The sequence below is a fragment of the Phascolarctos cinereus genome, unplaced genomic scaffold (genome assembly GCF_003287225.1).
Source record: "Phascolarctos cinereus isolate Bilbo 61053 unplaced genomic scaffold, phaCin_HiC Scaffold_9;HRSCAF=440, whole genome shotgun sequence".
In the NCBI taxonomy this organism is placed as follows: Eukaryota; Metazoa; Chordata; class Mammalia; order Diprotodontia; family Phascolarctidae; genus Phascolarctos; species Phascolarctos cinereus.
In genome coordinates this window covers 259,556,924-259,629,012 of record NW_027556402.1, presented here as the reverse complement: position 1 = coordinate 259,629,012, position 72,089 = coordinate 259,556,924, and positions in this window count along the sequence as shown.

Genomic DNA, 72,089 nt, shown 5'->3' with positions numbered 1-72,089 from the left:
TCTTAACATGGGATTTGTGAAATCATATATTTATATCTATGTCTACGTCTATATTTATATCTGCATGTGTACCTAGATGTCCATATCTAGATGTAGATATAGACACAGACATAGACATAGACAGGCATAGGCATAGACATAAATATAGAAAGACATATCACTATTTCAATTTAATTAATTTCTTTGATAACCCTATAAATTTTATGTTATACATTTAATAGTTTACTCTGGAGAGGGGTCTGTGTGTTTCACCAGATAGCCAAAGGGGGCCATGACACAGACAAAGGGCAGAACCCTTGGGTTTAGAGAGAAAGGAGGTGGTATCCTTGCTTCCATGTAAGCTGAAACATTGGATGTCCCACAAGCAAGAGAGTCACACCAATACCCTACCCCTAGGTAAGCACACATTTTCTATCTATAAGAAAGCCTATAAGAAGAGAATTATAAATTATATACACCTAGTCCCAAAACAGATGAGACTTTGAGGCAAATGTGAACCTGGCAGAACCAGCTTCCCATCAAGTGCTCCTCCATTACACAGTGGAGCTGCTGTCCATCCACATTTCATCCAAGAGGAGTGGAAGGCAGAGATTCCATTACGTGTAGAGACTGGAACACGCCTGCTGTTCTGCCCCAACACACACACACATGCACACACATGCACACACACAAACACACACATGCACAATCTCATACAAGGAGAATAATCCCTGCCCACGTCACTTCCTAGGGAGTCTGTGAGGATTGGGTAGGATCATGGCCATACATTCAATCCATCCAATCTGATCCAATAAGTATGAATGTATTGGGCTCTATGTCCAGCACTGGGATTACAAAGGCAGAAACAACAGCCCACAACCACCACGTCCTCAAGGAGCTTCCATTCCATATCCACGAGAGTGCCTTTCAGCCATTCAGAAGTACATACATATTGTAATTGATGATGATGATGATGCCATTCTCTTCCAACATGCTCAATCGCCTTAATTTGGTGGACTCTAGAGGGGGGAGAGGAGGGGACCACAAATGAATATTGAAAGCTCTCTGTAACTTGGTAGAATACCTGCAAGAGCTGCTGGGGCTGACGTACTCGTGACACCATGGCCAAGCTGGGGATGCTCACGGAGCATCTCATCAGAGCTGTCCTCTGGTGCAGGGTAGAGTAGTCCTGGAACAACAAATATGCCGTCTGTTACTGAGCTTGTATGCCAGCCTGTTTGGGCTTTGTAGCCCCTGCCAGAGGCTGGACTTTACTTCCCAAAGTGGCCTTCAAACCCGGGGTCACCTCCAGGACACCCATGAAATCAACATTCACAGAGGTTTAATTTCCCCCATATGAGAAGCAGTTTCTAACATATTCCCTATATTTTACAAGGATAAAAACAAAAACGAGCAGAGCTCTCACTGTCATCTCCTATGTGGTTTTCCAAACAAGCTGACAGCAGTGAAGCCCAGGTGGTACCTGGTGCTGTCCCACCCATGATGCTTCCGAGGTTCCTGTTTCCCTTCAGGTTAAAACACAAGCATTTCTGTTTGGCTTTTAAATCCCTTCAAAAAATGGCTCCAAACTAATTTCCCCCCCCAAGATACTTAACTCATTACTTACCACTCATTTTCATTCTTTCTTTCTTTCCTTGAAATCACTCGGTAGACACATATTGACTCATCAGTTTTGCTTTGGCCCAGCAGAGTGTACATTCTTCGAGGGCAGAGACCATTTCATGTTCATCTTTGTAGCCCCAACCTAAGAGAATGTCTGACACATAGTAGGTGCTTCACGGAAGCTTGTTGGAGCAAATTGAATTGACTTCCCCTTCAATGATCCTGCCCATTGACAAAGAATAATTAAATTCCAATAATGCATTTTAGTCAGTCAGTAAACAAGCATTTATTAAGTGCCTACTGTGTACTGCGCACTATGATAGGTACTGAGGTTTCAAAGCAAGGCAAAAGATGCCCTCAAGGTGCTCACAACCTAGTGATTAAGTACCCCCCGTGCCTGATCTCTGTAAATAATACCATTTTCAGGGCAGCTAGGTAGCACACTGGATGCAGCACCAGCCCTGGATTCAGGAGGACCTGAGTTCAAATCCAACCTCAGACACTTATTAGCTGCGTGACTCTGAGCAAGTCACTTAACCCTGATTAACTTTAAAAAAATAACAATGCCATTTTCTAAAATACACATACCTTCAGAAAGCATTTCATAGCATCCAAACCCTTTTTAATCTTATTATTTCAGTCTATTCCACAATAGCCCTTTTAGGTAGGACAAAGCCAGTAGGCTGAAAAGAAGGAGCCCAGAGAGGGGATGGTGACACCTACATTGATCCTTGTTCTCCTTTGACCTCATCTGAAGCTGCATTTGCCACAATTTAAGAAAGATGTTAATTGGCTGAAGAGTATCTATGGAGAGAAGTGATCAAGACACAGAAGGGACTCAAGTCCATGTGAACAAGGGAATATTTCTTCAGGCTAAATTGGAGGTGGGATATAGTAGCTATCTTCAAGTTCCTAAGGAGTTATCACAATTGGACTTGTCCTGCTTGGCTTTGGAGGGCAAGATTAGCACCGACAATTGGGCGGAAATTATGAAGAAGCAAATAACGGAGAAGAAACTTTTTAACAATGAGAGCTCTCCCAAAGTGGAATGGAATATCATAGGATGTGGTGACTATCCCCTCCCTCGAGTTCCTTAGGGAACTAACCAGAGATGTCCAGGATATAAAAAAGGGAGAATCCTTTCTCAGTGTAGCACTGTCTCTGGGCTCATTGTACTAGAAGGTTAGGTCAATGACTAAGTTAGGTAATGAGGCGTTTAACACCGTTCATCATGAGCCCCCATCCATTGTGTCCGCAATATCGATCGACAAGTTGACGTCAATAGCTTTACCGAAAAGATATTTACTGAGAAAGTATAACCACACTAGAAGTTACAAATTATCCCCCCAAACCCGGGTGCACACTCCCCTCCTTGTGCACATCGATCTTTGAGGAGAGAGCACTCAAAGTACAGTTAGAAGGAGTCACATGTATGTGTGGCCAAGGAGTGCCTTGCCATTCTGGCACTGGGAGTAATTTTCTCCCTTTGTACAGTACCTACCCAGGATGCTTCAGTGAGAAATTATTGAGTCAGTAAGAAAGGAGTCATTAGGCCTCAGTTACATGCCAGGTGCTGGGCTGAACACTGAGGACACAAAGAAACATTGAAATACTCCCTCCCTTCAAGAAGCCCCCAATCAAGTTCATCAATATCTAAGGTGTCAGTGACAGACAAGTCTCTCCCTTTACTCCGCTGGGCTGGCCTCTGAGGGACATTTCATCTTGGCTGGCAGATCTAGGCTGGGTCAAGCAGGGACTCAGTTGCTGCATTTGCTCTTCCCTGAAGTCAGTCGCTGCTGCTGTGAGCTCCAGTTGCTGGCTTTGACAGATCTCTCAGAATAACCATTAAAGAAACAGAGGTGCCACGTGTTCATAGACACATGGCAGCTGGGTGGGTAGAGGGGAGAGCGGCCAGCTTCTCCCTTTCTCCCGGCAGCCCATAGAAATCTTCCTCGCTTGAAGACTGTCAGGGGAGAAGCAGAAAGATCATCCACTTGGAGCTTTGGTAGGCACTCCAAGATTCAGGTCAGGAACTCGTTAGTCTTTATGGTTTCTTGGCCAATAAAAAGGATTGTTTTTGTTGTCACATAAGGAATCCCCAAGCCATTGTAACATCCTTACGTTATAGAGATAAGGCCTAGATGACCACTGAAGTTCTGCTATTCGGATTCTGTGGATGGATTGGCCCCAGGCCACATCACTCTGAAGGGCAAAGCTGGAATTAGAACCTGGTTCCTTCATCTCCAAAGCCAGTGCTCTATCTATGACGTAGCAATTGAATCCCACCCCACCCCCATATTTTAGCACAGCATGTGTGTGCGCTGTGCCCGTTTTATGGCTAGCCTAAGGTGAAGTACAATGTTGGGAACTAAACCACAAAAATTCTTTTATCACTTTGTGCCTTTTTAATGGCATCTCCCCAAGGAAAGAATGCACGTGGAAGGGCTTGGCAAAGCACAGACCACCGTAGTGCAGTGTTTCTAACCAAGAGTTTAGATGGACCCTGTGGTATAATAGAAGCTATGCTGCACTTGGTGTTCAGAAAGACCTGGGTTCAAATCTTTCCCAAGACACCAGTGGTGTGATCATGGGCAAGTCATTTTAATCTTTCTGAGTCTCAGTTTCCTCATCTGTAAAATAGGAATCACAATGCCTACAGCACCTATCTCATGGAGTTATTGTTCAAAAAAAAATTGATGCACATAAAGTGCTTTGTTTTAAACTTTGAAGGGCTATAAAATCATCAATTACTTCTAGTATTGCTATTTATGCTTACGCCCACAGACTCCTAGGTCTTATAGGGGCCTTAGAGATCACCCCCTCTCTCTATAGAGGAGGAAATTGAAGCCTGGAGAGGGGAAAGGATTTGCCAAAGCTTGCCCAACCAGGAAGTGATTGATCCAGAAGTGATCCCCACCCCAGATCCTCTGACTCCTACCATGATGTCACTTAGGTCTTTTAATAGGCTCTAAGCTCTCCACTAGCTAATAAGAGCTAACATTTATATAAAGTACCTGCTGTGTGCTAGGCACTGTGCTAAGCACTTTACAATCATCATCTCATTTAACCCTCACAAGAACCCTGGGAAGTAACTGCATTATTTTTCCTCATTTTACAGATGGGAAACTGAGGCAATTAGGTTTTTGGGGGAATGTATGTGTGTGATTTGCCCAGAGTCACACAGCTAATAAGTGACCGAGGTCACACTTGACCTGGTCTTCCTGACTCCAGGTTCAACACTCTTATCTACTTTGCCATCTAGTTATCCCAGAGGGAATGAACCATAGTCTTCATCTTGGGAGCCCCACCCAGAACCTAACTCAAGTCCTGGAACTCAGCAGGTGCTCAGGGAACCAGTGTCGGCTGAGTGAATAGTAGCTCCACCATGAAGAAACAGGTCTTAAGTCCTTAGGGAAAGACCTCCCTGAAGAGCTGCTCCTCCCAGGGACAGATCCAGGTGAGGTCCTAACCGCCTTCAGGGTGGATGACTAAGATTCGGTTCTAACATGTAGCGCCAACCCTGAAGGTACGATTGATGAATTCCTGTGTGAAAAATTCCCATCTGCCACAGCCAAGACCATGGAGACAGAGCCATGTTTAGCCAAACAGAATGGAGCTGTCCTGTAGTGTGGGCACCCCACATGTAACCCAATCAGGCTACCCCACCTAACTTTTTTTTTTCTGATAAAGTTTGTGAGAATTTCAAAGACCCATGACCTAATTTCCTAAGATGTTTATTCACTAGTTAAAATCCTTCTCTAGCATTGCCATACTAGCCCAAGGATATTGAACTATTTTTAACCTATCCATTTTAAGAATCCCAGCTAGGTGGTACAGTGGATAGAGTGTCAGGCCTGGAGTCAAAAAGACCTGAGTTCAAATCCAACCTCAGACACTCACTAGCTATGTGACCCAGGGAAAGTCACTTAACCCTGTTGGTCTCAATTTCCTCACCTGTAACCTGAGTTGGAGAAGAAAATGAGAAACCACTCCAGTATCTTTGCTAAGAGAACCCCAAATGGGGTCACAAAGAGTCAGATGTGACTGAAAAATGGCTGAGAAGAAAAAAAAGAAAAACAAAAACAAAAGTTTTGGAAGCCAAAAGTGTTTCAAATCTCTGGAAGCTGCAGGAATGAATAAGGGCCTGGGTTGGGGATCAGAGGAGGGGCCACTGATGGCCTCTTTCTGCCAGTGAGCTCTTTCTGGTGTGGTGGCATTTGTAGAGAGGGACAGCATGGTGGTGTACTGGACAGTGGGCTGCATCTAGTGTCAGAAGGCTTAGACTTGAACTCCACTGTACACACTTGCTAGCTTGGTCATCACGTATAAGTCTCTCCCCTTCTTGGAGCCTCAGTTTCCCCAAACACCTTTGGCCTCTTGGTTGGGGACCATCTGCTCCCAAAGGCCCAAATCAGCTGTACTTCCATCTCCCCATCAAAGGGGAGCTGTCCTCCAGCACCTCTTACAGTCGGACTCCAAGGGACCGCCAGTCACCTGATGTCCCATAGGGCTCCATCTGTGCAGCAAGCCCTGTGCTAGACTTGGGTGGGCAGGTGGGGCCACAAAGGAAGCAATCCCTGCCCTCGAAGTGCTTACATTCTCAGGGGAGACAAAGCATATGCACAAAGGAAGACCATGCAAGGGAAAATTGAGGAGGACAGAGCAGGAACAGTTGGGAGGAACACGGTAGGCTTCCTACAGAATGGAAGCACTTTGAGGACAGGGGTCTTTTTCATTTTTGTTTTTGCATGCCCAGAACTCAGCTCAGCATAAAATACGTAGTCAGTGCTGAGTAAATGCTCATCGAATTGGTCTGAATGAATGACTTAAGGCTTGATAGAAGACAAGAACTGCAAGAGGTAAAAAATGAGAAAAAAGCATCCTCCACGTAGGAGAAATAAGCCAAGGAACGAAGTGATGGTTTGGGGAAGTCATGAGTAGCCAAGTATGGCTTGAGTATCAAGTGACCAGAAGGGAGTGAGATGGAATAAAGTCCAGAAAGGCAGCTGACCCTTTCCCTCAAAAATACCCATTTTACAGAAGAGGAGATTGAAACTCAAGAGAAATAAAATGATTTTCCCTTCATCGTATGGCTAGTAAGTGTATGATCCTCTTGACTCCAAGTGCCATGATGCTTTTCAAGGGTCTTACATTCCCCCGGCAGTGTGTGTGTTATAGAGAAAAGAGTTCTCAACTTCAAGTAAGAACTGGGCTTTTTTAACTAGCTTGAACAGGCACCCTACCTACTCTGTGCCTCAGTTTCCCCATGTGCAAAATAAGAATCATTACACCCACCCATCCTCTTGCCTGCCTTTGTGGTGAGGAAGGTGCTTCGTGAAAGTGTGGGCATTTCGGGAACGTGCAAAAATTTGTTTTTGTGTTTGTTTTTATTTTTGTTGTTGCTATTTTGACCCTGGTCTTGGATTTCGTCAATCTGGGGAACTCCTAGTAGGGCAGCTCCTTTTTACTGCTGCAGATCGGCAGCTTGCCTGTAGTGCGCTGCCTGGGTCACTGTGATTATTGTTGGGGAAATGGACTGACAGGAAGCAAGAAATCACGCGTGCCATTGCGGGTCCGTGGCTCTGCTCACTTGAATGGCCACTTCCGTCCCCTAAGGGCTAATGGAGAGCAGCGGCTGGAGGAGGACATTCTCTGAGGCCTGCCTGGGGCCCTTTTCCCACAGAGGCAGTGGCTGCCTGAGCTACTCTACCTGGTTTCTATGTCCTGCCCTTTATCTCTTACTCAACCAATTGGCAGGTAAGGAATCACACCCTGTGGCCATCCCCTCAGGGACCTTCACACACTTAGAAAGTCCCTAGCTCTAAGAACCCTCTGATGCATTAATTCTAAACCATTTGTTTCTTGAAGCAGAGAGCATTGAGGGCACCTGCTGCAGCACCCTTGTCAGCCTACTCCGAGTCACTCTACGCCCCTGCAGGTGATAAACCGACACAGGTATTCATGCATCAGGTGGCCGGATTTTAAGCTGGAAGGGCTACAGAGATCATCTTATCTAAATCCACTTTAACAGACTTGGGAACTGAGGCTGGGGGTGGGGGGAGGACTCCCTAGGGTCACAGAGGACAGCGGTAGCAGAGCTGGGGGTGCCATCCTTTAACTGGAAATCTCTGACTCTGATCTTTGGCCACCTGCCATTCTTGTTTGCGTCGGGAAGCACAATCGTGCCTCCATCCCAGGGGTCGGGCTATCACCCCAACAATAACTGGTGGAATGGTAGGGCCGCAGAATGGTCTGGCCACCTCTGCCCTGGTAAGAGTCCAGATCAGGATGCAGGTAGGACTCCACCTGGGAAGGCAGAAGGCCCAGCTCCTGCTTTGACTGTTTCTCTTCTTTCTCCTTCTTCTGTCCCAGGAGCCAGGCCATCACAACTACCTTCAAGGAAGCCCAGTCACCCAAGTGGCTGCCGGTTAGTTCAGAACAATGACGCCATTGAGGGAGACAAAAGGCCTCTCTTCTCTCCTTCTACCTCCACGAAACCAGGCCAACGAGCTATTGTGGGAAGAAGAATGAGCCAACTTGCCCGTGTCAGATGTGGGGGTGCGAGGCCGAGCGTTATCATGGCAGTGCCAGTCTGGTCTGGGGCCCAGGCACAATTTCCCACGCGACCCTGGAAGGATTTGAATAGCCACCTGGAGCTGGGGGAGGGGGCCAAGGCCCCATGCTGGTGGACGGCTGTTTCAAGTCCCACTGTTGGAATAACTCTGGCGATGGTCTGCTCCCATGTCCCCACAGCTGGCCATGGGCAGCCTGGGGACAAATGGGTATGAATCTATCCTGTGATGCTCTCTGTAGACATCAAGCAGCTTGGCTAGGTGGCTAGCCACCAACCCGTTACTAAGTGGTTACTGAGCAAAATTGGGCTAGGCATTCCATTCTCCTAGCCCCCAGGTCAGGGATACTTTGGGGGGGCCCGCCTTCCACCCAAGGCTCAACATCTAACTCCAGTGGTAGAATGTCATGGTGCAAGACCCTTCCTGGGCTTCCTGAAGACCTGCCAGGTTGGCCACCATTGTCGTCTGGCCCTGCTATATTGATGGAGGCAACAAGGAAGGCAGCCTGTGGTCAACTGGTCAACATTTATGAGCTCCTGACATGTGTCAGGCACTGGACGGCTTTTGATTGGCTGTTCAATTCTGGCAATCTTCCCATAGGAGACGTTTTAGCTAATGTCAAAATCCCTGAGTTTACAGGAAATGAAGGAAAAAGAAATCTCTTGGTCCATCTTCTGAGAGTTTACCTTCCCCATTTTGGAGAAGCTTAAATCAGGAGTAGGTGAGATAAAGGAGATGGAAGACCCCCGTGAGTCAGCCATCAAACAGTGCTCATGGGTGTTCCCTCCATTCAGGGCACAGGGGCAGACAGCTGGCCTCCATCCCAACCACTCTGGAAGATGGAAGGCTGATGGCTGAGCAGGAGAAGAGATACCTTGGGAGCCATGACTTTCTCAAAGCAGTGAAGCCATGATATCCCAGGGAGAGCCGGCAAAAGCAGGGAGTAATGTGAATTAACACTCAGGGCTAATGACCATCAGCTCTTCCAAGACTGTAGGGGTGGCTTCCTGGAGGGGCAAGACTTCCAGGGCTGTCCAAAAGCTCCAGGTGATCTCTTGAGGCACCTCCCACCTTCCCAATTCTGTGGCCCTGAGAAGCCGCTGTACTCCGCTGAGGGGCTAGGGGAGCAGAGAATCACAGCCACTGACAGATTTTTAAATTTTCATTAAAACCCATGAGATCTCAGGCTTCTCCTTCTGAATACTGCTGGTCTTGATGCATCGATACTTTGGGTAAACACCTCCCAAAGTGTGTGTTTTGAAGCAGCACACCTCCACACCTTTTGGGGGTGCCAGCAGGTGCCGAGGCTCTTCCAATACAACTTTGAGCACCTGCTGTTTGCAGTGGGCTGCCTGGCCCTCACCAATTTGGACAAATTGACTTCACTGATAACCTCTCTCCTCCAGTCCTCAGTTCTGAGGACATCTCCCTCCCACCTGCTGCCTCTGAAATCCTTCAGTGGCCCTCTGCAGAATCTCGGGCTGTTCTCAGACCTGGCACTGAGTAGGAACCCCAACCCAGATGCTCCATTCAATACCCTGCTGCCTCGTCATAAATGCCAAGATGCAAATGAAATGATATAATCCACTTTTTTCAGGGAGAAAAAACAAGTTTCTTAATAAACTCTGATTCTGTAACCTGTTGGATGGGAGATGTTTCAACTTGCACCCAAAGGTGCTTGTAAGGCAGCCAAAGTCAAATGACAGGTTTTCCAGGCCAAAACTCGGCCCTGCTTCCCCCCCTCCATGGAGGTTGATGCGGCTCCCGCGGGTGTGAACACACACTGTTTTGGGAGTTGGGTTTCCTTGAAAACCTTAACCTCTGCTGCCAAGGTCCCTGGGCTGGGGGCCCGGCCCAGCCTGCAAGCCCAGGACTGAGCAAGTGAGAGAGTCAGGCAAGACCCCAGAGCTTTCCCCAGTGGGCCCCTACACTCAGCCTGAAGAATGCATTGCTGTGGGTGGCCCGAAAAGCAGTCTAGAGATGGATTTCAAAAGCAGTCGGGTAATTTTTATGGGCAGGAACAACATTGATATTGTTAAGCCAGTTCTAATTAGAGCAAACCCATCGCAGGCTCAGGACAGGGAATTCGCGCCCTGGAGTCTGAAAGGAGCTGTTTTCCAGCCCGCCAACTCCCCCTGCTGCTTCCCCCCCACCCCATCCATCTTTAGTCTCCCACATCACTCAGAATGCCCCTGGCTTCCTCTCAGTTCCCAAAGCCTCAGAAGATGATGGGGACACAGGCGGGTGGACCAGCAAGCCGGTTGGGCCCTACACTTCACATATGATTTGACTCACCTGTAGGCTCATCATCCCATGACCCTCCATTCTCCTACATGCTCCAAACCGTGACAATGGCAATGGGAAATTCTCCCCGGCGTCCACCAATCTGGTCTCCATGGTGCCAAACCTCCAGGTGAGTCCTCGGGCTGACATGCCATTTTCATCCCGAGGCTTTGGCATTGGAGAGGCTGCACCATCATCTGGGGAGCAGCAGAAGCTTGCTGGGCCGGCCACTGGTTTGGGGACCTTGAGTCCCAAAGGAACAGAATCAAAGAAGCACAGAGCCCCGGAGCAGAGGAATAGAGCCCAGTTATCAGCAAGTCCAATGCCCTCATCCTACAAATGAGGAAGGGGGAGTTTAGAGAGGGAGACTGACTTGCTTAAGGTCACGTGGCCAAATAGTGGCTCATGTCAGATGCAAACCCAGGTCCTTCCAATGTATCCGGTTCACATATGATTTGACCCACCTGTAAGCTCGTCATCCCTGTGACCCTCCATTCTCCTACATGCTCCAAACCATGACATCCAATGTATCCGGTTCAGCACAACTCAACTTGTCCACACCTGTTCTTGTTTTTTTTGTTGTTGTTGTTCTTTTTTTTTGTTGGGCCATGGAGGTTAAGTGACTTGCCCAGGGTCACACAGCTGGTAAGTGTTATGTGACTGAGGCCAGATTTGAACTCAGGTCCTCCTGAATCCAGGGCCGGTGCTCTGTCCACTGCACCACCTAGCTGCCCCTACACCTGTTCTTAGAGATAGGATCTTCTGCCATGACCAGTTCCCGACTGGGTCTGAGTCTCTTTGCTATGACAGTGATGGACACCCTGATTGCTGGCAGGGAGTTCAGTGGCATTTAGAAAGCTAAGGCAGCCTTCCCCATTAAGGGAAGTCTGGTGTCTGGAAGTCCACCGAGCAGAAGGGGAGTGGCAGTCCCATAGAGCTCTGGGATGGTCAGATCTCTGGCTTAAGACAAGCTGGGGACATGTCCAGAAGATGGGGGGCAGAATGCAAGTGGGGTGTGGGAATCAATTCACAAAATGGTGGCACAGAAGACCTTGGATAAAAGCACAGAAGGCATGCTAGACCAGAATCCCATATGACTCCAAGTTTGGCGAGATAGCTAAATACATTGTGTGACAGAGTCAGAATCCCCACCCCCCAAAAAAAAAGTACCTAGGGGAACAAGAGGCAGGAAGATTGAAAACAAATCTATTAAGGTGAGATGTCATAAGGACAAATGTGGAGTCTTATTTTGGGATTCAAAAGTCATCTTCCCAAGGACACAATGGAGGAAACATGGGCAGAGAGCATTTTATCTGAAAAAGATCTAGTGATATTAGTGGACTGCATGCAAGCTCGATCTGATTGAGCAGTATGATACGATGGCTAAGGAAACAAGCTTGGTTTTGGATTGCATCACCTAAGAGAGGCGTTGTGTTAGGAACAAGGAAGTGAGGGTCCTGCTCAGATTATATGAAGAGTGCTGAGGTCCCTTTTAAGTGTCTGGTTTTGTAGAAATGGACTTCAAACTGAGTGTCGTCTAGACATAGCCAGTCTAATTAGGGAAGAGGCACTAGCCTTTTCTGCTTGACAGCTAGGAGTGTGGAAAGGGGACCTGCAGAGAGAGGTTTTATCTAAATAGAAGAAAGACCTTTTCTGATAAGCAGACCTGCTTAGCCACAGATGGGAAGCCTTGTCGGGGCTTCTGCTTGCCACCGCTCCCCTACCAGGGTTTGAGTCCGGGCTAGAAGACCACCCCTTGGGGATGGGGCTGAGGCTGCTTCTGCCTGGGAGGATGTGGGACCAGAACTCTGGGAATGTCTGTATTTCTAGGCTTCAAAAAGGAGGAAAATGAAGTCCAGAATAGGGAGGTACTTGTCCAAGGACCACAGGTAAGTTAGCGGTGGGGTTCAGACTAGAACTTAGGTCCCTCACCTTCTACCAGAGAGCTCTCTTTGCTACTCTTGCTGCCTCTCGCCAATCACTGCCGAAGGAGCCCTCCATTAAAAGCAGCAGAAATGGCGGGGAGTGCCGGGCGTCCATCCTGGGATACTCTGGACCTGCCCAGATGCAAAGAACCAGGAGCGAAGAAAAGCCAAGAGTCTCTCTGTGTGCAAAGACTATAATAATCAGACTGCTCATTTCTCATGCTCGAGGCTGCCTCCTCTGGGCTTGGAAGGGCTTAGCGAGCCTAATGCTCATTTGGAAACATTGGTATAAAAGGCAGCCAGCAAGTCTCTACTTACCCTGTTGGGAGCAACCTGGAAAGGCCACTGGTGTAGCAGAGAGCAAACTCTTGGCTGTGAGCCGGGGCAGGGGCCCGGGGCCAGTCCAGGCCCTCCTCAGAGGCCTCCTAGTGGCAACCTTTCCCTGGGATTTACAGTGTCCTCTTTTCAAACTGCATAAAAGCCCAGTCAGGTCAGTGGTGCATTTCTCATGTGTGGTCTCAATGGACAGCAGAGACACACGCTAGCCTGCAGTCCTATCTGCAGCCAAAGGTTTTCCTGAGGATTCTTTGGGGTCTGGAGCAGAGAGACAGCCAGATGGCCAGACAGCCAGAGAGACACAGAGAGAGACAGAAACAGAGACAGAGACACAGAGACAGGGCGGGGGAGAAGATACAGATATAGGGAGAGATGGATCAATAGATAAGTAAGCTGTTAGGTACATTGGTAGGTAGGTAGAGGAGAGAGAGAAAGAGATAATTAGATAATGAGGAGGAGAGACAGAGACAGAGAGGGACAAAGAGACAGAGACAGAGAAAAAGAGAGAGAGAGACAGAGACAGACAGATTGACAGAGAGAGGGAGAGAGAGAGAGACAGAGACACAGAGAGAGCAGAGACAGACAGAGAGAGAGGAGGGAGAGGGAGAGAGAGAGAAAGAGAGAGACAGGGAGAGAGAGAGAGAGACAGAGAGACAGAGACAGAGAGACAGAGACAGGGAGAGAGAGATACACAGAGAGAGCAGAGCAGACAGAGAGAGAGGAGGGAGAGGGAGAGAGAGAAAGAGAGAGAGAGAGAGAGAGAGAGAGAGAGAGAGAGAGAGAGAGACAGAGACAGAGACAGAGACAGAGACATTAAATGTTTGCTATTTGCCAGGTAATATACAAGTAAAAGCTGGGAGAATACAAGTCAAAGCATTTGACACAGTCTCTGTCCTCAAGAAGCTTATATTCTAAAGGAAAAACAACTCACAGAGGGTGGGGGAGCCCACACCCACATACCTCTGGAGCTAGCTGGGGAGGCCTCCGGAGGCCTGACGCATAGCAAGAAAAGACCAAAGCTACACTAACAAAATCCAGGGAGATTCTAGGGACTGAATCCAATTTTCTTGTGGCGAGGGAGTGGAGGTAAAGGCACAAGTGGAGATGGCATCTGGAGTGAAAAAGCTGAGTATGGAACGTTGGAGAGAATGCTGTATTTTGAATCAGAAGAGCTGTATTCAAATCCTACCTTTGTCCCATATTAGCTGTGTGACACTGGGCAAGTTACTTCACCTCTCTGGGCCTCCATTTTCCAATCTGAAAGGCGATGGGTTTGGACTAGAACGACGGCTAAGGACCCTGCCAGGTCTGGAACTCTCAGCCTGTGTTTCTCTGACCCCGCCTGCTGCCTTTCCTGCGGCCTGCCAGGGCTGCATTCATCCGCTCTGGGTGGTTCTCCAGGTTTGGAGGATGAGGATCCAAGGTGAGTGGATGGCTCGGACAATGCCCCAGGGCCGGTTGTCTGTGCAAAGCATCCAGCTGCCCTGGAGGGCTGGCGGAGGCTCGGGAGGCACTGGCTGGTGCTCACCCCAGCCCAGCAGCGCTGGGCCACCAGCGGCCACCAGCTCAAGTGTCTGGAAAGTTAAACACACAGAGCCCACATGCTCTGGGACTAACGGCGTCCCATAAAGTCCTGGCTCTGTAAGACAGAACCCCACACGAACGAGGGAAAGCTGACTCTGGGCAAATAAACGTCAGCCTTGGTGAAAGCCGGCAGCGCCCGGCCCCAGCAGAAACTCAGACAAAGACGGACACAGTCTGAGCCAAACGAAGCAGATCAGAGGGGCACTGTTGCTGTGGGGTCCCTGCCTCTCCGAGCAGACCCCGGCTGCCTCCCTGGATGGGCCTCAGCACAAGCCGAGAGGGAGACGTCGGATGTCTCCTCTGTTCCTCCTGACTGCTGGGGAGAGACCCCAGCTTCTCAGACAGAAGGAGACTCAGTGGGCACGGCGCCCAACCCAGGCCTCACTGAAAACCCCTTTTCCAACATGTCTGACAAGTGGGTGCGTTCAGCGTAGGTGGAACAGGGTCTCACGAGCTCCCCAAATACCCCATTCCTCACGGATAGAGATTCCTCTCATCACCGGGAAGTTTGGAAGATGCAAGAGCTTCACTGGCTTCACCAATAAGTGCTTTGAAATCTTTGTGGCCCCAGTGAGTTGTGAGCCCTCCAACGATGACTTTTAGGTCACCAAGAATGAGCGTATTTCAGAAAAGGCACATTAGCCTTTACGTAAATTAGGACTCAAGGTAACTCACTCCCATCAACAGCAGAAAGATAAATTAGTCAATTTGTGTGATGGGGTTCTGCCTAGACTCTGCCCCAGTCTACCCCAGCATCCTTCTCTGACGCTGACAAACTTGCTGAGATCTTCCTATCCTTAAAAAAATTGTCTATCCAGCCCTAACCACTCTGCTGACCTTCAGTCACCCGTGGCCCTTTGCACTCTTGAAGCATCTCATCCTTATATCCACCATAGAACTCTTTATCTTCTCCTTACCCCCAACCCCCTTCTCTCTTTCTGTTGAGGGCCCCACCATCCCATCAGTCGGCAAGGTTCACAAGCACACATTATCCCTTACTTCTAACTCTTACTCGCTTGACATTTCCAAGCAGTTGCCTTTTTTTTTTTTTTTCATTTTGACCTCTTACATAAGCCCCTTCTCTTCAGTCACATAGCCTCCCCAGGCTCTCATTACTCCTCCCTAGGCTGGGGCAATAGCCCCCTGATTGGGCTTCCCACTCACCACTTCAAGTCTCCCCCCACTAATCCAGCCTCCACATGGAAACCAAAGGGATTTCCTGATATATAGGTGTGACCACGTTACCCCCTTACTCGATAAACTCTAGTTTCTCCTTATTCCAGTAAGAATCAAATATCAAGTCACTTGTTTGGAATTTTAAAAACCTTCACACCCTTCTGACCCCTTCTGACCTTTTCAACTTTATTACCCAGGGCTCTCCTCCACTCTAAAGAGCTGCCAGACTAGCCTTGGTTTCCTTACGTGGCTGGCCCATCTCACTGCCATGCCTTTGCCCTGGCTGTGTCCCCTGCCTGGAATGCACTCCCTCCTCACTCCTGCTCTTAGATTTCACTGCAGAAGTCCACTCAAGTGCCCCCTTTTAGCAGGAGGAGCTTCCTCACTCCCACTCCCCAAGCCCTCCTTCCTGAGACCACCTTGTCTGTGTCTCATCGTTTAAAAAACTCCTTGATGATGGGACTACTTTTCTTTGTTATCAAATCACCAGTAACAAAAGCCAGGGATTGATTGTCTAATTGATCATGCCACCTGCTTCCTAAGGCAGTTTTGAGAAGCTGCTTTGTCAATGGAAGTGCTCTGAGGCCGCCTGAGAGTTGTTTATCATTATGATTTTTAATTATTGTGCGGGTTAGAACCCAGCTCTGCTGCCTGCCAGCCCCAAGCTCTTTCCTCTCAGCCTAGCCCTAAGAAAGAAGCTGAGTGTCCTGTGGGATCATGCCTCAGCCCACATCTCAGTGCTCCAGACCTTAAGGCACTTAGAAGAAATGTTCTTTAATCAGTCGCTATAAGAGTGAGGCTTGACTTGGAGTCATGAAGCCCTGGGTTCGAATCTCATGTATGATCCTAGGTAAATCATTTCCCCTTCTAAGCCTCGGTTTCTTTCTCTGCAGAAGGAGGATAAAAACTCCCACAGTATGTCCCTCCCAGGGCTTTTGTCTGGTCCAAAGGTGGGGATGCGTGCCAAGTGGGGAGGATGATGGTTACTAGGAGCCAAAGCCCTTCTCCCAGATCGTGTGTCCACAGAAAGTCGGTTTCTGTTCCCTTCATGCCGAGGTGCCCTCCCCCCTCTTCCTCTGTCGTCCCCTCCATTCCACTGTCTACCTGCCCCCTCTTGTAAGCACAGTCTGGGAATGCCCTTCCAGGGGTGTGCCTGCTGGCTGGGCTACATTGTTGCCATTTAGGAAACTCACATCTGGTGCCAATAAAAATACCCACTTTTTTTTCCCAAGGAACTCAGTAGATAGCTTTGGGGAGGACATTCTTAGGGAGGGTCACATGTTCCTCAAGTGGGGTGGGGTGGGGCCCCAAGGCATCCTGTGCTCTCCCCTTCCCTCTACAGGTGAAATGGCACTCTGGGACCGCCAAGGCAGGGCCCCAGCAAGCCAATGTTCACTAACTAAAGTTTGGGTTTTTAATACTGAAAGGCACTTGCTAACAAACCACTATTTTTCATGAGGGATTTAGATCTCTCTGTGTCTCTGTGTCTCTGTCTCTGTCTCTGTCTCTCTCACTCTCTCTCTGTCTCTCTCTCTCTCTCTCTCTCTCTCTCTCTCTCTCTCACACACACACACACACACACACACACACACACACACACACAGATGGTGTGACCATGTCTAGTCCAGTGATGTCTACACGCTCCCAGGCTGCCCCCAGGTGTGGGGGTCATTTGTTGTGGGATGGCCATCAGTACTACCTGGAGAGGCTCAGAGTGAGACTGGGAGCTCTCTGAGGGCAAGGACTGTGTTTTTGCATTTCTTTGCATTCCTCGTGCTTAGCACAGTGCCTGGCACACAGTGGGAGCTTCATAAGTGCTGTGGACTGAGTCATCAGCAAGGGTGTGAAGGGCTGGAGGGTGGAGGACAGGCTGAAAGAAAGTCCAGATGTTGAGGGGAAGAAGAGGACACTTAAGGGGGGGATGGCTTCCAGAGGAGCAGTGGAGGGCAAGTTGGCAGAGACTGATTTATGCTCATCATGAGGAAAAACCGACTAGTGATGAGGGCTGTCCCCAAGTGAAACCGGCTGGCTCAGGATGCGGGCCGGGGCCGTCCCTGCCGGACTTCAAGCAGAGGATGGGAGGCCACGAGCCCCTTACTCAGCTTCGCACAGCCCTGGTCATAGTCGTCCCTTCCTCACCTCCATCTGCTCCAGACCCAGAGAAGCTCTCGGCACCATCCGAAGGGCCTGGAGAGCTCGCAAGCACTTCAGGAGCACCTTCAGGTGCAAGTGCCTGACCTCTATCGTTTCTTTTGGTCTCATGCAGGGCACATTACTGTTATTCCCACTTAAAGGATGTGGAAACTGAGGCCTGGCGAAACTAAAGGATCTACTCAGGGTCATACCCCTAGTAAGTGTCAGAAGCTGGATCTGAATCCAGGTCTTTCTGACTCCAGGGCTAGCACACGTCCCATTATATGGTACATTGTGCCTTGTGACGTGACAAGTATACTGACCTGGGCCATATAAGACTGGCTTCTGTGACATGGGCGATTCTCAGCTATTGAATCTGAATCTCACACTCAGGTTCTTAGGTTCTAGATGCAGACTCAGATGGTTCTATGCCCACAGAGACATTCCCATCCAGAAACACCCTCGGGGGGGGGCATGAAAGGAAGGACCAACAGGCCCTGGCATGTGCATCTCACAATTTGGACATGTGGATAGATATTCACAGCCAGTTCAGCAAACCTTCACTATGTGCTTTATGTTGGAGGCTGGGGAGCCAGAGAGGAAAACCCTGCAGCCCCTCCTCTGCCTCTCCAATACATACCACAGACACTGAATGCTCCCCAGTAGACTCAGAAAGCACCAGAGAGGGAGGTCTTCCCTCAGCCAGGAAGAGAACCTCTGCCCGGGAACAGCAAAGCTAGGGTGGGCTTGGTGCAAAGCTGCCGCTTTGGCCAAACCTGGGCTTCGGTGTCTCCTTGCTTCCCCTTTCTTTCTGTCCGATGCCACCCCTTCCAGCCAAAGATCATTCTTTCCTCACCTCTGCTTGCTAGCATCCCTCTCTTCCTTGGAGACTTTGCACGAAGGCCACCTTCTTCCAGAGGGTGCCTCCAGCCTTCGCTACCCTCTATCTACTTTGTATGTTTTAGGGCACATACCTATATATGCTCATTGGTTTCCCAGAAGAATATAAGCTCTTTGAGAGCAGGGACTGCTTTTGCCTTCTTTTTTGTATCTCCAGAAATGCCTAGCATGATAATCTCTTAATAAATACTTGGTGATTGATTGATTGATAGATGAATTCTTACTCAGATGTGAATAACTGATTAACATACTAGATTAGTGTCTATTTGCATTTTTAAAATAATGGAAGGTTAACCCAAAGAGTTGTCTCTCTGCCAGAAGAATCTTTGTTAAGTTGGGTTCATGGTTAGGAGATTTTTTTTTTGTCAGGGAACTTTCCCAGGAAGCTTCTATTAGCCCCAAATTCAGACTAACTGTTTAGTCTCCACATTATAGACATAGTCATAGAGACAGAGATAAAGATGTATCACTGAAGAAGCCTTTGACAATTACATGGATATTTATATCAGAATGGACATAGATGCAGACATAGACGTCTATGTAGTCATCAACAAAGATATAGATATTGACATTGGCTTTGGCATAGATGTAGACATAAAATTTGGCATAGACATAGAGATAGGCATAGACATAGACGTAGACATTGACATAGATGTAGACATAGATGTAGATGCAGATGTAGATGTAGGTGTAGACACGGGCATAGATTTAGATGTAGACTTAGATGTAGACATAGACACAAGCATAGACATTGACATAGGCATAGACATAGACAGACATAGATATGAACCTAGAAATTGGCATAGGTGTAGACATAGATGTAGACATGGGTATAAGCATATATGTAGATGTAGACATAGACATAGATGTAGAAGAAGACATAGTCGTAGATATAGGCATAACCATAGAAATAGGCATAGACATTGACATAGGTACAGACATAGACAGACATATATATAGGCATAAAAATTGGCACAGGCATAGAAATAGACATAGGCATAGACATAGAAATAGGCGTAGGCATAGACATAGACATAGACATAGGCATAGATGTAGAAGAAGACATAGTCGTAGATATAGGCATAACCATAGAAATAGACATAGGCATAGACATAGAAATAGGCGTAGGCATAGACATAGACGTAGACATAGGCATAGATGTAGAAGAAGACATAGTCGTAGATATAGGCATAACCATAGAAATAGACATAGGCATAGACATAGAAATAGGCGTAGGCATAGACATAGACGTAGATGTAGACATAGACATAGACATAGAAATAGAAATAGACATAGGCACAGACATAGAAATAGGCATAGGCATAGATGTAGAAGAAGACATAGTCGTAGATATAGGCATAACCATAGAAATAGGCATAGACATTGACATAGATGCAGACATAGACATATATATATAGACATAGAAATTGGCACAGGCATAGAAATAGACATAGGCATAGACATAGAAATAGGCATAGGCACAGACATAACCATGGCATCATCAAGAGGAAAAGAGCTGATTTGAACTGATTGGAATAGCCCAGCTATTCCTGGTCTCTGTTTCACTATCAAGTTGCTATCCTCTTTCAATTTCTTTTACCTCAGGCATTCTAAACATTGGTCATCCTCCCATATCTAAAAACTTCAAAGAATCCAGGAATCAAGAGGATGAAAAGGGTGAGAATGGTAGTATAAGGATTATATGCCATCCAAATTATTTTGCATGTGTTACATTGTATTGCATGTCTATATAATATCTACAAATTCTATATATTGTATTTGTATATAATTTATATTTATATTTGTATGTATGTTGTTCCCTCTACCCCCGGTAAACTGTAAGCACCTTGAAGGCAGGGATTACTTCATCCTTAAATTGTGCTAGGCCATGCCTGGCACATAGCAGGTGCTTTGCTTGGTGGTTTGATTAATTGATCTAGGATTGGAAGGAAATTTAAAGGTAATCTTTTTCATCCGACCCTCTTCCCACAACCTCCTTCTTCATTTTACAGATGTAGGAAAATGGAGGCCAAGAAGAAGAAAGTCACTGAGATGGGAGAGTCAGGCCTGGAAGCCCTTCCTGCTAATTGGCCTCAGCAGTACCCAGCTTCAGCGGTGTTCTTTACAGCTCACACAGTGTGAAAATATGATTTGCAGTCAAATAAATAGTCTTTAAATGAGGACCTTTTAAGTCAGTGTTGTGTGAATGAAGCAGGAATATGTTAGCGCATGGGCTTTGTGACAGGGCTTGAGGTCTTTTGCTTTTTTCCCCGAGCTCTGCGAAGGTGACCCACCAAAGTAAAGCCTCATCCCCACTGTATGTGAACTCACTCCACCACCATTTCAGGGAGTTCTTTACAAAGGGGCTTGACGTGTCAAAGCTAAAAGCCGCTGAACTTTGCCCGGCCTTCAGGCATGCCCATTGTTCTGTCCAAGTCGCCAGCAGCTCTCCCGTCTTCTTTTAAGAAAAACCCAGAAAGCGGCAGCTGAGCCAAGTCCCCACCTCGCTCCCCCCCCCCCCACTCCCTGCCTCCTCTCCTTGGCTTCTTATGCCTGTGAAATGTTGAGTTAACCTTTCAATGCCTCTGTTTCAGAGCGGCCACCTGTTTTTAGGTCCCTGCCTCTGTGGTTTTGTGGTTTGGTGAATTTACACGTGGTGATTTATACATGTGTAAGAAGGTAGCCTGCCAGCCAGTGCAGGGAGCTGTAGCCTGACGGTGCAGAAGAGGCATTTGTGGAATGTCCTGCCGCCAAGCCAGCCACCCTGGCTGGGGAGGAGGGAGCGAGGCCAGAGACCAGGGCATTGCCGAGCAGCCCCAGTGTAGGTCACACGGAATTCTCAGACCCAAACCTGAAAGTTGTGCAGGAGTGGGATGGAACGGTTCAGGAGGCGGAGGGCTCTCCTTTGGGGAGGTCTGAGCTGAACGCCCACTACTGCGGGGGCAGAAATGTTGGTAGGACGCTTCCACTTTAAAAATTCTGACTCTTCTAAAGAAACACCTGAATCTCAGAGAGGAGATGTCCATGTGGCCAAAAAGGAGGAGTCCTGCAGAGCCGGAACTAGGGGTGGGCAAGACGGAAAACTTCCCAGGGCCCAACTCGAGTGAGGTGTAATGAGGGATACCTTTCATGTGACTTTTTATAAAATATTCCTTTTTTTAAAAAATTAATTTTTAATCTTTTTTTTTTTTCAGTTCTTAATACCCAAAGGTCTTGCTCTCCATTGACACAGGAGGAATTCTTTTCTGATAGGTGAAGTTGCATTTGTTACCACAGAAGGTCAGAGCTCGGATGAACAGTCACAAGGGGGTGAAATGCTTACCCCTTGGACTAGGCCTTACAACTGCTCTGTCCCTGGCTGGGCCACATTTACAGCCTTGTGTTTTCCCATTGCCTGGTGGGTGGGGTCATCATTTTAGCTCTCCTGAACGCAGGTGGGATGCCGCAGAGAATGCTGTATGTCCTTGAACTAGGGGATCTCTGGGGTCTGGTCTTTCAGAGCTATGACATGAGACGCCCCCCTTGCCAGGGAGCCATTTGGAGGAGAAGTGCTCTGGGGGCAGGCAGCTTGGGCAGATGTCCTCGGTTATTATTGACAATCCAGTCGTGGCGAGTAGTGCTCTGGTGTTAGACGTGATTTAGGACGACACCTCTCATACAAACACTAAAAGCTCCTCCCTTAATGATGGTGTCCAATGCAGGATTCACCAGATGCAGAAGTGCAGGAAAGCGTCTCACCGTTTGACGTGTACAAACTTTCAGAGCAAGGCCAATGGTTTGTGCTGATTCCACTTGACTTAAAGGACTCCATTTTTCCTTTCCCTGCTTAATGTCATAATAGATTATTTGATGAGGGATGACTGCTTTTAAGGAGCTAGCTTTGCTTAGCTAGAATGGTTTGGTTGAGGGCATAATTATAGAGTAGACAGACCTGAAGGGCGCCATGTGTCCAGGGCTCTGCAGAGGAATTCTGGGGACTTACATAGAGACGAGGTGGGCAGAATTGGGAAAAGGGGCTTTCTCTAGCCGGCAGAAACAATGTCTCAACTACTGCTCAGTGCCATTTACACAGTTAGGATCCTCAGCTCAGGGCATGTCATCTCTCTCTGCGTGTCCTACGTTCCGCTCTAGCGTGTTGCAGACAGTGCTCAGGTGACAGACACGTGCACACCACTAATAGGTCATGTCTGAAAGTTCCCAGGGAAACGTCTTTTGGGCAGACCAACATTGTGGCATGGCAGCAAATGCCCATTTTGGGGAGGAGCAGCAAATCAGCAAGAGACCCTGGAAGCTTTTTCTTGGGTCAAAAGGGGTGACAGGTGGGGAAGGGAGTTAGAAATGACCTTTACTTCCAGTGACGGCTCTGAAGTAGCGCCATTCAGTACCGAGAGTTTTTTTTCTTCAACACAAATCTGGTTAAAGGTAGAGAAGAGAATTTTTTAAGTGAGGAGAAGTTCAAATTATGTTGTTGTTTTTTCTTTTCACGCACTGATTTAGAAATAGAGCATCTTTAATTGGTAGTCTGGGGACGTATCACCTTCTGTTTCTGCTTCTCAGTTTAAGATGGTGATGCGGGGCTCAACCTTAGGGCATGCCTTTTTTCCTAGTAAGCTATTTCATAATGTTTTTTGGAAGTTGTGGATAAGTTCAGGAAAACATTCTGCATCTTCTATCTAGTCCAGTGCACTTATCCCTTTCTTTCTTTTTCTTTTTCTTTTTTCTTTTTTTTGCTTTTTGGCGAGGCAATGGGGGTTAAGTGACTTGCCCAGGGTCACACGGCTATTTAATGTCAAGTGTCTGAGGCCAGATCTGAACTCAGGTCCTCCTGACTCCAAAGCCGGAGCTCTATCTACTGCACCACCTATCTGCCCCCATTTCTTTATTTTTCTTTCCTTTTTTGAAAAGCTGTATTCTGTGGCTCGATAATCCTCGAATACAGAAGGAATTTTTTTCCTCTCCCAACTCTGACATTGTCGTTGTAAAGGTTGAATTTTTATGTTACAAATCCTTTGGGTCTAATTCTGTGAGCCCATCTATAGTACTGGATTCAAAAGCCTGCACCAGTTCTTGAGTTATCCAGTTAACTTACAACTGTTGTCAAAGTGGAAACCAGCCCACGACAGTTTTTTGTACTTGTTAAAGGACTTTTATTCCATTTTCATGATTATTGTCTGAGGAAGACTGATGGAGATATTCTGGGCTGGGTTGGCCCACGTGATTTACACCGTGGATGTCTTCTGGTTCTACCGCACAATGGTTCACCCAATGCCCCTGTCCCCTGGACGCACATGTCCCTGCGACCCCTTCCACGGGCATTGATTGCTCTGACAACTGTACTTAGAATCAGATCTGAAAGAGGGCCAGAATATAATATATTTCGATACCAAAAAAGAACTAGGAATGGTTAACCTGGAGAAGACTTAAGGGGAAATCCCAAATCCCAGAATCTGAGAGCCAGTACATATCTCATTGGCCATATAAGTCAAAATCCCCTATAATGCGCTAAACAAATGGCTGCCCAGTCCCTGCCTGAAGACCTCCTAGAAGACTGAGCCCCTTTGTGATAGCTTTCATCGTTAGAAAAATGTTCCCCAAGATTTCATCTCTACGAATTCCTCCCTTTGCTCGTAGTTCTTCCCTTTGGGGTCAAGGGGGTAGAGGAAGGGAATGAGCATTTATAAAGTACCTACTATGTGCCAGGCACTGTGGGAGGTGCTTTTTACAAATATTATCTCTTTGGATCCTCACAACAACCCTACTATGATCCCCATTTTACATTTGAGAGAACTGAGGCAAACAAAGGTTAAGTGACTTGCCCAGGGCCACAGAGCCAGTAAGAGTCTGAGGCTGAATTTGAACTCAGGGCTTCCTGACTTCTGGCCCAGTGCTCTATCCACTGGGCCACCAGTTGCCTTGGAAATAGGGCTCTTTTTTTTTTTAAGGCCATGGGGTTAAGTGACTTGCCCAGAGTCACACTGCTAGTAAACGTCTGAGGCCAGATTTGAACGCAGGTCTTCCTGACTCCAGCCGCCACATCACCTAGCCGCCCCTTTCTGCTGTCTAAGTCTCCCCATCCCCTTCGACTGATGTGTCTGTGACAAGGACTCCAGACCCTTCACTAACCTGGCTGCCATCCTCCAGACACCCCCCCCACCACCACCACCACATCAATGTTCTTGCCAAACTGTAGCACCTAGAACCGGCCACTCTAGATGCAGCCTGACCTGGACAGACAGCAGAGCAACTGTCCTCTCACTAGACTTGTGAGTCATGCCTTTCTTTTGAAAACCAGTTTTAAGTTTTGGGTTTTATTGATATTTTCTGCTTTCATGTCACCTAAATAAATCCTGCCACCTTCCCCACTCAGTGAGCTCGCCCTTCTAATAAAGACTAAACGGAGAGAGGGGAAAATACTGTTTGGCAAAATGAACCAACACCAGGACCATGTTTGACATTATATGCTTATTTACACCCCTGTAACCTCCCCTCCTCCACCCCACTGAAAGGAGGGAGGTAGACGCTCATCTCTTAAACTGCAGCTAGGTGGCGCCATAGTGCACAGAGCGTGAGGCCTGGGGTCAGCAAGACCTGTTTTCGAATCTAGTCTCATTAGCTGTGTGACTCCGGGCAAGTCAGTTAACCCCTGTTTGCTTCAGTTTCCTCATCTGTAAAATGGGAATGACAATAGCGCCTGTCTCCCAAGGTTGTTGTGAGGATCAAATGAGATAATATAATTGTAAAGTGCTTGCAGCAGTGCCTGACACAAAGTTACTGCTTATCATATAATTATTCATTGTTTGGGTGACCAGATACCACTGCACGTTCATCTCGAGCTTCCAATCCACTAAGAGCCCCAGCCCCATTTCAGATACTAACTGCACCTCCGCCATCTGGAACTTGCGAGGTTAAATTTTTGGACCCCAGCTTCAGACTTTACATTTGTCCCTTTTGAGTTTTGTCTTCCTAGATTCAGCCCCATTCCCAAGCCTGGCAAGGTATTTTTGGGTTGCTTTAGGATGTGACGATTGTCTTGAAGTATGTCAAAGACTGTCCTGCAGAAGAGAGATTTGGTTTGTTCTTCCTGGCCCCATGGAGCAGAACCAGGAGCCTGGAGTTAGAAGGAAAACATCAGCTTACGATCAGGAAAGAATATTCTAACAATTGATGCTGCCCAAATGTGGAAGGGCCTTTCTGGGACGTTGGTGGTTTCCCTGTGCTTGGAGTTCCTCAAGCAGAGATTGGTACTGGACCACTTCCTAACAGCTTACAAATTGGGGGACACCTCAAGCTCCTGCAGCTGCTGGGGCTGAGGTCAGAGCACGGGCCCAAACACAGACAGGCATTCCTGAAAGCAGTTCTCAATGTGGGCCTTCTAGTGGCCTTGGAGCCTCGCCCTGCGGCTGAGGGAGCAGTGTCTTGGTTCCAACAAGAGAAGAGAGCGTGGTTAGCCTTTCTAATGTACGGCGCTCAAAGACTTGGCCGCTGGCTGCCTCTGGAGGCCATCAGCTCAAGCTGCAGCTGGCCACCCGTCACCTATCCACGTCCGACTCCACTAACATTCCTGCTGACTCATTGACCGCCAGCAACTACTTCAGGAAAAGCTGAAATAGTGAAAAGTTGGACATGTTGATTTTATTTTTCATTTTTTTAGAAATCCTGTTTGTGGTTGGGATCTTCAATAACACCAAATGGTTTGCCTGTGTCTCTTATGTGGAGAAAATAAAGATTCCCATCTGCTGGGGGATGCTCCAGCTGGTTCCCCAGGACTCCCCTCTTTGGGCCCTCATCTGGGACTCATTCTTCATCTCCACTATTTGCCTCTGTTTCCAAGGCAACATACCCGTAAACAGACCACCAGGGTTAGGGGAGGAAGCCCTGGAGAAAGTAGAAAGTGCAATTTGGATGCAAGGCCTTGTGGTGACTTTTGTCATCATTATTATTATTATTCTGAGAAGGGATGAGCTCACTGCTTCCATGTTAGGAGACAAGTCTGGAGGATACTTGCACATTTTCTGTGCCCTGAGAAAACACAGCCCTCCCACCTTTGTTTTTCATTACCCCCTGCCCCAAGAACAAGGCTTAGCTACCCTATTGCTGCAGAACCTTGCAACTAGACATCATTGGGCAGCTATGGTCTAGGCTGATAATTGTTGTTGCCTGAGGACTCAGGAGCCCACCAGGGATGGGATTCAGTATCAACAGTTGAAATGCAGAGAACCTCACCTACGATCTGCCAGTCTTCCAACCTACAAGGCAAAGACCAGAAACATGTAAATCTGTGAATTGCAATCTCAGAAACAGGAGAAAAAGGGAGTCATTAATGGTCGTATGCCAAGGCAGAAAGGGGTCTCCAGTGGAGTACCCCAGGGATCAATCTTTCTGGCACTGTACTGTTTAACATTTTTACAGGTGACTGGGATCAAGGCATAGACAGCATGCCTACCAGATCCAAAGATGACTCAAAGCTGGGAAGCATTGGCCAACACTCTGTATGGCGCAGTCAAGGTTAGTAAAGGTCTTGATGGGCGAAGGTATTGAACTGAATTAAATAACAAGAAATTTAATAGGGCTAAATGAAAAATTTTGTTCTTGGGTTCAAGAAATCAGTTGCCCAGAACAAGATTGGGGTGGCATGGCCACATAGCAGGTGATTTGAGAAAGGTCTTGGAGTTCTGGTGAACTCCATGCATCCTTGGTGCCTTATGGCAGCCAAGAGGGTAATGGCGGTAGGAAGAGAGAACCCATTTACTCATACTTACCACCTTCCTAACTTCCCTGTTTGTATAACCAGGTGCCACCATTCTTCTAGCCACCCAGATTTACACCCTGAGGTCTTCCTTGAGCAACTCATCTCATGAACCCCAAATATCCACTTAGTTGCCAATTTTTGCTATTTCTACCTCCACAGCTACTCTTTTCTCTCCTCTGACAAGACTGCCACCCTCATCATCTCCCACCTGGACTGTGACAATAGCTGCTGGGTGGTCACCCCGCCTCAAGTCTCTCTCCACTCCAGCAGCTGTCAATGATCTGCCTGACCATGTCACCTTCTGCTTAGGAAGCCCTGCTGCTTATCTCTCAGAGGGACAAATAGAAATTCTTCTTGGCATTTAAAGCCCTTCACACCCTGGCAATTCCATTCTCTCCAGCCTTGTGGCACATTATTCCGCCTTAATCAAGCAACTGACATTTATTAAGTGCCTCCTGTATTCCAGGCATTGTGCTAAGTGCTGGGCATACGAGAAGAGCCATTCCATCTATACATGAGCTATCATCTAACCAAACCATCTTACGTTCCTTAAGTGTTATATAGAAATGCTTGCTATTGTACACAACCATCTCTCCTCTCCAGACCTTTGCCCTGTCTCCTATGGCTGAATGTGCTAGGATTCCACCTCTTAGAAGCCTTAGAGCCCTTAAAACTCGGTCAATCTAGAGAATGCTATGGACCTGGAGACAAGAAGACCCACCTGAGATCTTTCCTAGCTGTGTGACCTCATGCAATCATGTCACCTTTCTCAGCCTCAGTTTCCTCATTTGTAAAATAGGGGTAATCATAGCACTGACCTCATAAGGGTCAAGGGAGATAAAACATGCAAAATGCTGTAATTTAATGCAAATATTAAATTGCTATATATTACTTCTTGTTATATGGGTTGGAACAGATGCCCTTGAGGTACCTGCCTACTCTTAAAGTCTGGGATTCTTGGATTCTACCCTTCCGCAGCCTTACTATTTGGCAGGTTAGCCACAATTATAATAAGACAAAGCATTTCCATAGTGCCTTCAATTTTTCAAAGTGCCTCATTATCTCATGTGATTCTCACAAAACCCCAGGGAAGTGGGTGCTATCATTACGCTCATTTTAATGATGAGGAGTCATGGACTCCTCTTAGGTGTGACTCCAAGGACCTTCCCCATCCTGGAAACTCTCTTTCTCAGGTCTGGGTTAGCCCAGAAGACTCTTGGGCACCTTCCACCCCTCTAGTCTGAGATTCTAGACCCGCCCCCCACACACATACACACACACACACACACTCACACACACACACACACCCCTTATCAATGTCCTTGCTTCCTAAGCTGTAGGGGCCACCCAGCAAGGACTATCCGTTCTCTAGTGCATTTAGAAGGGAGCTTTCTTTTCTGGGCCAACAGCAGGCTGGGGTAGCAGAAGGGCTCTGGATTTGGGTGTCCAAAGACCTGCGTTCAAATGTCAGCTTTGATTCTCCCTAGATCTGTGACCCTGAGCAAGCTCACTTTGCTGAATGTGCTGTGTCAATGTGAGTTAGCTGAATGTCATAATAGCTGACATTTCTATAGTTCTCTGAGCTCCTCCTTACAGCTCTGGGAAGTAGATGTATGTGTGTGTGTGTGTGTGTGTGTGTGTGTGTGTGTGTGTTTCGGGGGTGTGTGCATGTGTGTGTCTGGGGGTGTGTGCATGTCGTGTGTGTACACATGTATGTATGCGAGTACATACATGTTGATTTCAATCAAGCAATTATTTGAACCTGGGATTTCATTGGTAAAGAGAACTCCCAGTGAAAAGAGGATAAAGTTCTCTCTACCAGTTAAGATCCAATGCTTGTCCTGCTACTTATAGTCTTTGAAAGTGGCCTGGGCATCGATAGGGTAAGCTATCTGGCCCCGGCCACACAAGTGGGAGGTGTCAGACCAGGATTTGAACCCAGGTCTTCCTGGATCATCCTCAATAAAATATGAATAACTGAGTCAGAGGGACCCAGCGAATGAGGCACAAACCAGTAAATGTCAGGGTGGGATGGCAGCCCTGCTCCCTCCTGATTCCAAGGACACAGCTCTTGCATCGCTGCATCCTGCCTCTCCAAACTCCTTAGAGCTTTTTGGGGGGTAAATGGCAAAACCCATTTGATTCAAATATACCATAGACTGAAATCTAACCTGCATGGCCAGGTGACTCCCAAGGCTAAGGGCCCTCTGGAGATCCCATTCCCAACATCTGGGTTGGCAGGGCTAAGAGAACCCTTCTCTGGAGCAGGAGGTTTGAGGGGCCTGAGGGAGGGAAGAAGGGGGGACAGAAGCAGGAGCAATGAGCAGGTGCTACAGAGAGGCAGATGTATAGAGCTGCCCCAAAGTGGAATGGACTGCCTCAGAGGTGGTGAGCTCCCCATCCCTGGTGGGCTCCAAGCAGAGCCTGGACAGCCACTCTTCGGTGATATTTAAAAAGGGAGGCTTGATCAGATGACGTAGATTCTGAGGTCCCTTCTGGCCTGGACATTCTGGGAGTTTGTGGCTCTTCTTTCCGGAGATCCCATCAGGCTAGCATGGCGTTGCAGCTGCTTCCAAGGTGCACGTCCCTCCAGCCCCCTGCCCACCCTGGACCAGTCGGGTCTCTTAAGCCCATCACTCCCTCTTTCTTTCTTGTGACGCTCAGGTGACTTGGGCTCCCTGACAGCCTTTGTTGGATGCCCCACCGACAGCCCCGAGCCCCAACATCCTCCGGGGGGGCTGATGACGGAGTCCCTCACAGCCCTGCCACTGCCCCCCCCTTCTCTGCCCTGCCCCTCGAGCCTCTCCCCTCCAACGAGGCGGCCAGCCAGCCGCCCTCCATCCTTTCTGGGCCCTGTTCTTCTCCGTTCCTGTATGTCCATCCCCGCGGCCCCCAGGGCCCCCGGAAAGCAGCAGAGTGCCGTCCCAGCCTCCTCCAGGCCTAATCCTCGAACACTGGGACTTCATTGTACAGCCGCCTCCAATACAAGGACAAATTCTGGAATGTGGACCCTGGGGAGCGGCTTAGAGGATGCCAAAGAAAGAAAAAGGGAAGAGGAAAAAGGAATTGAGAAGAGAAAGAAGTCAAAACCACACATGGGACAGAAGGGGGAAAAGGGGGGATTAGGTGACAATATCCGACCGCACTGAAGGGTCAAGAGAATTGAGCTTTGCGGCCGCCGGGATAAAGAGAGCCGGCGCTGAATGGCGGGGGTTCAAGTGCGAGCCCATTGTGGGCTGCAGGAGGCATCTGCGAGGGGACAGGCAAGTGAGGGCTGGCCCGCTTTCATGTGGCCAAGAATGTCCATTGTGGGCCGGGCCGAGCCGCCTACATCTGAGCCGCCCTGTCACTTTTACAAACTTGTTGTGGAGAGACTTAGAGCGAGCCTGTGAAAGGACATTGTGGGACCAGGAATTATTAATAACCATCATAACAGGCGGAGGGGCGCTCCCCCGCCCCCAGCCCCAGGGCCATTGAAATGCCCAAAGTGGTAACACACAACCCAGCCCCTCCGACTCTGGGAAAGGAGAGCCGGCTCTGGCCGCGACCTGGGAAATGGCAGGCAGGCTGCCGGGGGTGGCTGCTGGGGGGTGGGTGCCGGGGGAGGGGCGTGGACGCCAGGGGGTGGGTGCCGGGGAGTGGCAGCAAAGGAGGGGCGTGGAGTGAGGCCCGTGTTCCCAGGATGTCTACTCCCGCAGCAGGGTGGAGGGAGCCCAGAACGGGGGACAGAAAGGAGAGGGAGTGGGGAGCCCCGCATAGACCTGACCACTGAGCTGCCCAGGGCACATCGGGCCAGGTCTGCCAACCAGCCCTCAGTCAGGCCACCTGGTACTTATTAAGCTCCTACTATGTACCAGGCCCTGAATGGCCTGGGGAAGTTGACAAAGGCATCTTCGTTTTCCCAACACCTCGGTTTTCCCTGGTAGCCCTCCTCCTCTCTTCCCTTCTTGGAGAGTGGGGGCTTCCATTCTAATGCCAAGTGGCAGTCACCCCCTTGGACCTGTCCTGGCATTTGAAATGCCTATCAGTAGAGCAGAAATTACAGGAGTTGGAAGGGACCCGAGAGGTCACTAAGTCCAACACTCTCCTTTCACACAGGAAGAAACACAAACCCAGAGAGGGCCGATGGCTTGCCCAGGGTCACACAACTAGTATGTATCTGAGGCAGGATTTGAATCCAGGGTTTCCTGACTCCAAGTCTAGCACTGTGCTTTGCCATGTTGCCTTTCAAACTGGTTCCATTCAACAAAATCCAACAAGCATTTATTAAGCACCTGCTGTGCACAGGATACTACGCTAGTTGCTGGGCATGCGAAGACATAAATGAGGTGCGCCATTGCCTGCGGACAATGCAAGTTGTGGGCCACCCAAAGGCCACTGGAGAACAGACATACGGAGGGCACGAATGAGCAAGCATTATCAGATCGCCAACAAAGAGAGCTGTCCAGGGCACGTGCTGGGAAGGACGTCAGCAGAGAACTGTCTGATGGGAAATGTAGTTGGGCTGCTCATGTCGCAGGAGACAAAAGCTTCCCAGGCTCATGTGCTCCATTGGTCCCCACAAAATGGCAGGAGAGTCACAGGAAGTATGGATGGAGCTCCAGAGGAGAGTGGGGAGGACACTGGATGGAAAGGTCTGGGTGGGCTTTGATCTCCACCGTCTGAGGGAGCCCCCTTCCCACTGGTAAGCTCTCAGGCTAACCAGATCTCTAGAAGGCACCTACTAAAGAACAGTCCCCTTCTCCTTGACCCCGGAGGCAACAGGAAGTCACTTGGGCTTCCTGAGCAGGGCAGTGCCACAGCTTGATGTCCCAGCAGAGAAGAGAGAGACAGGAATCGGTGAGGAGGAGAGGAGATGACAGCTAAGGTCTGAGAGGAGAGGACGAGGGTTTGGAGCACTGGGTGGCTGTGTTGCGATCAGGGAGACCCTGCTGGCTGGGGGAGGGATGGAGGCTGAGCCCCGGGCATTAGCATCCTGTGGGGAATGTAGGAAAAGCCTCCAAAGAGACCTGGGCTTGGCGCCAGGGGGCCACAGTGTAAGCCCAGGGCCCACAGTGGCCACTCAAGCGACCTTAGGCACATCACTTATCTTTCCCAAGCCTCAGTCACCCTACCTGTTGAACAAGGCCTCTGAGGTCCTGGAGCTTCAGCTCTGGTGTCCCGTGGGGAACGTTGGTCCTGTGGAGAGGGGCGTGGGCAGGACAGAATTGGAAGGGCTGCTGGAGCCCCCTCATTCCCAACTTTGCTGACCTCCCCAGCCCACAATTAGGTAACAAGAGACTCCTTAAGAGAATCCTGGTTCTTACCCCTGGCTCTGGAGACGCTGTGACTTCCTGGGTGCCTCGGGAAGAGTCGCCCATCCGCCCTGTTCTAATTGTCTAAAAGTAAACACTGAAACGTGAGAAAAACAAGGATGTGAGTCAACAGCAGAAAGAATAATAATGTTTAAAAACCCCCAAATTCTTGACTGTGTAAACAGATCCAGTCTCAAGTGGAGGCCCTGGGCTGGAGGGGAGATGTGGAGGCCTAAGCTGTCTCAGGCCCTTCTCTGGGTCTCTGTTCCCTCACCTACAAAATGCCTGGGCAACATCAGAGGGTCTCCAGGGCCCTTCCAGGCTCCAGACTGTGGCACTTAGCTCCCATCCCCGAGCAGAGGCATGGGGAGATGAAAGGGACTGGAGGGGAGGGCTGGAGGGCAAAAAAGAAGGGAGTAAGACCCCAGCTGTTTTTCCAAGGGGTCAGTAGCCCTCCCCACCCTGGCCTAGGATTGGAAAAGAAAGAAGGAACCTGTTTCCTCCCAGATCAGGGACAGTGTTTGTCCTGAGTTCTGTACAGGATGTAGGAGCTATGGCATCCTTGCCTGGAATACTGTCTGCCCATGCTGCCCTGGCCCTACCTGGGCAGAATCACCAGGCTTCATATGAAGCCTCTGTCCACCATTTCCACATCCTCTTGGAGAAACAAAGAGTCACAGTTAGGGAAGGAGCAGAAAGACACTCATGCAGAAACAGAGAGATCCCAAGAATGCCCCTTTTGGAAGTCTGCTTCCATCCTCTGGTCTAATTGTTTTAAAAATGCATTTGTACTTCTCTCTCATAGACTTTCCCAAATAATCCCGGAGTCCTGAAGAGGCACCCCACCCCTCTCTCCCCTCCCCATCCTTGCCCTCTACAGCGCCTCCAGTAGAACTAAGACACTGGGGGACAAGGGGGGTGATCCCCTTTTCCTGGGAATTCCTCCAGGGACAGTTTTGCCAAGGACCTCTCCAAGACTGCCAGACTGCTGGGCTGTCTGCAGAAACAAGAAAGCTCCCATCTGGCTGCCTGCAGGGAAGGAGTCCCAGCTCGGATCCGGGGGCATCACTGGTGAGCCTCCATGAAACATCCCAGCCTAACCCGGCCTCCATACTGGAGACAGTGCGTGCTGCCTCGTGACCCTCAGCTGCCTCCCCCAGCCAAGTTGGGTCCCCCAACATCACAGAATGTGTATGTGTATACATGTATATGCCCATATTGGTGTGTATGTACATCTAAGTGGGTATATGTATGTGTAACTGTATGTATTTGTGTGCATGTGTGTTGTGTAGTATGTATATGTATTGTGTGTACATACTATGTATGCATGTGTGTTTGTGTGTGTGCAGGTGTGTCTGGTTTACAAGCCCCCTGCAGGAATTGATACAGCCCGGGCTGGCAGTGAATCTCGGGAACAGTGGCAAGCCTGCCTTGCAAGTACCCAGTGACCAGATTAATCTTCTTCCCTTTCCTTTTTCTTCTTTGAATGTTCTGCACATGATCTGATGTGATGAGCTTGAGGAGGGGTCAATGGGAAATCTGACAAGTGGGTTCAAGAAACCAAGAGCTTTATGGAGAGGGAAAGTCCCTTTTCCTCTCTGGGCCTCAGTTTCCCCTTCTGTAAAATGAGGCAGTTGGAGGTGACAGCCCCGGAGGCCCCTTCCAGCTCCAGCCATGGTCCTACAAATCTAAATGAGGGCTGTGTGGCTAAAGCAGGGATTCTTAACCTGGAGGCTTTGAACTTTGAAAAAATATTTGTTGTTGAATCATGTCCGACTCTTCATGACCCCATACCGTCCATGGGGTTTGCTTGGCAAAGATCCCGGAGTGGTTTGCCATTTCCTTCTCCAGTGGATTAAGGTAGGCAGAAGTTAAGTGACTTGCCCAAGGTCTGGCAGCCAAAAAGAGCCAGATCAACCTTAGACTGCATTAAGGGAAGCGTGGCTCCCAAGAGCAAGGGGGTGACAGTCTCACTGTCCCACTGTCTCACTGTCCCCTGCCCTCATCACACTGCAGCTAGAAGATTGCATTCAATTCTGGGAGACACTGATAGGGTGGAAAACACCCCTTGGAGGACACCCAGGATGGTGAGAAGCCTGGTGATCACCCCTCTGGCGAAGGAAACAGGGATGTTTAGAAGATTCTGAGAGGCTGTGACAGGTGTCTAGGCATTGAAGGGAGGTCCTAAGGGGACAAGATCAGTCTGCTTGGTCCCGGGGCGGGGGGGGCTGGGTGAAGAAGGTCAGATTTGGGTGGGAGGTCACAAGGAACATTCTACAACTAGACCGATCCCATAGAGGAAGGGATGGTCACCTTGGGAGGTGGGGGGCTCTCCTTGGCTTCCGGCTTGTCAGGGATGGTGTCCAAGGGTGCCCTTCTTCAGAGGCAAATGGCAGCCTTCGAGAGCTCTGACGTTCGGTGATTCTGTGGCCATCGTGGATATAGGGCTGGCCAGCGACTGACCCAGGCAAGCCTGTCGGCCTCACTAAGAGGACCACCGACTCCGTCCGGGCACTGACAAGTGCTCTTTCCAGCCTGGTGCTGAAGGACGATCTTGGGAAAGACCCTGCAGATTGTCACTTCCCAAAGGACCCCTTTGGAAACTCCGACCTGAGCCTGGGCGCCTGCCATGGTCTTCTTGCATTACCTTAGTCCCCTGACACACATCATCTGACCCCCAACACCATTTGTTCTGAGGGGCACCTTGTTATAGTGGCTAGAGGTCTGACTTCAACATCAGGAGCCCTGAGGTCAAGTCCTGACACCAACTGGCTGTGAACCTGTCTGTAGCCCCCAGGGCCTTTTGTGAAGACTTTAAAATCCGGGATTAATACGTCAGTAGATGGAGGTCCTTACCAGGAGCCTGCCATGCCGATGAAATCACAGGCCCAATTTAAACAAAACCAAGCAAACAAAAGCCTTCTTCCTAGCAGGCCGCGTCTGTCTCCAGAGGAGCAGCTCCCCAAGTCCAGAGAAGCCCAGTCCCCACGGAAGCATGGTCCGTTCTGTCTTGGCAAATCCTCGCCTCCATCCGCTGACTTTGTCTGAGACCAGACTGTCTGGTCATTTGCTACTGCGGATCCTCTCCCCCCAACAATAACAACAACTACAAATACTTACCAGCTTTTTGTCAAGATGAAAGGATTCTCTCTCACAGCTCCGCCACCCACCCTCCCCACAGTGAAATTCCCAGGGAAAGTGATGTCCATGAAGGACCCTGGAGGCCCGCTGAGTTGGGGACAGCGAAGCCAAGGGAGGGGCTGATTCTTGCCCGGTTAGGAGGGAAGGCTGGCCACTTTGGAAGGCAGCCCGGGTGACAGCTGAGGCTCAGACCAAGGTGGGAAGCAGCACTCGTTGGAGCAGGGGCTGGCAGGGGAAGTCTGAGGAGGCTGGACCCGGGACATGGCAGGGTCTCGACATAAGAAGGGGAGCGCCTTTGTTCTGTGACGTGCCCGCACCTGTCATAGACACGGTGCTGCCAGAGGTCCTGGGGGATGACTCGGTTGATTGACAAGCTAACTAGGGGGTTGCTTCTGCTGAGAGATTTCCTTTCCAGAGATAAAGATCTCTTCCTGGTGACAACCTTTCCCCAGGGCTGGTGGGCAGAGCTCAGTGAGCAGCCCAGCCTCCCCAGCTGACAGATCCAGTCAGCTGCGGCATTTCCCAGGGGGAGATGTGGTCACTCAGGAGACATTCCTGCAGGCCCAGGCAAGGCTTGGAGAACGCCGCGTGTCAGCCTCTGCCAGAGACGGAATGAGAAACGGGTTGGGAGGAGAGAGGGGGAAAGTGGGGGAGAACCAGAGAGCCAGAGCAGGAAGGGAGTGAGGGGCGCTGGAAACAATGGGGCATTGGGAGTCAGAGGACCAGGGCTGCCATCAGCTGCAGTTTCCTTCTTTGATCCTTCCAGCTGTAAATCCCCACTACAGAGCCCCCAGCTGAAAAAAGACCCTTTGCATGAAATGTCTCCGGGATTCCTCCCTTTCTCTCCATTAGTCCAAGGTCCAGAATACATTAATCAGGACTCAAACTAGGGTCTCCCTGGGGCTCTGAGGACAAGGTTCTACACTGAATTGTCTCTCAAATGAGGACCGTAAGTTTAGAGCCTCTCAGGCCCGGCAGGGTGTGGCAGCCCCGTGGCTGGCCTCCCTCACTCCATTTAGTCCTGAATCTCTGTTGGCACCTTAATTAGCCAGGCAGAACCCCTTTCTGACCATGGTCTACTCACGCCCAGGAAGGAGCATAGGAACAGGGGTCCTTGTGGTAGGCAACCTTGTGGCTACAGAGCCAACCTTCTCAGACCACTGAGGTGACCAGCCAGGCTCTTGGTGAATTTTTGATCTCCTGGATTCTGGGCTCTGGACCGTGCCTGTCTGCCTGGCAGGGTTTCTTCTATTTACTCATTCTCCTACTCCAGACCTCATCTGGCTAGCCCTGTCCTTGTGCTGCATCAGAGAGAATGGGACCAGGATGGGTCATATCATTTGGTAATCTCCTGAACAGAACAAGTGAACTTAGACTTCTTACTGAGAAGCTTCAATGGCAAACTCTCTAAGGGGCGAGAACGGAGAACCACAGGGACCCAAAGAAAAGTACTTTGGAAGCTTGCCCCTTCCAAGCACTAAATTAAAAGCATCATGGTATAGTGTATCTAATGGTGGAATTACAGATCCCACACTTACAGGAACAGCCGTAGCCTGGGAGTCAGGAAACCTAAACTAATTATAACAAATGTGTGTAGACCATACATACATGCCTACCTACCTACGTACATACATACATACAGATGTATGCAGATGCATAGACAGGTATATAGATGATAGATAGCTGGACAGATGGATAATTAGATAATAGATGGAGAGATGATAGGTAATATGATAGACAGATGTATCTGTCGCTATTTGTAGCTGTCTATATCTATCTACATACCTATCTATCTCTATAGCACCTTAGATACCTATATTATCTCATTGGACCCTCCTAGCCGCCCTGAAAGCTAAGTACCATTATTAACCCCATTTTGCAGATGAGGTAACTGAGGTCAAAGAAATGAGGTGACTTGCCCAGGTAGAGGCTCCTTTGAGTCTCAATAACCCTGAGGAGGTAACTTCTGTGGGTATTAATATCTACATTTTCCAGATTAGGAAACTGAGGCCCAGAGAACGGTAATAACTCGCCCAGAGTCATACATGCCTAGTAAGTGCCAGAGACAGGATTTGAGCTTCGAGGCTCTGGGTACAAGGGTCATTCTGGGACATCATGCTCTCTCTTTCTTAGCAGCCTGAGGAGACACTTTCATGGAGATTCTAGAGTCCAGCGAGCCCAGTGGGAAGGGAATAAGCAAGGACATCTTCTTTGGGAAATTCTTTGAACAGATGGCAATCCCGAGCCTTCCTTTGTCCACAGGACCTTGGGGGATGCATTGCCCACAGCTGCTGCTCTCACCTTCAGAGATGCTGAGGGTCCCCAGCAGTCCCACTCAGACTGGGAGTCCAGGGTCTGCTTCAAGTCAGCACCCCAAGCTAGGTCAAGAGCCACCCCTGACACAAATGACTGAGCAGAGGCAGCAGCAGCAGGACCACTTTCCTTCAGGTCACCAGGAGAAGGTAAGCCTTCCCGGGGGAAGGGTCTTTTCTCAGATCTCCAGACATTGGGCCTCATGGGGCTTTGCAGGCAGGATGAAGGACAAGTCATGCTTTATCTGTGTCTGGTTGCTTCTCAGGTCCTCCAAGGGGATTCCAATCAAAAGAGAAGAGCTTGTTTGTGGCTGTGCAGAACCTGTTTATGGACAGAAACCTTAAAAGAGGATATCCTCTCTCCTGTGTCTCTATCAGAGCTGAGCCCCCTTCATCAGGTGCTGAGGGTGGTCTAGGCTAATGACATCATCAGGGCAGAGAATTCCCTGCATGGAAAGAAAGAGAGGGAGAGAGGGAGAGAGAGAGAGAGAGAGAGAGAGAGAGAGAGAGAGAGAGAGAGAGAGAGAGAGAGAGAGAGGGAGAGAGAGAGAGAGAGAGAGAGAGAGAGAGAGAGAGAGAGAGAGAGAGAGAGAGAGAGAGAGAGAGAGAGAGAGAGAGAAGAAGAAGAAGAAGAAGAAGAAGAAGAAGAAGAAGAAGAAGAAGAAGAAGAAAAAGAAGAAGAAGAAGAAGAAGAAGAAGAAGAAAGAAGAAGAAAAAGGAGGAGGAGGAAGAAGAGGAGGAAGAAGAGGAGGAGGAGGAGAAAAAGAAGAAGAGGGAGGAGAGGAGAAGAGAAGAAAGGAGGGGAAGGGTAAGGAGGGAGGGAAGGGGAGAGAGAGAGAGAGCGAGGAGAGGTGTGCATATCTATCTATACAGTGTTAGATGGAAGGCTCCAGAATCCAATTTAAACCAATCCATTCCATTCATTCCCATTCAACATCAACCAGTTCCTGATCTGCATGTAGAGAGGACAGCATGTTTGTGCTGGCCAGAATCATAAACAGCAATATCCTGGGTGGGCCCCTCACATGTAGCAACTCCCCCACCCCCACATACACATACACATGTTCTTCAAAAACATATCCCTTTACATATTCACTTACCCAAGCATCACGGGCTGGAGCCTGACTCGAGGTCTAAAAGTGGAACAAAATGAGACACTTCCAAATGAACAAAACCAGACTTACTCCTCCGTGGCATGGAGAAGGCATTGCGAACAGGAATGGGACTGCACTGAGGATGAAGCGTGGCTTCAGGTGAGCACAGCTTCCTGCAGGGTTTGCCCCACTGATCTGTGGCCATGCACTGCAGGGAGCTGTTTTATTCTTTCAGCAGAACAGCTGCTTTGTACTCCTTTGTGCCCAGGCAACCTGGAAGCTAAATCAGTAGCCTGAGGCTTCATCCCCTGAGCCAACTGGATCTCCAGGAGAGTTGTAATACATTTTAACAAAACAAAATAATAGCCTTACTTTCGGGGGAGGAAGAAGGGGTTAGGTTTAGGGTATTGCCCTGCTGTTACACCAAGTGCATTCACTCTATTGATGTTACGGTAGCCTGTGGAAAAGTGTATTCTGCCTTAATTTTCCTTTAAAGTAATATATCTCTTCTGGTTGGCTAGGGAAAAGAAACACACCGGTGGGGGCTTAGGAGCTGTGCTTTTGAGTTGATGCTAATCCACAGCCTTTATAGAGATGGACACTGTGGGCATCCTTGAACTCCAGGGTGGTAACCTCCTCTTGCCATATAACCTGCCATATTTCAGTCAGCTTTTGCATAAGCAGTGGACTCTTTGCCTTGTAGATCTCAGCTGGAATAGAATCAGCACTAGGTGCTTTGCCACACGAATGGAACCTAATGGCATTCAAAACCTCTTCTCTAGCTGGAAGTTCAGCTAGAGAAGAATGGACTTCAAGCTGAGGTGTATAGTCAATGGCTTCAGCATTGGCTGATGATGGCTGTTGAGAACAGTATGGAAGTGTTCAGCCCATTTCTACAAGATCATGTCCTTATCACTAATCAATGTGGCTCCATCAGCACCAAGTAGCTGAGATGCACCATAGGTCTTTGGCCCATAAATAGTCTTCAGGGCATCGTAAAAGCCCTTTAGATTGTTACTATCAGCATAGAACTGAATTCCGTCTGCCTTCTTACTGAGCCAAGAATCCTGCGTCTCTCTAAGCTTTGCTTTCATTTTATTTTTGGAGTTAAATGCTGCCTTCTTAGAAATGGATGAACTATCCTGTTGATAAACCCTGTGGAGTTCTCATTTTTCATTTAGCAGCGTCTGAATTTCCCCATCATTTTTATCAAACCAATCTTGACATTTGTGAGTATTCTGACCCAGGTGGCTCAGTGTTTGGGAGGCTCTGAAGAAAAGTGTGGGAGGGAAGAGGTATGAGGCTGCCTACCAAAGTGAAAGTCTACAGAGCCATTGTGCCGACTTCATTATCATATGCCTGTGAAACCTGGACACTCTACCAGCGCCATGCTAGGAAACTGAATCGCTTCCATTTTAGTTGTCCTAGGAAGATTCTGAAGATCACCTGGTAAAGCACCAGACACGGAGGTCTTTTCTCAAACCAAACTGCCAAGCACTCAAACTCTACTGCAGAGAGCCCAACTCCAATGGGCTGGCCATGCTGTTTGAATGCCAAATATATGTTTGTCTAAAAGACTACTTTACGGAGAACTCACATAGGGCAGGTGCTCACATGGAGGTCAGAAGAAGTGATTCAAGGATGCTGTAAGGTCTCTCTGAAGGACTTTGGAATCACTTGTGTGACATGGGAGACACTGGCACAGAACCACTGTGCCGTGCCTGCATCAGAGAAGGCACTGTACTCTGAGTGAGGCAGAATTGCAGTGGCTCAAAAGACAAGGCGAGATGAACATATTTAGAGACATCCCCACTCCAAAAGTTCACGTGGATTATTTGTGCCTCACCTGGGGTGGAGCTCTCCAGCTCATACTGGTGTGCTCAGCCACAGTTTAACATACCGTACAATGACTCCACCACAGTGATATCATTTTGGTCCTCTTTGAGAATGAAAAGCAGCAAACAACCAATCTATAGCCACAATGGGCTTTCACACACACACACACACACACACACACACACACACACACACACGATTTCTTTAAGTATTTCCCAATTACATGTAAACTTTTTAACATTCATTTAAAAAAATTTTGTGTTCCAAATTCTCTCCCTCTATCCCACCCCTCCCCTGGTCCTTAAGAAGGCAAGCAATATGACATCAATTATACATGCGAAGTCATGCAAAACATAGAGGCATACCTCAGAGATATTTTGGCTTTGGTTCCAGACCACCGCAATAAAGCAACTATCGCAGTAAAGGAGTCACACAAATTTTTTGGTTTCCCAGTGCATGTTAAGTTATGTTTATACTATACTGAAGTCTATTAAGTGTGCAATAGTACTATGTCTAAACAACCCCAACATAGAGACCTTATTTAAAAAAATGCTTTATTGCTAAAAATTGCCAACTATCATCTGTGCCTTCAGCGAGTTGCAATCTTTTTGCTGGTGGAGGGTCTTGTCTCGATGTCAATGGCTGCTGACTGAGCAGGGGGATGGTTGTTGAAGGCTGGGGTGGCCGTAGCAATTTCTTAAGATAAAGCGACAATCAAGTTAGCTGCATTGATTGACTCTTCCTTTCATGAAAGATTCCTTTCTAGCATGCAATGCTCTTTGATAGCATTTTACCCAAAGCAGAACTTTCAAAATTGGAGTCAGTCCTCTCAACCCCTGCCACTGCCTCATCAACTGAGTTTCTGTAATATTCTTCAATACTGCTGTGTCTTAGGGAGGCCCGAGGAGAGGGAGACAGACGGGGTCAGAGGAGCAGTAAGAACACATACACCATTTATTCTTTAAGTTCGTGGGCACAATCTGTGGGGCCCCTAAACAATTATAATAGTAACACCAAAGATCACTGGTCACAGGTCACCATAATATATTAATAATAATGAAAAGGTTTGAACTATTGTAAGAATGACCAAAATGTGGTGCAGAGGCACGACGGGAGTCCATGCTTCTGGAGAAATGGCACCAATACACTTGCTTGATGCAGCGTTGCCACAAACCTTCAATTTGTTAAAACAAAAACAAACAAAAAACCCACAATTATTTGTGAAGCTCAATAAAAGGAGGTATGCTTGTATTTCCATATTAGCCATGTTACAAAAGAAAACACGCACCAAAAATCCCAAGAGAAATACAGTGAAAAGTCTGCTTCGTTCTGCACGCAGAGCTCATCAGTTCTGTCTCTGCAGATGGAGGGCATTTTTCACGATGAATCCTTTGGAATTGTCTCGAATCGTTGTCTTGACCAGAGTAGCTAAATCATTCACAGTTACTCATTGTACAATAGTAATATTACTGCAGACAGCATTCTCCTGGTTCTACGTTGAATTAGTTCATGTAAATCTTCTCAGGTTTTTGAAACCACCCTGCTTATCATTTCTTATAGCATAATAGTATTCCATCACAATCATATTCTATGGTTTGTTCAGCCATTCCCCAACTGATGAATATCCCTTCAATTTCTTTACTACCACAAAAAGAGCTGCTATAAACATTTTTGCACATATAGGTCCCTTTCCCTTTTCTTTGATCTCTTTTGGGATACAGACATAGTAGTGGTATTTCTGGCCCAGAGGGTATGCACAGTTTTATAGACCTTTGGGTGTAGCTCCAAACTGTTCTCCAGAGTGCGTCAGCAATGCAGTGGTGTCCCAATTTTTCCCCATCTCCTCTAGCATTTGCTGTTTTCCTTTTTTGTCACATTAGCCAATCTGATATGTGTGAGGTGGTATCTCAGAGTTGTTTTAATTTGCGTTTCTTTAATCAATAATTATTTGTGTGTGACTTTTTTCATGTGATAATTGACAGTTTTGATTTCTTCTTTTGAAGATTACCCGTTCGTATCCCTTGACCATTTTCCACTCAAAGAATGGCTTGTATTTTTATAAATTTGGCTCAGTTCCCTATATATTTGAGAAGTGAGGCCTTTATCAGAGTAACTTGCTATAAATCCCCCCCCCAGTTTCTTGTTTTCCTCCTAATTCTGGCTACACTAGTTTTATTTGTGCAAAATCTTTTAAATTTCATGTAATCAAAATTATCCATTTTTCTTCCCATGATCCTCTCTGTTTTTTGTTTGGTCATAAATTCTCCCTTATTCATAGATCTGACGGGGACATTTTCCCATGCTCCTGTAATGCATTTATGATAGTACCCTTTGTGTTTAAGTCATGTACCCATTTTGACCTTAACTTGGTATACAGTGTGAGATGGTGGTCTATACCTAGTTTCTGCCAAACTGCTTTCCAGTTTCCCCAGGAATTTTTGTCAAGTGGTGAGTTCTTACCCCCACAGCTTGGATCTTTGGGTTTGTCAAACACTAGATTAGTATGGTCATTTGCTCCTGTGTAAATACTATGGTATTTGCTATTCCACTGATCCAACCCTCTATTTCTTAGCCAGTACCAGATTGTTTTCATGATTACTGCTTTGTAATACAGTTTAAGGTCTGGTATGGCAAAGCTGCCTTCACATTTTTTTTTATTGATTATATTTATATTCTCGGCCTTCTGTTCTTCTAAATGCAGTTTGTACAATGTTCTTTCAATATAGGTCAACAGTCACAGTGTACCCCAAAAATTTCCTAGGTGCTCCGTGTATAAGATATTGGGTGCCAGATGCTAGGAATGGTATGAGCATGTGATTTCACCAGTGAAGGAAATTCCTTCCACTAATGCAAAGCGACAATTCCTCTGTAACTAATAGTCTTAGAGAATTGAGTAGGAGGCACTGAGATATTACGTGACTTGCCCAGCCATTAGGATGTCAGAAGCAGGATTTGAACCTACGTTTTCCTGACTTGAACACCAGCTCTATTGATTCTCTCAAGTGTTAGAAGTTGCCTCAAGAATAAAAGTCTCTGTCTTCAAGGAGTTTACCTCACAGACTCTCCTGTGGGGTGGGGGTGGGGGAATGAAACATGTACACAGATGTAAAGACCTGAGGTTTGAGGAGAGAGAGGGAAATAACGACTGCTCCCACATAACACTGAGGGATTGAGGTTTGTAGTATGGTTGCTCATGAGCCTCCATTAGTGTGCTACCCAGTATCATTCAACTAGTCACACTCCATTACTCAGAGGTGTCCGGTGCTCTTGGACATACGGGGCCGAGGTGAGGGACGTCGGACATTAGCCCTTCCCTGCCTGGCAGCTCAAAAGAACCTCCCTGGTTGAAAACTTCCCAGGCGAGAGCCTAAGAGATGGGGGGGTTGCACCTTTGGTATGCACCCTCAATTCGAACTCCTGAGTCATCAGTCCTTTGTGCATTCATCCAATTGGAAGCTTTTTCATCCACCCAGACCATGAACCTCTTAGTCATTGTATCTGGAAACGACCTCCTTCGAGTAGGTAAAGAATGTCTGTGTATCTTCCGAGGAATGAAATGAGGCGTCAGGGAGAGTCTGCCCTCATTAGGACCATGAAAGAGGAGGTGGAGAAGGGAGCACATTCTAGGCACTGGGGGAGGCTTAAAGGTATTGGGAAGAGTCCCTGCTAAGGACCCTGGAGAGTCACTGGGAACCGGGCCTCAGGCGCCTGGCTCAAGGCAAGCACACAGCACAGACCCTGCCTCTGACCTCCTCAGCCTCCTTCCCAGCAGCAAGGACAGCAAACAGGCCCCAAGGACGGAAGCCAGGGGTCATCTTTGACTCTTCACCCTCCCCTCCCCCCCAATCTGCTGCCAAGTCTCCTCCACTCTATCTCTGCTCACCCCCAACACCCTTGTGCAGGCTCTCATCACCTGCTGCCAGGGCTGGCAAGAGCCTCCTGCTGGGGCTTCCTACCCAAGACGCTCAGCTCCAAGCAGGTGCTGAAGCGGGCTTCTTAGCTTCTTAGCGGGCCTCCTTCTTCCCCTACTCAAAAAGGTTCTGGGGTTCCCGATTGCCCCTCGAATAACATACAAATGAATCTGTTCCCCATTTAAAGTTCTGTACAGTCTTGGATGTAATCTACTTTTCCAGATGGGTCGCACCTTGACCCTCCCATCCCCACTTATACACACAAATATATACATGTACATATATGTGTATGCATGTGTGTTTATGTAAATGTGCCTATATATGTATGAATGTGTGTATGTATACTATGTGTATATGTGTATGAAAATATCAGTATGCATGTGTGTATCTGTGTGTGTGTGTGTGTGTGTGTGTGTGTGTGTGTGTGTGTGTAATATTTTCTCCGATCCAGGCAGAATGGCCTCATGCTTTTAATACCCTCCCTTTCCCGCCTCTGGGCCGTCCCCTAGGTCTGCAGCCATCTCCCTCTTCCCCTCTGACTCTTTCACCCCCTCACAGCTCAGGTGCCATCTCCTACATGAGACCTTTTCTGATTTCCCTCCCACCCAGCTATGAGCACCCTACGCTCCCACGCCCAGCCCCTCACCCCCAAGTGACTTTTTGTTGACTCTGGTAATGTTTTACACAAAGGTGTTAGGTGGCACAGTGAATAGAGCACTGGGCCTGGGGTCAAGAAGACCTGGATTCAAATCTGACCTCAGACACATCCTAGCTGTGTGACCCTGAGAAAGTCACTTCACCCTGTTTGCCTCTGTTTCCTTATCTGTAAATGAGCTGGGGAAGGAAATGGCAAACCACTCCAGTATCTCTGCCAAGAAAACCCCAAGAGAATCACATGCAACTGAAGGACAACAAAAAAAATATGTTTTGTGTGGATTGTTCTGTGGACTAGTTTTCCCCAAAATAAACTCATTGAAGGCAGGCATCATATACATACATACATACATACATACATACATACATACATACATATACATGTAGATAAATAGATACATAGATGGATAGATAGATACACACACACACACATTTGTCTTTGTATCTGTAGCATTTAATGCACAAAAGGAGCTCAATGAGAGCTTATGAAGTGGGATAGAATCGAATTGAAGTGCCCCCTGCCTTCTGCTCTCTTCTTTGGTTTGAGGCTCTAATAAATCAGTCCCAGATCTGACCTGGGCTCCTACACAAATCGGCCCATTTCCTTCCATGGGCCTGGGCCTGGGAGGGATTTTGGCTGAAACCAAGGCAGTAGCCTGTTGCATCGAAACACAGATGAGGAAGAGGGCATTCTGGAGTGGTCCAGCATGTTCTCCTTGGGTTCTAGACCAAGGGACTGCCAGCCCCCCGGGAGCAGAGGCTGTGTGGATTTTCTGTGAATGGGAGCCTCCCCCTCTTTCCCCACTGCAGTGCCCCCCACACCCAGCCTCACCAAAGTCGTTTTGAAATCTGAAGAAACAGAGCAGTTCAGGGTCAAATGTTTCAGGCTGCCCTCAATAACAGGGGCCCCTCTGCAAGCCTTTTCCTTCTGTTCTGGGCTGAGGATAAAGAGGAGGAAATGCCCATTATGGTGTGACCTTGTGTCACTGAGGCTGACAGGCCTCATATTTAAGGCTCAACGAGGTGTTTATTTTTAGCCTGAGTCGGGTGCAGAATTCGGGGGGGCAGCAGGAGGGGTCAGGCTGCTGGGAAGCCCCCGTCTCCTGTGTACAGCTCATCCTGGCCTGTTTACATTTCTGCTCTCTAGGTTGGATAACTTCCTTCTGGTTTGATGTAGCCCCACCAGCCCGATTCCATTATCCTGTGTGGTCACCCTCTTGGGGTGCACATGGGGGGCTTTCAGATCCTTCAGCCCAGAGATCATTTCCTTAAGGATGCAGCCTGCCTGAAAAAACAGAGGAAAAAGGAGGTGGGGGTGGGGGTGTACCATGTGGCCTCAACTGTGAGGATAAATATTATCTACTGAAAAGTTCATAATAATTCTGCATGTGCTTGTACAGCTCCACTTTAGAATCCTTTCTTCTCACCCACTCTTTTTCTTCAACATTTTAGGAGTCTGTGATTTTATACAAGTGGAAGATCTTGAGCTATGTTTGTCATGAATTGTTGTGGCTGACAAGATTGATCCCCTGGTAGCCAGGACTCTGGTGATGAGAACCTCTCTCTTGGTTACTAAAATATGGAATATTTTAAAATATTTTAACCATTTAAAAATACGGAATAGATGAGGAATGAGAACAAAAATAAAAATGGCAGCCATCAGAGACTAATTTGGGGAAGGGGGAAGGGGCGGTAAAATCAGCTTAATTCATGCAGCCCGGGGGAAAATACCAGAATATGCTCTATTTATGCATATAGTTTCAAAAATAAAGTCTCATTTTACAAATCCTTTGTGGTGGTGTTTTCAAGACAGAAATGTCCTACCATGAACAAATGAGACCATTTTGTCTGCCGAGTGAGGAAGTAAGTGAGTGTCTTTCATCACGAATGATAAAGGTAGACAATTTAAAGAATGCCGTTTTCTAAAGTGGGGCATAAAATCCTTTCAGGAAGAGATTCTGCTGATCCTCCCAGTTGTTACAGAAGAGGAGGGCTCCATTTTCTCAAGTAATCACAGCTTCAATGATGGGACTGTTTCAGGACTTGGCTAAAACAATAGCAATGTGTGCCTCTTTTCTCCCTTCTGTCCCCTCTTCCCTCCATTTTCCCCTTTTTTCTTTTAAATAACTATAGTAATTTATTTTAAGAAATTGAAAGGCCTTCTCTTCTTCTTCTTCTTCTTCTTCTTCTTTTCTTCTTCTTCTCTTCTTCTTCTTCTTCTTCTTCTCCTTCTTCTTCTTCTTCTTCATAGAATTTCGCAATTCCCTGCCCTGCAATGTTAAGGTGGGAGAGTGTCATAAGCCCCATCTTAGGGACATCTGAGAGAAACAAAGTTCTGCACTTCTGGGCCTGATGAACGATTCTCTTCAGATCATTCCCCAGGCCTGTAATGCACCTCCCCTGCCATCTTCAGCTACTGGAGTCCAATCTACCCATAAAAATCCAATTCAAATGGTGCTTCCTTCAGCAAACCTTCTGACCACCTTCCCAGCTTAAGCTGAGCTGGGTAAGTACAGCCATTGGCCTCTCCCATGAGAGTCTGGTCTGTTCAGCTTTGCACACCCAGGCCAATCCATGCCTGAGTTATAGTAGGTTCTAATGCTGGATTAAATTGGATAGTCTTTTGTCCAACCACTTATCTGTCCATTCATTCATCTGTCCATCTATCCATCCATTTATCCATCCCTCCATCCATCCCTCCATCCATCCCTCCATCCATCCATCCATCCATCCTTTACCTATTCACCATATGACATGTATTACAGACCCACTACATGGAAGACACTATGCTAGAGATACAAATGAACCCCCTTCCCAATGAATGTAATTGCAGATGGCCCAGGCACCTCGATTGAGTCAATTAAAACCATAAATGAGTCTGTAATCCATATGAGAGGATTATAATGCTTTGACCATTGGTGAAGACTAGTGATGTCCCCCAAGAAATGTCTTTGATCAGCTGAAAGAATCAGACACAGCTCTGGGCCCACACATACAAATCATGGTCAGCTCAGTGATGAACCTTCAGTCAAGCTGTGAGCCAGCCTGGTCCAGGGCAGCAGGTGAAGATGAAACCACGCCCTTCCAAGGGAATTACTGTACAGCGCGTGTTGTTTTCATTCTTGTTTAGTCACTTTTCAGTCACGTCCAATTCTTCATGACCCAGTTGGAGGTTTTCTTGGCAGAGTCACTGGAGTGGTTCACCATTTCCTTCTCCAGTTCATCTTACAGAGGAGGAAACTGAGGCAAATGGGATGAAATGACTTGCTCAGAGTTAGTTTCTGAGGCCGGATTTGAACTAAGATCTTACTGACCTCAGATCCCTTACTCTGTCTGCTGTAACAACCTAGCTTCTATTAACTTGGGGGTCAGCAGAACCCGTCTGATGGCCTCTTCCAACCTTTGAAAGCTCGCAATGTCTTAACCTGATTCATTCCATCTCCAAGTGCTTATGCATGTTCGATTAAGAAATAATCAGATTTAAAAATAGATATGTGTCCTGGGACATGTGGCAGCTGGGTGGGAGACAGCACAGTCTGCTACTTCCCACTGCAGAGCTCCCTGGAATCCCCCTTCGTCCAAAGCTGCCCTGGAAGAGAAAAGCCTAAGGCATGTTGATCAGGTCCTGCCAGCTCCGTGGTCACTCCTTGTGGCTTTCTGAAAGCTCCTTGCCACCACACAAAGCCAGCTCCTCAGTCACTTACAGCTGGGAAGAGGCTCCCCACTTCTCTGTTAACTTGGCAGCAGTCAAGGAGAAGCAGTGCCCTCTGAGGCAAGCAGAAGGTTATTGCCAAATGGGACAATGCTTCACCAGACTCATGTGGCTAATAATAATAGCTAACATTGAATGTGGCACTTGAAGGTTTGCAAAGAGCTTCACAAACATGGTCTCATTTGGTCCTCACAACACCCCTGGGAGGTAAGTGCTGTTATCATCCCCTCCTCCCCGCCCTGCTCCTTCCCCACCCCTTTATTTCCAGCAAACATCAGACAGATTGGATGGGTGGGAGACAAGACCTCAGCTGGGAGTGGCCATCACGTGAGGAAGTTGAGGGTCACTTTGTAAGCCTTAGTATGCCACGTGAATGCCAACTGTTATTATTTAACCTTTGAGGGACTCAATTTCCTCATTTGTAAAACGAAAGGGATGAACTCTGATGACCTCTAAGGTCCCTCAGAACTCTAGATCTTGGATCCTGGGTTTAGGAGGTGGAGTTGAGTGAGTGAGTAGGTGAGGAGAGGCTGGAAATGTAGGGTGGGACCAGGTTCTGAAGTTGGGGGAATAATTGGGGTAGCTACTGAACCTACCAATCCAGGAGGACTTTGAATTTTCCCTCTCCTCCCTCCAGGGCATCCTCTCTGGGACTTGGGATCTGCATTGAGATTTGCAGGATTCTGGCCTTGGGCGATTCATTTCTCTGTTACCTTTCCAGCAAAACTGAGCTATTAGTCCTCCAGGCTAATGTGGGTGCTTACTGAGATAACAGCATTATGTAAACACCTTTCATACAGAAACCTCTCCAATGCTGCCCACCACATTCCCATATTCAGCATTCACGGTGTGTGAAGTAAGAGTCATTACACTCACCTCCAGCAGGCAAAGTCTCCAGTTTGATTTGATGGACCATTCACTTCATTGAGGCTGAAGCTGGAGACCCACGGGCAAAAAGGGGGAATTGGTTTTGCTGAGATTTACTCTTCTCCTCTTAGGACATGTGACTTTGAAGCCACGGACAGGTTACCCCACTTGGTCTGGGTGAGGTACCAACAAAACCAGTCTAGCCCAAGCTTCGATGGTCCAGTCAGCCAACTGGCCTTGTTGTATTTTACCCCCCAAAGGTTATATGTCTCTGAGGCTGACCTAGTGCCCAGGGCCAGCTCAGCACAAATCCATCCCCTCCATTAGGAGGATGAGTCAGAATGTATGTATTACTGAGGGTGGATCAGAATCAACCAACCGAGTCTTAATTGCCTGTGCATTTTTATGCATAGTGTATACTTGAATACCTAGTGTGTCCTCAGCTCTCTGCAGGACCCTACAGAGGGAACAAAGATAATAATTACAATTCCTATTTCTGCAGGGCTTGGAGGTTTGCAAAATGTTTCCTCTGAGCAGCTTTGCCAGGGAGGAAGGGAAAGTATCAGGAATAGCAACAACTACAAAAAATGATACCAACAGCGACAATAACAATATTAGCGTCTACACGGTCTTCTGTGACTTAAGAACTGTGGTACATACATTACCTCATGTGAACTTCACAATAACCCTATGAGGTAGGTGCTATTATTATTCCCTTTTTAAGGATACAGAAACTGAGGCTGAGAGATGTCCAGAGTCATGCACAAGTCAGTGTCTAGGTAGTATTCCAACCTGGTATTCCACACACTCTGATATGCTGCCTCTCAGTCGCCATCCTCAGGGTCCTTAAATTCCAGACTCATACAGGGACAAGAAGAAAAAATGGGTAAATTATAAATTCATAATCTTCTACTGGGGCTTCACTACAGCAAAGCAAATTTTTTATCCTTCCCTAACTGATTTCTTGTTTCACTCCCTACAAAAACTTTTTTACACCTTTTACTTTCCTCAAGCCTGCAGTACCTCTATCTCTCCCCCTCCCCAAATCTCTTAACTAAGGATTTCACCTCTTCCTTTATCAAGAGAGTTGAGACATTTTGAGCTTCTCTTCTCCCCTTCTCAAAACCACTTGACATCCCTCCTCACCTTCTCCTCCATCCTCACCCACCCTCCTAGTGAATAAAAAAGTGACCCTTCTTCTTGCTAATACCTATATCCTTGATCCCATCCCCTCCCATAGTCATCAGCAGATTACAACCTAGCTCATCCCTCTTCTCTCTCTAATCTTCAACCTTTTCCCATCTATCAGTTCCTTCCTTACTGCCTTTCAACACATTCAAGCCTAAAACCAAGAGCAATCATTATCTGTAATGGAAATAAACTACAAGTCTTTCCAATAAGATCAGGGATGAAGCAAAGATGTCTATTATCACCATTACTCTTCAATATTGTACTAAAATGCTATCTATAGAAATAACACAAGAAAAAGACATTGAATGAATAAGAATAGACAACAAGAAAACAAAGCTATCATTTTTTGCAGATAATATAATGTACTTAGAAAACCTGAGAGAATCAACCAAAAAACTTGTCCAAACAGTTAATGATTTTAGTAAAGTTGCAGGATAGAAAACAAATCCATATAATCATAAGTATTTCTATATATTACCAATAAAACCCAACAAGAAGAAATAGAAAGAGAAATTTTATATAAAATAACTGCAGACAGTATAAAATACTTGAAAATTTACCTGCCGAGACATACAGAGGATCTATATGAACACAATTACAAAACATTTTTCATACAAATAAAGACAGATCTAAACAATTAGAGAAATATTAATTGCTCATGAGTAGGCTGAGCCAATATAATAAAAATGACAATTCTACATGTTAATTTAATTATTCCATGCCATACAAATCAAATTATCAAAAATTATTTTATAGAGCTAGAAAAATAATAACAAAATTCATTTGGAGGAATAAAAGGTACACACACACACACACACATATATTTTTATATCAAAGGAATCAGTGGGGGGGGGATGTCAAGGAAGCTAGCCCATCAGTACCAGATCTCAGACTATACTACAAAACGATAATCATCTAAACAGTCTGGTGCTGGATAAGAAACACAGTGGTCGATCAATGGAATAGGTTAAGTACACAAAATACAGAAATAAGTGAGCATAGTAATCTACTGCTTGATAAACCCAAACAGCCAAGCTATTGGGGCAAGAACTCACTATTTGACAAAAACTGCTGGGAAAACTAGAAAGTAATCTGGCAGGAACAAGGCATAGACCAGCCTCTCACATTGTATATCAAGATGAAGTCAAAGTGGATACACAATTTAAACATAAAGGGTAACATCCCAAGCAAATGAGGGGAATGTGAAAAAATTACCTGTCAGATCTATGAATGAGTGAGGGGGAAGTTCATGACCAAACAAGAGACAGAGAGGTTCATGAGAGGTAAAACAGATATTTCCATTACATTAAATTAAAAAGGTTGGTACAAATAAAACCAATGCAGCCAAAATTAGAAGAAAAGGAGGAAACTAGGTAAAAAAAAATTTACAGCAAGTTTCTCAGATAAAGGTCTCATTTCATACACACACACACACACACACACACACACACACACACACACGCACACATATATACATGTGTATGTGTATAGAGGGGGGCACCTGAGTCAAATTTATAAAAATATAAACCATTACCCAGTTGATAAATGGTCAAATATGAATAGTTTTCAGAAGAAGAAATCAAAGCTATCAATAGTCATATGTAAAAATGCTCTAACTCACTATTGATTAGAGAAATGTAAAACAAAACAACTCTGCAGTACCACCTCACACTTATCAGATTGGATAATATGACAGAAAAGGAAAATAACAAATGTTAGAGGGGATGTGGGAAAATTGGGACACTAATGCATTGTTGGTGGAATTGTGAACTGATCCAACTATTGTGGAGAACAATTTGGAACTATGCCCAAAGGGCTATAAAACTGAATAAACTCTTTGATCCAGCAATACCATTACTAGGACTGTATTCCAAAGAGGTAAAAGGAAAAGGAAAAGGACTTACCCATTCAAAAATATTTATAGCAGCTCTTTTAGTGGTGACAAAGAATTAGAAATTGAGAGAATGTCCATCAAATTGGGGAATGACTGAACAAGTTGTATATGATTGTGATGGAATACTGTGGTGCTGTAAGAAATAATGAAAGGGGTGGTTTCATAAAAACTTGGGAAGACTTATAGGAACTGATGCAAAGTGAAGTGAGCAGAACCAGGAGAACACTGTACACATTAACAGCAACATCGTAATGATGCTCAAATGTGAAAGACTAGGCCACTACGACCAATATGATGATCCAGGACAATTCCAAAGGACTCAGGATGAAAATTGCTATCGACCTCCAGAGAATGAACTGATAAGCTCTGAGTATAGATTGGAGTAGACTTTTTTCAATTTATTTTGCAAAATGGTTAATGTGGAAATACGTTTTGAACAACTTTATATGTATAATGGGTATTGTATTTTTTTGCCTTCTCAATGGGTGCGGGAGGGGCTGGAGGGAAAGAGAGAATTTAGAACTCAAAAATTTTTTAAAAAGAGAACTTTCATTTAAAAAATATGTTTAAGCCTTCCCCTTCACTAGATCCCATCATCGCTTCAAGTTAATGTCCTGTATCTCATCTCCCTTTCTCAGCCAAACCCTTTGAAAAAAACTGTCTGCACTGGCTGCTACAAGTTCCTCTTCTCTCACTTCCTCAACTCTTTCCGTTTCCAACCCAGTCTCCTGAAATCCCTCTCTCCTACCCATGCATCAGCAGATGGTGCTTTTTCCCAACGTCATTCAGTCAACAAGAATTTATTAGCAGTTACTCTGGGTACCAGGCACAGTGCTAAGTGCTGAGGATTGGACTCTGGGCTGTAACAATGACGGTAATAATAGCTAATATCTGTAAAGCGTTTTGAGGTTTGCCAACCACAGTTTGTCCTCACAATCCCAAGTTCTATCTCCAAGCCTTTGTGTCCATGCCTGGAATGTCCTTCCACACCTCCCCAGCTCTCAGAATATTTTATCTGCCTTCTAGGCTCGGCTCGGGCATCACCACATCTGTGAATCCATAATTGATTCTCCTATTCATCAGTGCTTTTGACTTCTTTTCATTGTGTTATATTCAAGCCATATCCCCATTAGAATATGAGCTTTTTGAGAGAAGGTATCGTTAAGCTTTTGACAACAACCCTGTGAGGTCAGTCCTATAGGCATTATTGGAGTGAGTGGGACACACCAGGGAAATAGCATCTCTCCTGGCTCTGTTACTTATCACTTATATTGCTTTGTTCAAAGTCCTTTACCCTTGGATCACAGGGTCATCACGGTTCCAGAGCCGGAAGGGACCTCAGAGGTCATCTAATCCAAACCATCCTTGAAGAGATGGAGAAACTGAGGCTCAGAAAATCCCACTTGTGATGGAAGCTTCCTCCCTGTGTGAGCATGGGTGAGTGAGAAGGTTGACCAGGCGACTTCTAAGACCTCGACCAGCCCCACAGCTCTGATTCCCACTTTACATCTTAGCAGACTGAAGCTCAGAGAGTTGAGGCAGCTTGTCCACGGTCACCCAAAGGTGGAGGTGACATGCCTCTTACTGAACAGACACAAGTGGTGCTCATCCCAGCACGTGCCCATGAAACAGGCTGGAAGTGGGCTAAAGGTTTTCCAGGAACGGATCTGCCTCGAGTCTTGAGAGGCCATTTCCTCTGGTCCTCGACCAGCTGTGTACTTGTTGTTTCCAGTTCTGGCCAAAGAGTCGTCACTGAGTATTGTCTTCAAGTCTGAGACTCTCTGTAATGTCTGCCACATAGACCAGAATCAATTTATCATGTACCTCCTATGGACCAAGCACCATGCTAGGCACCAGGGATACAAAGAGGAAAGTAAAATGGTCTCTGCCCCCAAAGAGCTTCCTTTCCATAGATGTAGCCAATATGTACAGATATAAAAATATACAAAAGATCCTCAAAATAAATTAAAAGCATTTTGGGGCCCTAGCAGCTGGGCTGATCAGGAAAAGGATCATGTAGAAAGTGTTGAGCTAAGTCTTGAAGGACTCTAAGGATGCTAAGAAATGGGAGACCTGGATTCAAGTCTCTGCTCCATACACTGGCTATGTGGCCTTGGACTGCTCTTTTAACCTCAGTTTTCTCACCCATCTTCCAGTGTATCTGTGATCTCATTGGTAACAGCACAACTTTCATTGATACAGGTAATAACCTATCACACTCCTGAGTTGCCATAGACAAAAACATCATTCCCCTCTATCTTTTTGGTGATAAGAGTCTCCAGACGTAGCTATCCGATGGTCTTTCATCATCCCCAACATACTCTATCTCCAGCCCCATTCTGGGACCCTTTAAGTGTGGGATGGTCTTCTGGAACCCTTGTGAGACAGAAATGAGGCCATGCAGTACGGAAGCAGCTTGAGAGACCTACACGTACACAACATAAGGGGAAGGCTCCATGATGTCAGGGTCACCGAGGAACTGAATTCCTCAGCACCACAAAAGGCCACCAGGCAGACAAGAGGGACGGAGGGAGGTCACAATCCTTGGATCTAAAGTGGAGACCGCAAATCCACAAAACAAAGAGATTTCTGTGAAGTCTGTGACATTTCTAAGGGAATAGACAAGGGCCAGGCAGATGCTAGGCATCAGAAGCTACATAGGAAGGAAAGACAATAGAGAGAGTGTGATTGCCAAAGGGGACATCACCCCAGGATGCCCGAGGTCCAAAGATCTAAACAGTGTCTCCTTTCCTGCAACATTTGCAGGGCCACACAGCCTCCTTCTAGCCTTACTCTCTCCCTTCCCACCTTTTGCACCCCTTTGGATGCTGGGCCCCTCTTCTTTAGTCACCAATCTGCTCGTGCTGCTTCTCTGCTCCAAAATTCTCAGTAGCTCCGTGTGGTCTTCAGAGCACAATGCACACTCCTGTCCTGACACTCAGGGACTTCCACCACTAGGACTGCCCTGTCCAGCCAACCACTGCAGCTCCTGGTGCCCCTCTCCACAATCCCTCAGTTCCCACCAAAGTGGACAGTTCTCTGTGCCCAGAACACACTCTGAGTTCCCCAACTTTCTGCCTCTACTCTGGCTATTCTCTATGCCTGCGACACCTGCTAGCTCCCCCTTCTCTTACTGAATTTTTCCCCATTCTCTATAGCTCAGCTCAGATGTCCTCTCCTCCAGGAAGCCTACCTGTGTTTGCTGTGTATGTATTTTCTCTTGATGCCTTCTCTGACTCTGGGCAAGTCATTTCACCTTAGGGCTCCAGATAGCTGAGCGATGTGGAGAAGGGGCCGACCTGCAATGACACAAGGAATTCTTCATACCAGGTCACTCCCTATACAAGTGATATCACAGGGCCAGTCCTCTCCTTATCTCCATCACAAGGCTCTGCCCTGGGGTTTCTCTTCTTCCTTTAAGCTATTTCGTTTGGGGAGGTTCTCAGCTCCTATGGATTCCACGGTCATCTCTCCAGAGAGGATTGCTATGGATCCAGCCCTGGCCTCTCTCCAGACCTCTAGTCTCACATCTTCACCTGTCTATTTGACATCTTGACCTCTGTGTCCTATAGACATCTTAACATCCACATGTCCACAACTGAACTCACGATCTTCGCCCCCTTCCTAACTTTCCTATTGCTGTGGAGGGTCCCCCCCTCCTCCCAGGCCCCCAGGCTCATAGCCTAGGAGTCATTCTTGACTCTCTCAGGCACCCCTCCCCAATCAGGTGTCAAGTTCCATTGTTTCTACCTTCTTCTCTTTTCTCCACCCCCCTGGGCTGGCCCCCTCCTGGACTATCAGTAGTTGGTAGGCGTCTGTCTGCTCCAAGTCTCTCCCCTAGTCCTCTCTGGGCTACATTCTGCTGTCCAGGTGATCTTCCTCAAGTGTACATCCCGCGCTGGCTCCCTATTATCTGCCCTCCGGCTTTTAAAGTCTTCATAAGCTGCCCCCTTCCTGCCTTTCCAGTCTCCATACACTTTTCTTCCTCCCCATGCACTCTGCAGCCCAGCGTCCCTCGCCTCCTGGCTCTTCCTCTTCTCCCGACTCCAGGCATTTTGCCTGGCTGTCCCCACGCCTGGAATCCTTGCCCTCCTCACATAGGCAGTGGTAGATGCTGTTATTGAGACTGCCCTGGGGGCTCTCTCCGGTTTAGTTATATTTCCATACCATCTTCTCCAGGGCAGACGGTCACTTCTCCAAAGGGTCTCCTGGAATGAGGAATCAGGAATCCCCCGAGACATCAGCTTTCCCATCTCTTCTCCACTGGTCGAAAAATCAATTGTAGAGCCCTTCATGTGACTCAGTCAGAGGCAGCCTAGGAAGGGAAGGAAGGCTGAAGAACAGATTCCACAGGGCACATTGTCCTTGATCTGAAGGTCCCAGTTTGGATAAGAAAGCATTATTCTCCCCTTTAAAATAAGATATGAAAATCCAAAGCCAGCTTCCACCGACTCTTCTCTTTTCCAGCTTGGCAACACCCTGGCCGAGATTGGTGGTCCCTGTGGCACCATTGGCCTCGCCCAGACATCAATGGGTGGTCACCCTGAGGAAAATCCACGTGGGATTCTGGGTGGCTCTGTTCTTTTCAGCATTGCCAGCTAAGTGGAAAGGAAGGGGAGTGGGACCCAAGGAGCCTCCGGTTTGCATTGCACTGAGATCTACAGGAAACAGACAGGCGGTGGAGGAAGCTGGCTGTCAGATGAGCTGGGCAGCCTGGCCAGGTGGGTGGGCACAGGCTCGGTGGAGCCTGCGGCATGAGCACCCTCCTGGAGAGAGGAGAGGGGAGGGGAGGTCTTGGGAGACTCCATGCCAGGGAGTGTCTAGTGGGGCACCTGAGGGCCTTTTTGTTAACCTCTGGCAACCTTTAGATGGCCAGAATCCACTGTAGAACCAGCCCAGCCTCCCTAGCCCCACCTCAGCCCCACCTTTGCTGTTGACAACAATAACCAGATCTTGGCTCAAACACTTAGTCTCTGGAGTTTGCAGCATTCTGGATCTGCTGCCCCACGGGGCCTGGGGGGAGGCAAGAAAGGGTCCACAGGCTGCCCAGGAAAGCTGTCCTTTCCCTCTTGTACTGGGAGCAATGGGCCAGCCCAGGCTCAGACCAGCCCAGAAGCTGACCAGCACTATGACCTCAGCCCCTTCCCGGGTCTAAGTGGCTTCATTTGTCCTGCGGAGGGGGGTGGGGTGGGGAGCATTGATGAAGTGCCTACTGTGTGCTAGGCACAGGTCCCGGGATACCATAGCCTCCTTTATCAGTCGTTAAAATCAAACAAGCATCCAGGAAGGATGGGAAGGAGGATGAACCTGTGAGTTGTGGGGCAGGAGCAGCTGGGAGAAGGGAGGCTGACGAAGGATTCAGCTCTGTTCCACAAGCATTGATTATTCCCCTGTTGTATACCAGGCTTGTGGGCAGGGCAGGGCAGGACAGGACAACCTTTGAGCTGCCAGCTGGTCAAGGCTCGGGCTGGGTCTCTAGGTGACCATGGCAGGGGGCAGAAGAAAGCTTATTACCAAAGGCAGAGGGGTCAGTGGTCACATTGCCCATAAGCCAGAGAGGAAGAAAAACATGGGGGTCTCTCCCCAAATGGCCAGTCTTTGGTAGCACTTGGGTGCCATCCAGGGGCTGGGCATTGTGGGGGGGGTCAGAAAGAGAAGCCTCGAGCAACCCCAAGTTTCTTCTCAGTTTTCATCCTCCTCCTCAGACGCCATCGACTACCCGCTCAGCCTAGATGATTCTGCCCTCTGGGCTTCCGTGCACACAGAACACCCTCTGAACTTGAGTTTGCATGATTCACATTTTCTCCATCACTTTTTAAAGTCTTGACAATCAACCAAACAGTCCCCCAACCCCTGATTTAAAGCAGAATCTGATTTCTGGGGTGTCAATGATCCTGCGGAAATGTGACACACTCACCTCTTGGGCTGCTGGAGCCGGCTCTTTTCTGCTTGGTTCTCCTCCTCCCTCGCTTCCCGCTCCTTCTCAGTCTCCTTTGCTGAGTCAGAGGTCAAAGGACCCTAGGGATCTGCCTACTGAACCTTCTCATTTTATGGAAGACTAAGGTCTGTGGAAGATTAATGACTTGGCCAAGGTCTACAGGCGGTAAGTACCAGAGGTGAGATTTGAACCCAGTCCTTTGACTCCAAAGCCACCATTTTTTCACTGTACTACCCATATCCTCCCACTAACTGTGGATGTACTGCAAAACTCTATCCTGATCCTCTTCTCTCTATACTCTCTCAGTGACCTTATCTGCTCCCATAAGTTTAATTTCGTAATTACCACGCAAGTGATTCTCAGATCTATCTAGTATCTCTATTTGGGGTTTTATCCACATAGGGAACTCCCACAGTGTGAAATCCCTTCACCAAGGCTGACCTACCACTTGTTTATAACCTGCCCTGTAGTCTTAGCATCCTCTGGAAGCTGGGAGGCAGACCAGAAGCTAGAAGACAGTGTCAGAGCTGAGAAGGATCTTAGAACCCAGAAATGAAAGTATCAGATCTCAGAAGAGCCTTGGAACCATGGGCGTTGGAGCAATGCAGAGGATTCCCAGGGCTACAAACCCACCCTCATCCTTCTCCTGAGTGAGTCAGCCCCACATCTCCTCCTGATTACTGGACGCCCCAAACCTGACATTCCTCAGGCATCTCACACACAACATGTCCAAAACAGAATTTATCTTTTCCCCAAACTCCCTCCTGATCCCAACTTTGTCATTATTCTCCAGGCCACCATCCCCCTTCCAGTCCCCAAACCTGGGAGTCACCCTTACCTTCTCACTCACACTCACTCGACATTTTCTGAAACATTGTTCAATCTCGTCATTTCTCTCTTCACAGATTCTATTTCTATACACACACACACATGTGTGTGTATGTGCATGTGTATATACATATATATCCTTCATATGTCGTATGTGTGTGTGTGTGTGTGCGTGTGTGTGTGTGTGTGTATTCCCTTCTTTCCACACACACTGCCTCCATCCCAGTCCAATCAATCAATCAACCTGCATGAAGTACCAGCAATCCCCATGCTCTGTGCTAAGCATCGTCCATTCCGGCTCCTGCCTCTAAGCCCTGGTAATGTCCTTCCGCCATGCTGGTGCCCCACCTTGCCTCTGCCTCTTCCTCTGCCCACCTTCAAGGCTCAGTCAGTCAATCAGTTAGTCAGCCAGTCAACAAGTGTAGATGGAAAGGAACCTCCACATGAATCTCACGCCTCTTGCAGAAGGTGATACTCAAAGGAAGCCAGGAATGCCCAAATCTCAGCTTGGTCTCCCCAGCTGCTACTGCCTTCTCTGCTCAGGAACCTCCCACCCACTCTGTGCATAGCTTCCATGTACGTCTTTAGAGAGATGCCTCTCTGCCCTGATCATTTTGTTGATTTTGTCTTTCTTAGGATCCTCATTGCCTGGCACATAGTAGGTACATTACTGTCCACCTTCTCGCAGCCTTGCAGAGAGAGCTCACAGGGCTGCTCCAACATATCAGCCATATAAACAGGGGGCCCCAGTAGGCAAGAAAGCCACTCTATCCACCTCAAGTCCATCGCTCCCTGGGCCAAACTTCTTGTCTGTCAATACCAAGCCCTGACTGTAGTCAGGCCTCTTGGGGAGCTACAAATATTTATTAGCACTTTTCTGGGCCATGAATGACCTCTCCCCCAGGGTCCTGACCAAACTGGAGAAAGGGAAGGCCAAACCATTGCAGTGAAGGACCCTGGAGGCCCACCGGCCCTTCAGGACCAGAGAAGCACAGAAGGGGTCCCAAAGAAAACCTTGTCTAAAAACTAGAGGCCAGTGCTCCACTCCCCTCAGACCTGGGGTCAGAGGGTCTGGCTGTGCTCTGCATTTCCTGTGCGGACACATTAGGAGCAGGGAGCTGTACCCTCTGTGGGCCTCCCCTAGGTGGCCTCTGAGTCCCTGCAGGCTTAGCCCCTTAGGTTGAAAGGGGTGTTCAGGAAGATGGTGGGATAGCTGCTGAGCCTTCTCAGGGCTGCTCACCCACATCTGATGTCCGCCTGCCACCCAGTTCTCACCTGGGGCTTCAAGGAGCTCTAGCATGTACAGCGGCCACACCCCGGTAAAACTGTCATGGCAGACAGGCTAAACCAGGTTGAGGGTAAGCCATGGGTCACAAACTCACTGGTGAGCTAGGGGATGTCTGTCCCAAGCACGGGAAGACTTCCCTTGGTGGAAGGGGTGGATGAGGACAATTCGTTTCAGTGGCCATGATGGTGGCTGAAACAGGTACTGTGGAGCCCGTAGAGGTCCGTCAGACACAGAAGAAGCCAAGGTCATCCTCTGCGTCCATAGCTACAGCCATCTCCCCCACTTCTGCCCTGCCCCTGGACTGTGATGACTCAGGAAAGAGAGAGTGAGGCTGACTTTGTGAAGCTCTGCTTCACCTCAGTCCAATTCACACACAAGGCAAGACTTTGGGACTAAGGCATGGATCCTCTTCAGACAGCAAGGACAAACAACAACAGGGGGGCAGGGTGGTTCATTCATTCATTAATTCACCCATTCATTCCACTTCCTGTCCCCTTCTCCTCCCCAGACAGGGCAGGGCAGGACAAGCCTCAGTCCTCTGAGAGATTTGCCTGCAGTGAGAGTTATTCAGAGTAAGAACCGGCTTCACCTCCAGGGTCTCCTCTTAGCTCTGGCTGACAAGCCCCATCTTGGGGCTGCCTTGTCAGGCCCCCTCCAACTCCCCACTGCCCTGGGCTGTTTCAGTGACCTTTAGTCTCTGCTGAGCTCCGGGGGCTGGAACAGGACTTGTGTGGGTGGGTTTTGGTGTGAGAAGCCCAGGCACCCCTGCTTCTCAAACACACCTATCTGTTTGTGGGAGGTTTGGAACATCTATAAATCTTGGATCCATAAACCCAGCCTTCAGAGGGCTGGCCCAAGGTGCACAGGCTGAGCCTACATGGAGGCCAAACTTTGGCCCAATGGCCTACCCCAGAGTCCAGAAAGAAGTTCTGGGCTGGAGTGAGAGAAGGCCCTGGCAAGAGGGGGCTGCATGGCTCCACAAGGAGGGTAGAACCAGTTTTGTGGATCCTGCACCCAGAGATCCACCCTCCCCACTAGACCCTCAGGCCATTGTTAGATACATGTGGCAAAAAGTCTGTGTGTGTGTGTGTGTGTGTGTACGTGTGTGTGTCTGTGTGTCTCTGTGTCTGTGTGTGTCCACATGTGTGTGTCTTTGTGTGTGTCTGTCTGTGTGTGTCTGTGTGTGTGTACATGTGTGTGTGTGTGTGTGTGTGTGTGTGTCTGTCTGTGTGTGTGTGTGTGCATTTGGGAAGGGGATGCCTCTCAGGACATCAGCTCAGGATGCCGTCTCTGGGACAGCCTTTCACATTTCCGCCAGGCCAGCCTATCAATGCCTCACCTTCTCAATCTGCCCATCCCTGTGTGACAAGTAGAAAGCACCCTAGAAAGCTTGGCACTCACAATGTATGGCAGAATAATAAGGGGCATTCCCCCAATGCTGAGAGGATGAGAGGAAGTATACACTCAGCCCAGGGGGTGGGCAGGCACGTGCTGCACGCGCCTCCATCGCATCCACTGGAGTGAGCTTCCAAAGGGATGAGCTCACACAACTCCTCAAGACCAGAGTCACACTGTCGAGGCACTAGGGACCTCTACAAGAAGACACTTTCCCTGAGCTGTCCCTTCCCTGCTGGAAGAGAAGTCATCTCTGCAGAAACATCACACCCCCTGAGGTCCCTGGAACGCTAAGATCATCAGAGGTCCTGAGCCTTTGAAAGGAAAGGAAGGGAGGCTGTATAGGCCCCCTGGCCCAGCCCTGGCATGTCCATCCGCTAAAGGCCCAGAGATTCCAAAGGAAGTCAACACCCAAAAGCACAAACCAATGGGGAGGGAGGAAGAAAGACAGGCAGAGAGAAAGAAGGAAGGAAAGAGGGGAAAGAAAGGAAGAATGCAAGGAAGGAAGGAAGGAAGGAAGGAAGGAAGGAAGGAAGGAAGGAAGGAAAGAAGGAAGGAAGAGACAGAGAGAGAGAGAACAATTTCTTACTGCACTGATGACCCCCCCAATCTGGGCAATGTTTGTGGGGATCCGGGGAGGCTCCAAAGACTGGAAACAGCTGTTTTCACCTTCGGAGACTGGTGAAGTAGCCAACAGTTGTTTATTATTTTTTTTTTTGCATCAAAGTTGGTAGAAGGGCATTGTTTGCTAGAACAGCCCTTGGTTTCTGGCTCCCGCAGGACACCCCAGGGAGAAGGTTTCACTAGGGGCACATCTTTCCTGTCCTGTGCACCCTGCCAAGTGGCTCTTCTGTTTGGCCTCGTGAGGTCACGGTTTGATAGCTCCAGCTCACAGAGACCCTAGAGGGCATCGTTAGCCCCCCCCCCCATGAAGAAGGAGCAAAGGAATGAATGAGCGAGCTTTTATTAAACACTTTTTTGATCGTGTCATCTCAGACAGCAAGAATGTAACTACAAAGGCAGTGTCTGCCCTCAAGGAACTAACAGTCTGCTGAGGGAAGATGGAGCACATAAAGAGGATTGTCTAGGGAGAAGTGACAAAGCTGGCCTAGAGAGATGAAGAGACATACCCAGGGTCACACAATGGCTAAGTGATAAAGGCTGGATTTCAACTCAGGACCTCTGGCTCCAGTGAGTGAAGTCAGTCATGGAATCCCAGGATCTCAGAGCTGAAAGGTCACCCAAACCACACAGGAGCACTAATGGATGCTGCGCATCCTCTGGTCCCCCAGCCTTCGCCCGAAGACCTCCAGAGAGGAGGCAGGCTGGCGCAGACTGGAGGCCACTGCCAGGGGTGAGAAGCTCTTCTCAGGCACCCATTTTCCTTTGGCCTCAAAGCCCAAGCACGTGGGATGTACTAACGCTCTTGGTATCACTGCAGCCATCGGGATTCCGTAATTTGGAGGCCGGCAGCCTCTGCTAGGCAGGAGGCTCCTGCCTGTCTTCCTGTCCTCGGCCCAAATGTTCTCTCAAGCCAACTCTGCCAACTCTGGGGAAGCAGGTATTGTGGACAGAGCCCTGAGTGGGAGCCGGGAGCCCCAGACAAAGCTGAGCCCGGGAAGAAGGTGGTGGTGACGATCTCTGCCCTGAAGGGATCCGAGCTGGCCAGCCGGAGTCTGCATCACAGAAGGATGGATGAATCGCCAAGGATGAAGGAACGTTTGCTCCAGTACAAGAGGGGTGAGCGTGGAGAAGGCCCTGGATGGCCCCAGCTGCCCTTCTGGGGCCAGGGTGAGGATCAAAAGCTATGGGGTGGGCGTATAAACAACAACAATAGTAAATCCGTGCTGGTGCTTGAAGGTCAATGCAGAGCACAAAGGGGAGGAAAAGGAAAGGAGAGGCTACCTCGGGAGGGCTCTGAAGGGACAGGAAAGGGCCAGAGGGGAGGGGAGGGAGGCAGGGAAGCAGTCAGAGCTTGGCCTCCAGTCCCAGGACCTCCCTCCCGGGCACTGGGGATCCCAGGCATCGTGCAGGCCGCAGAGCGGCCCAGAGCGCTCCCTTTTCAGGCCCTCAGTCACCCTCTGCTCCCTCTCCTTCCTCACCACGGACAGGGCTGCTTGATCTTGCTAACACTGGTGTAGCCCGGAGAAGCTCAGCCCACGCTATCAGGGCTACTCGTGCCATTGTCCTTCCACATTCCCAGGCTGCCTAGCGGTTAGTGCTCTGAACTTGGAGTCAGGAAGGCCCGAGTCACTTACTAGCTGTGACTTCCTTACTTACATACCCTCTCCCAGCCTCAGTTTCCCCTCCTGTAAAATGGAAATGATAATAACAGTATCTACCTCCCAGGGTTGTGGTGAAGATCCAGTGAGCCGATATACATAAAGCTATTTACAAGCCTTAAATCACCATTTAAATGCGAGCTATCACTATTATTATTATTGCTCTGCTGTCCTTACAGTGCCCACCTGCTGTTTATTTGAACACCTCCAGTGACAGGGAGCTCACTCCCTAACTCCCAGAGCTCTCTTTGGGGTAGCTCTCCTTCAATTTGGCTCTTTGTAACTCCCCCCATTCCCCACCCCTGAGGCCGAGCAATCCCTGCCACACAGGACAGACAGGAAACTGAGGCAGACAGAGGCATAGTGGCTTTCCCAGGGTCACACAGCTAGTAAGTGTCTAAGGCTGGATTTGAACTCAGGCCAGCGCTCCATCCACAGCTGTCCACCCAGCCTCTCCATGCCATACCCCCCAATCTCTTCCGTGGATCCTTTGAAGTCTTGGGCATTAGATCTTCCATCCAGGTTCTCTTCCTCTGGACACTCTTTGGCTGACCAAGGTCCTTGCTGAACCATGACCCCTCAAAGGTGTCAGCTGGGTGCGGACTTGCTGTGGGATGAGGGCCAAGTCACTGTTTCCTCCCGGGTTGTTGGGAGGAAAGTATCTGTCCATTCTGAAGCCTGGAGGAATGAGACTCGCTGAGTGTTGTCCCTGGGCTCTGGGAGGGGAGGCGAGGACTTTGGGAAGCTCTTGTGTCCCCGCATGGCCCCTAGCCTAGGGCTGGGTACACAGAGTGTGCTAACACACTCACCGGGCCCTGGAGCTGGGCTCTGATGTGCCGTGGTCAGAGCTTTAATAAGCATTTACACTTTTCAAAAAGAGAGAACCACAGGGAACAGAGGTTGCCTCATCTGCCCTGTGGGTTTCCCCCTGGCCTAATGAGCTAGATTTCCTTTCCCAGGATTCATGGGGCTTCCCAAAAGTGAACAGAGCCTTGTCTTCTCTCCAAACCCGAGGCTGGGGCTGCTGCATGAGCCCTGAGCTGTGGAGGAAGGCCTAAGACTGGACTGGAAACAACTGCTGGAGTTTCCTCTTCCCCCAGCCCTTGGAGGCCCACTGAGGCTCTCCACCTCCCCTGGAGATGAAGCCACATAGGGAGGCAGGCACACAGCCCCCCTGGAGCTGGCAGGACCCTGAGGATCAGATAGCCAGGCCTCCTGGAGGACCTTGCAAGGTCTGCTGGTGAGAAACTGCCTTCACATGGGATGCCTGTGGCGGAGGCTGTGATCCTTCCATTGCTCAAAGTTCAGAAGTCAAGCCTAGAGAAGCCAGGCCTGCCCTCAGAGCCAGGAAGACCAGCTTTCCTGCCCGGCCTCTGACAAATACATTCTCTGTGGCCTGGACAAGGACCTTCACGTCTCAAGGCCCCAGGCAGCTCTCTATGAGAAGTTAAAGCCAGTTTGCTGGTCTGGGTTGGTAGAAGGAACTGTCACACTGGGAATGTTGTATCCCAGGAAATCATATGTCTGCCCCCCCTCAATGTTTACATACAGACACATGTAGATACAGCCAAGATCACAGAGCTGGCAGGAACTGCACCCACTCTGGTGGTCCCTGGAGGTAAGTGAGGGGTCCAAGGTCATGCAGTCAATATGTGGATTTGCCCATTTAAATACTGTAGACATTATAAAATATTTGGGAGTCTACCTCCCGAAACAAATCCAGGAACTCTATGAACACAATTACAAAACACTTTTCACACAAATAAAGTCAGATCTAAATAATTGGAAAAACATCAGCTGCTCATGGGTAGGCCAAGCTAATATAATAAAAATGACAATCCTACCTAAGCTAATTTACTTATTCAGTGCCATACCAATCAAACTACCAAAAAATTATTTTATAGAGTTAGAAAAAATAATAACAAGATTCATTTGGAAAAACAAAAGTCCAGAATATCAAAGGAACTAATGAAAAGAAATGCAGGGGAAGGTGGCCTAGCAATTCCAGATCTTAAATTGTATTACAAAGCAGCAATCATCAAAACTGCTTAGTACTGGCTAAGAAATAGGGAGGTGGATCAGTGGAATAGGTGAAATATGCAAGACACAGTAGTCAATGACTATAGTAATCTATTATTTGATAAACCCCAAAACCCCAGCTTCTGGGATAAGAACCCACTCTTTGAAAAAACTGCTGGGAAAACCAGAAAAGAGTATGGCAGAAACTAGGCATAGACCAAATCTCACACCATATACCAAAATAAAGTCAAAATGGGTTCACAACTTAGATATAAAGGCTGATACCATAAGTAAACTGGGAGAACAAGGAATAGTTTACCTATCAGATCTATGGAGAACAGAAGAATTCATGACCAAACAGGAGATAGAGAACATTATGAAAAGCAAAATGGATAATTTTGATTACATTAAATTGAAAAGTTTTTGCACCAAGGCAATTGCAACTAAGATTAGAAGGAAGTAGAAAATTGGGAAAGAATTTTTACAACCAGTCTCTCTGATAAAGGCCTCATTTCTAAAATATAGAGAATTAAGACAAATTTATAAGAACACAAGCCATTCCCCAATTGATAAATGGTCAAAGGATATGAACAGACAGTTCTCAGATGAAGAAATTAAAGCCATCTATAGTCATATGAAAAAATGCTCTAAATCGTTATTGATTAGAGAAATGCAAATCAAAACAACTCTGAGGTACCACATCACACCTATCAGATTGGCCAACATGACAAAACAGGAAAATGATAAATGTTGGAGAGATGTGGGAAAATTGGAACACTAATACATTGTTGGTGGAGTTGTGAAATGATCCAACCATTTTGGAGAACAATTTGGAACTATGCCCAAAGGGCTACAAAAATGTGCATACCCTTTGAGCCATCAATAGCACTTCTAGGGCTATATCCCAAAGAGATCAAACAAATGGGAAAAGGACCCACATGTACAAAAATATACATAGCAGCTCTTTTTGTGGTGGCAAAGAATTGGAAATTGAGAGGATGCCCATCCATTGGGGAATGGCTGAGCAAGTTGTGGTATATGAATGTAATGGAATACTATTGTGCTATAAGAAATGATGAACAGGCTGACTTCAGAAAAACCTGGAAAGACTTATATGGTCTGATGCTGAGTGAAGTGAGCAGAACCAAGAGGACTTTGTACACAATAACAGCCACGTTATGCAATGACTAAGATTGTTAAACTGAACCCTTCTCAGCATTACGAGGATCTAAGACATCTCCAGAGGCCTCGGGATGGAAAATGCTGTCCACATCCAAAGAAAGAACTAGGGAAGTCGAATTGCTATCACTTATTTTTACCTTCTGTTGAGTTTTGTTTCATCTTTCTGATGGTTCCTCCTATTGGTTTTAATTTTTACTTACAACTTCACTAATGTGAAAATGTGTTTAATAGCAATGTAAATGTAAAGCCTATATCAGATTGTGTGCCGTCTTGGGGAGGGTGGGGGGGAGTAAGGGGGAGAAAAATTTTCAACTCAAAAGCATATGGAAGTGATGGTTGATAAATCAAAATAAATTACTAAAATTTTTTTTAAAATGTGGATTTGAACCCAGGTTCTCTGATCCTAGAGGGAGAGAACCCTGTCATCCCATCAGAAGGGCACTGGACCAGGCATTGGGAGATCCAGGTTTGAGCCCAGACTCAGCTGCTGTGTGGACTGGCTGTGGGAGGTCACTGCTTCCTGACCCTGGCCTCCTGAGCAGCTGGGTCATGGGTTTTCCGAGGACCCTCACACAAAAGACACACAGGGGATCAGTCCATGGTGGAACTCAGGACAGAGATGCAGCCTCAGCCTCCAAGCCTGGAGACATTCAGAAAGGGATCTTTTACTGTGGGCCCAGTGAGAAGGTCGTGCTGTTTGGCAGAGGAGAGACTGAAGGCAGGTCCTTCCGACCCTCCGTTCTCTGTGTGGCTTAGAAGGGAGGGATTGGAGTCAAGTCAAGTCAGTGAGCACTAATTAAGTGAACCCTCTATGTGCCAGGCAGGGCAGCCAGGTGGCACAGTGGATAGAGTGCCAGCCCTGCAGTCAGGAGGGCCTGAGTTCAAATCCGGCCTTGGACAGTGTGTGACCCTAGGCAAGTCACTTCACCCCATTTGCCTCAGTTTCCTCATCTGTACAATGAGCTAGAGAAGGAAATGACAGACCACTCCAGTATCTTTGCCAGGAAAACCCCTAATGGGGTCCTGAAGAGTCAGATACAATTGAACAACAACGTAGTCACCTACAAAGTCACAGAGGGCTGTCATCCCGAGTGACACGAATTCTCCCACTGGAGTTTAATATCAGTTTCATGAAAAGGGGATAAGGTAAGTTCTCCCACAGCCCCGAACAACTCTGAGAATCTATTACTACCCATCTTTTAGGTCAGACTTTCTCATCTCTTTGTGGGCCTTCGTTTATTCATCTGTAGCTTACCTGCATAGACCCATTTTGCAGATGGAATACGTGAGGCCTGGAGAAAGGAATTGAGTTCCTGAGAGCTGGGACTGGTAGCTTAGTTTGCCCAGAGGCACCTGGGCTCTTCTCTACTCTTTCCAGCATCCATTGGCTCCACCCATTCAGAGAAGCCTGTGTGGCATTCTGGCCCAGCCCAGCAGGAGAGAGACAAGGTAAATAAGCTAATTAAGGGATGACTTTAATAATTATTTTGGCAGACAGATCCTTTGTTAATGACTTCCTCTGTTAAGGATTACACTGGATAAAAGGGCACCAGGGAAGCAGAGTCTGCCATGATCCTTTGAAGGATTGGAGCATGCCAGTGAATGTGAAGGGCCTTCCCATTTGGAAACAGCCTGAGCTGGAGAGCATGTGCAAGTCCTAGACCTGTGTCCCCCGTATAAGATTGGGAAGGTGCTAGACGTCAGTTCATCTGAAAGCATTCTGGGGGTACCAGTGGACCACCAAGTCATCATGAGGCAGCAGTATGGGACTGCTGTCAAGAACCTAAGGGCATGGAGGGAGTGGTCTGTGGGAGGCAGTGGTCCCTCTGTCCTCAGTCGTGGTCAGGCCTCTTCTAGAAGGCGCCTCAGTTGGTACACCTCAGCTTAGGAAAGGCATTGACAGTCAGAGTGTCCAGAGGAGAGCCACCAGGCTGGCTCAGGCCACCTGAAGGAAATGGGACTTGTAGCCTGGAGAAGAGAGTGGGGCACAGCCATGACAGCTGTCCTCCCATTTGTAGCGGTCCTATGGAGGAAGGACTCCCTGGAGGTGGCTTAGCAAAGGCTGGCCCACTTCTTATTTGTACAGGAACAGCAGATTCTGAAGCTGCACTGGGGTCTCAGACTGCGAAAGGGTTAATGGGTGGCCCTGGCCATCTTCACCACAATCTGCCCCCTCCGCAGCCCTCCTGGGACTTTAAGGCTGAAGGTCATTTTGGGGTAAGTAAAGGGAAGCTCTGCTGGGGTGGGCAGGGGCCTTCTCTGGCTCACTCCCTAGTGAACCCTGGCACCCCTACCCCCACCACCTCCAAGACCAAGGTCTCTGCTTGAAGGAGAGCTGAGATCAGGGTTGTCAGGCCAACCCTGGGGATTGGAGCCACCCACGGAAACTCTCCCAAAGGGCTCTTGAGGGATTAGTCCTCCTTGCTCTGGCTCTTTGACTCAATGCCCCCGTGGAATGCCATATGAAAAATTAATTAAAAATAGCCGGGCTCCTGGTACTTTAGAGGTGATGAAAAACTGGCCGGAGCCTGGGAATCCTGGGCGGTGGCTACAGGAGGGGATGGACTAGGGAGGCTGGCCTGGTGGGAGCGGAAGGACAGCTATTCAGCTGCGTTTGATTGAATGGGAATTAGGAAAAGGAATTAAAGACCAAGTTAATAAAATGGTGTGGGGGGGACGGGGTGGGGGGCAGCCGGGCCTGGCCCCAGCAGGAGGCAGGGTGGCGTGGGGGTGAGCCAACCCTGCGCTGCCGGCTGCTGGTGAAATGCTGGGAGCTCGGACAGAGCTGGGACAGAGCTGGGGTCACGGAACGCGCAGGCAGCGTCCAAACAGAGGGCTGGCGGGGGAAGCGGGGGGGTGCCACTTCTTCCTTTACAGAAAGGGAAACTGAGGCTTAGCATGAACCACCTGGCTCACAGTTAGCTCTTAGCAGCGGAGCCAAAAGGAGAAACCAGATGTGAGCTCCTGGTCTGGGCTCTTTCCTCCACAGTCGCCAAGACGGAGGCAGAGCGGCCGGAGGTGGTGAGAGTCTGGTCCGCTCTGCTCCCACTGGCTATGAGATCTCAAACTGCCCCTCTCCGGGCCTCAGTTTCCTCATCTGTCAAAGGCAGGGGTGGGGCGAGGTCACGTCTGAGGGCGCTTTCACTTCCAATAATCTAGAGTCTGCGGTCCTATGCGCCAGCGCTCCAATCAATGAATGAGCGTGACGCTAAGGCATCCCTTCGTGCCCGGCTCCGCGTTGGGTGCTGGGGATACTGACCCTCAAGCAGGTCCCTTCTCCCCGGGGAGAGCGCATCTCCGGAGGGACGTGTAGACCGAAGTCTGTACGACCTGAATACAAGGAGGCTTGGACGGGAGGGAGAGAGCAGGGGGGAAATCACGGCAGGCTTCCTGAAAGAGATGGTGCTTGAGCTGTATCTCAAAAGATGTGAGATTCTGTGAGGCAGAGGGGAGGAGGGACTGCATTCCAGGTATGATAGCCAGTGCAAAGGCTGGGATGTGGGAGATGAGGTGTTGTGTGCCAGGAACTGCAGGAAGGCAGTAGAAGGAGGGAGGGGGGCAAATCATGATGCTAGGAAGGAAGTTGGGGCCGGGCTGTAAAGGGCCTTGAATGCCAAACAAAAGAATTTGCATTTAATTCTAGAGACAATAAGGAGCTAGCTACTGGGGTTAATTGCAGAGGGAAGTGGCCAGGTTGGACCCTAAGGACATCTCTGGTGGCTGGGGGGAAGATGAATTAGACCGGGGAGAGATCTGAGGTAGAAGGCCATTAAATAGCCCAGGACAGAGGTGATGCGAGCAGGGCAAAGATGGATGGGAGCCGGCTCTTAGCTCCAGAGTTTGGTGTTCTATGTTCTAAGGGCCTCCCAGTGCTGACATTCTGTGTTCTAAGGGCCCTCCTAACTCTGACATTCTATGTTCTATGGGCCGTGCCAGCTCTGACATTCTGTGTTCTAAGGTCCCTCCCAGCTCTGACGTTCTGTGTTCTGTG